Consider the following 72,089-nt stretch of genomic DNA (forward strand, 5'->3'; position numbering starts at 1 on the left):
GTAGTTTATCCAAGTATAATGTTTATATTTATATTTAACCTACGATATCTAAGTGATAAAACCATTTTATTACCTCATACTGCTCATGCATGCTCATAAAACCGATTAACAATGCTTAGTAATTCGGTTAAAATCACCAGGTAGGAGGTGTTACGTAAACCATCAACTTAAGTACCTCCAGTCTTAAATAGGATTATAGATCAATTGAGTTTGTAACCATGTTTTATAAGATAACGACATATTTAACTATTAAAACATGTTGTTATTAAACTTAAGTGAGTATGTATCTTATTTTTATTATAGAGTTTAAATGTTTAACCCATTTTATAACTCTTATAAAATTATAGACATGTTATAACATTCACATAAGTATTTCATACATTAATATAACAATTATATTAAACTTATGAAACCCTAATCATGCATACTATATATTATAACTAATTTATAACATATGTTAATGCATGAAACATGTTTTCTTACGGTGGAATTTAAAATCTATATGGCATACAATATGTACATACATGTTTAATTTAAATATAACATACATCACATGCATAAAATATGTAAACAACACGTACATGGACCAACTTTGGCATCCTAAGCAAACAAATAAAATAATTTAATATAAAAACAGCTTCAAAGTGCCTCTAAACCACTCAAACCGACCCAAACCGCCTGAACCAGCTTTCGAAGCTCCAAAAAGGTCTGAACCAGACCAATTTAGGTTGAATCAAACTCCAGGCAGCCAAAACCTGTCGAACCGGCTTACTCCCACAAACAGGTCCTAGTGCTCGCACTCTTCTAAGCTAGGATAAACAGTGTTGCAATGCTCCATTCCAACGTTGCAATGCCTTGGGCTTCAGGATGAACAACATCGTGACGCTCTAAGAACAACGTCACGACGCTGCGAAGATAGTGGTTGAATCTTCAGTTTTTGCTTCTGATCTTGCTTGTTTGAATCTTCAACTACAAGCTATCTTCAACTCTATTGACTCCCATAAAATTATAGACCCTTAATTAAGGCCCATCAACCAAGAGTCAATTACAAATTTAACATCTAAATCAAAGAGAATTCTAATGCCAAAGTTGATTTAAAAACCATACCAGTCACCAAACATGCATTGCTAGAAATTCACCCACCAAACTCAAATTAATGTTAATTGACTGCTTAAATCATACTCTAATACCAATTTATGGGATAAACATGCATAAAGCAGAAGCAAACAAAATCGTTAAGTACTCTAATTATACTTAATTTGAGTTTAAAAGCATGCTTAAAACAAATTTAATAGAAAGAAGGTTTCACAGTTTATACCTTTGTAAAATCATCCTTGATCCTAGCTGAATTCCATGAATTTGATCTCTAGATCCTTAGAAGACCACCAAGAAGAGCTTCTCTACTAATCTCAACCTTGAATTGAGTGGTGGAAACTCTTATTTGAGCTTAATTGAAATAGAGAGGAAGAGGATTTTTTGGAGTTCCAGAATTTTCTGTGAAAATTCAGTTGCATGATCATCAATTCGCAAAATTTTGAAGCTTTTATTCAGTCAATCCATGCAAGCACTATGTCTCAGCACATTGACAATTCAAACTCCATTGAGTTTAATTGCATAGGTGTGAAAATGTGGAAAAATCCACTAAATTATTCAAAAAAATGGATATTTTCACTAACCACTTTTAAATTTAATTTAATTTAACTTAATTCATAAAATGCATAAAATGATGTTTGGGTTGGGTAGTGTGAGTTGTTTGGGTCATTTGAATACACCTACCTCTCTCCCCGTTTGGGTTGGTGTTGCACTTTAAAATGATGCGTATATTGTGAGCTACACTAGATTGAAGATGCAATATTAATATTGTACATCTAGTTGCAGTAATCATGCGCTAATCACAAGCTTTCTCATCATCAAGCCAAGTATAACAAGATTACAATTTTCTCGGGATAACCCAAGGTCGAACACAGGGATTTGTACTAAGAGAATGACAGGTGAATGTGCATATTCAGCGAAGCAAATATTGTTAGAATAACGTTAAGTTCATGCGATTAACTAATTTACATTATCTAAATAGCTAAACTAACAAAGACATCCTTAAGATAGATTCTGAGAGTACTTAAGAGCAACAACAGTCTTAACGTGAAGGAAAAATATGGAGAAGATAGGGTTTGGGGGATCAATACTGCATCACTAAGCTTATAGTGAGAGTTTGTTCTGGCTCGCACTTCCAGTTATTGCACACCTCTCGGTGGTCAGCCACACTTATCATATTTCTATGATGCATGAATGAGATTGCTATGAGTGCAAGGTTGTTTCCATCTCTAGAAATACTTCTTGCTTTGCTTAATGAGATCCACAACTACTTTTCTTCTCAGGTAGTTAGCCATAGCTAATTGACTCAATGAGTTCTCATAGGCAAGCATTTTAATACTCATACATCAAGCAAACAGGATAACTTCCATAAATTCTACCTAGATCATGTTATTGATCTTCCCCCTTACCTCATTAGACTCAATTACTCATGACAACAGATAAAGTGAAAGTGAAGATAGAGAAGATGATGAAAGTGGACATGATGATATTAAAATAGAAATACAGTTGTTGAATACACAGATGAGCAATCTCTTAAAAAAAATGCAATCCCTAAAGAGTTAAAAAGATAAGGTGAAATGGTTGTTGTTAGCAATCTTTTGCTTCCCACATATGAATGTCAAGGTTGTTGGTGATATAATGGTTGGGTGAATGGAGAAGACCCTCTCAGACTCTTGCTCCAGTGAGGCTCCGATGAAGAATAGGGGTGAAATATGGAGGTGGAATTTTCTCTCGTGAAAATCTCAGTCTCTCGGTCGTAAAAATCTCTTCTTCATGGCGTCAAGGTTCTATTTATAGATGTGTGCTGACTATTGATGGGATTCCCGCTCAGATAAGTCGCTATCATCCGATACGGTAGGTGAGAATGTCAGCATTGTTGTCATGGTCAATATTCTGAATACTTGCCAAAAGATTCGCTGGTACCGGCTCAGAGATCCCGAGGCATGCGACCAATTCTTTGTTCGTCGGGTAGGTGTTCTACGCTTGCAACAAAGTCCTGCAATTAATCTGCAAAATAGACACTTTGGCTCAACATAACTCAGGATATGCGGTCAGTGGGTATTTTTTAGGTACTTCAGCACAAGTTTAATATGTAGCATGATTCTTAACAAAATTGATGCATATTCTTCTTATCTATCTCAATTATTCTAAATAAAAGACTATAATAACTTGTATTTAATTGAGTAGTTCAAGTTGTGCGGGTCATTTGAACATCCCTACTTCTCTCTCCTATTTTTATTTTTCTTTTAAATCTTAAATCACTAATTGACCCAAAAGTTTAAGCTCGTGGGTGAAAACAAATTTAATTGTAAACAATGTTGCAAATGTTTGAACACGAGACATCCTAAACCAACTTATTCTCATACCATCTTAAATCGTCGATTTACCAAAAATTTAAATAGATGGATAAATGTAAATTTAATATAATATTAACATTTTTATCCTCCTAAAAAAGAAGTTTAAATTAGTGGCAACTTAATATATTTTATAAAATGGTTAAATTCGCAATCGAAAGTAAACAAATTTAATTTCTTCGGTTGGTCATATACATGGAACTCCGAAGAAAGTTTGCGTGTGGAACTGATGAACTTTGGGTATTATGAGATGAACGTTTTTGTAATTTAGCGTATTAAAATACGGCAAAAAATGCTGCTACTTATCCATCGAAACTACCATGATTCAGCGGTGTGTCGCCATCTGGATATTTGCCACTGTGCCGTCCATGGACCATTTTTGCATTCTCTATGAAAAATTTAAAATGTTACTCGGTTCCAATTTTTGCAAACCACATCCTTTGATTTTCTTTTTCTATCAACTTCATTACACCACAAACTTCGAAGTCGGCAAAATCTTCCTTAAAAACAGTGGACACCCAGAAATAAACAAAATATCTCTCACAAAGAAATCGAGAAAACAAAACAACTAACTACAACATTACGCACTAATATCTGAGGATTCACGAGATGTAACAATAATCCAAGCAGGTCGAAAGTCATGGTCCTCCATCTACAATTATTATAGTACTGAAAAAAAATCTTATTAATAGTCTGAAAAAAATCTATGAGCAGTACAAATTCAATCACGCCTTTATTTTGTGGAGTGCGAGCAGTGTAGCTTGTTGTTTTCACCTTGACCGCCATTTTATGATTTTTCCCCCTTTTTTCACCACCATACAAGGACCTAGTAGGCCATAATACGAAATGTGAGGGACCCCCAATAAATTACGACATTCTTCTTTCAATTTTGTGAAAATAGACTTTTTTTTTTTTTTTTTTTTTAAGTATCTAACCTTTGTATGAATCTTATAAATTCTTGGTTGTATACACTCGTTTAATAGCTATTTGATTTTAAAGAAAACATTCTAGAAAATGTAAACAACATGACAAGAGTAGAATTTATCCACTTAGTTTTAGAAAACAATAACCATACACATGAAACCTACATAATGGGTAAGAATCTTCCGTTAGTTGCTATTAAATTTTGATATATAGAACTGAAAGAATGCAAAAGTGAAAGGAAATATGTAGTTGTGAAATTCAAAGCATTTTAAGAATATGGTGGAACTTAATTCAAAGAACAAAGAGAAGAGTCGCAAATCATGTGGGTCGTGATCTTTCTGAGTTGAGTTGAGCTACTTAAGTAATACAGATTGTTTCTTTGTCTAAAGTTGTTCGAGTGGTGTCTTTTGTCTGGTATTCGAGAGCAACGAATGAGGCTATACAACGTATTCAACAGAATCTTACAGTAACTTTAGGGCCTATTTCGTTAATATCTTTTTCCTTCTCTGAAAAAATTGGTTGAGATTCTTTTGGATTGCTTGTGTGGTTCCCTTATACTATTGGTGAGAGACTTGTTAATAAAGGGTTTAGAGAAAATAGATTCAATTTATGGTAATCAACTATGTAGAGTTTAAGGTGCAACGATTTTTCTAGACACTCAAATGTTATAAGATTAAATGGGATCATTTTTAAACACTCAAACGTTGTAAGGTTAGATGGACTATCAACTCTCTGTGTGCCTATTTAATTCAAAGAAGAAAGGCCATTTTCCAATTACTGAACTTTGTGGAAGTCTTGAAATGTCTCTTCTTCTCCTCATTCTCCTATTCTCTCTACTGGTATTGATCATCCTAAAATGGAAGAAAAATAGAAATAGAAAAAAGGGTCATTTTCCTCCAACTCCACCAAAGCTTCCAATCATAGGGAACTTACACCAACTTGGCAAACTCCCACACAAATCTCTATGGCGCCTCTCCCAGCTTTATGGTCCCATCATAAGCCTCAACCTCGGCAGCATTCGAACCACCGTCATCTCCTCCCCCACCGCCGCCCGTGGCCTCTTAAAGACACACGATCTTCAAACCTGCAGCCGACCACAAACTGAGAGCGCCAGAAAATTCACTCACAATTTCCTCGACATTGCGTTTTCGCCATACGGCGAGTACTGGCGAGAGATGAGAAAGATTTGTGTTCTTGAGCTTTTTAGTCTCAAGAGACTCAAATCTTACGAACCCATTATAGATCAAGAAGTAAGTTCGCTTATTGAATCGACTTCGGAACTGGCTTCTTGTGGGGATGTTGTTGATGTTAGTGACAAGTCCATGGCTTTAACTGCTGCTATTATTTTTAGGATTGCTTTTGGGAAGAAAGTATCTGAAGGAGATGGATTTCATGAGGTTGTGAGTGAAGCTGAGGCGTTGTTGGGAAGCTATAGTGGTTTTGAGTTGTTTCCTAATTTTGTGGGGAAGGTTATTGATTGGTTTAGTGGACGTCAAAGAAGGGTTTTGAAGGTTTTTAATGAGTTGGATGCTTTGTTTCAAGAAGTGATTGATGAACATCTTTCTGTTGGGAGGGATAAACCCGAGCAAGATGATATTGTTGATGTGCTTTTGGGAATTATCAGCAAAAATCAAGCTCAATCGGCTTCAAATGTTACCATTACCCATGAGAATATCAAAGGCGTTCTTTTGGTAAACCAAACTTTTTTCTTTCTTTATGCATCCTATAAGTTCAGTTTCTTAAAAACTAGATTTTTTTTTTTAATTTTTAGAGTTAATTAATTTAGTTGCTACTGCAGTTCGATTACAGTTTCTTAAAAACTAGATTTTTTTTTTAATTTTTAGAGTTAATTAATTTAGTTGCTACTGCAGTTCGATTATCACACAATCTTTCTGACAAAATTTATATCGATGAATATGCATGAACAGAACATATTTTTAGGAGGATTAGACACAAGTTCCATAATAATAGTGTGGACAATGGCAGAATTAGTAAAGCGACCAAAATTAACGAAGAAAGCTCAATACGAAATCAGAAGTCACATGAAAAGTAGAGGAAAAATAACAGAGAAAGATACAGAACACTTTCAATATCTAAAAATGATAGTGAAAGAGACGCTAAGAATGCATCCTCCAGCACCCCTTCTTCTTTCCAGAGAAGTCATGAGCCATTTCGAAATGGAAGGCTTCGATTTTTACCCAAAAACAATGGTTCAAATCAACGTTTGGGCAATTGGACGAGACCCCAAATGCTGGAAAGACCCAGAAGAGTTCGTACCGGAGAGATTTGCAGAGAGCTGTGTTGATTTCAGAGGACATCATTTTGAGTTGCTGCCGTTTGGGGCTGGCCGGAGGATTTGTCCGGCGATGAATATGGGGATCAAAATTGTGGAGTTTGCTTTGGCGAATCTTTTGTACCATTTTGATTGGAAGTTGCCGGAGGGAATGAAGGAGGAGGACTTGGATATGGAAGAGATCTCGGGGCTTAGTCTCACCATTTACAAGAAGTTACCTCTTAAACTTGTTCCTGTTTCATACCATCCATGACCATGACTTCGATTTCCAATCTCCAACCATTGTAGTTTAAATAAATAAAGGAACTTTTACACCAAGAGTTCTCTTGGCTCATAGATTTCATAAATTAAATTTTCTTTTATTGAACACTTTTAGAAATAATTTTGGATAATTTCATCCTTCTTTCCACTTTTAATATATCCGTTTTTTCTCTTGTTTTGGTCATTGATAAATCCTTTTTTGACTTTTTGTTGTTTATATATATAAATATCTATTTTCATTTTAATTTAATATGTGATTAATGAGATTTTTTTTATTTATTATTAATTATAGAGTTGTTTCATATCTTCATCTCTTGATTAATAAGATTTAGTTGGTTTTAATTGTAGGGATGTTTATTGTTTTTTCATCCCATTGCAAAATTATGGTTTCAAATATTAGTTGTTTCACTTTTTATTTTGTCGGGCTTATTTCAAATATACGTCGGGCTTATTTCAAATATACGTAATGTTATTTCAAATACATATGAGGTTATTTCAAATGCATTTAGAAGAAATATCGATTTAAAGACTCCATATTTTAATTTTAATCTCTTTTCTATTGAGTTATATAGTGTACCTATTTTGTCATATATACACATAAATGTTTAGTTATTTTGTAAATATATACCTCATATTATATGCAACAATTAGATTATCATAAACTAAAATAGATAACATCATTAAATTTTTTTAAAAAAATCAAATTTGTAGAGTTTAAATTCTTAAGCTAATGTTATGAGATGTATTAGTAATCTTTTTTTCCTCTACATTATACAAATATTTTATTGGATATTTGATACATATTGTAGAGAGAGATTGTTTCAATCTACAATGTAAGTCAAATATCGTAGACTAACTATTATATATTTAAACAATAATGATAGACGATACTGCACTTGTCGTCGTCGTGGTTTTTGTTGCTCTTCCGGTGACGATTTCAATTGAAGGAATAGATTGGGGTTTAGGAAGATTTTATGAGATCTTGAAGAAGAAGATACTATGAAGATTCAAGCAATGAGTTTCCACTTTTGGCCTCACATGTGTGGAACTCCTCATCGTATCTAACCCGAATTGGTATCAGTGACCGACCATTTTGTAACGAAGTTGTCGGTACGGTGGTGGTAGCATAGCAACGACGACCATCATAGCCGTCAAAAGTTGAAGAAGATTCATGAAGAAAAAATGAGGATGCGCAGATTGAAGAAGAATGGAGAATTTTTTGGAGTGATTTGGATTAGAAATAGGGAATTTGGATAAGATTATCTAGATAAATTGAGGAAAAAAGAGAAAAATGGGGGGATTCAAACAGTTTTTCTTTTTTGAAATTTTTTTAAAAAGGAACAGGGCATGGATACATGAAACCCTAGACTACACATGGACGGGGAGATACACAAAACCTAGGCTAATTTTTTTAAAATTATATTTTATTTTATAAAAATAGTTTATGGGGCCTTAATGATAAATACACCACAACATTAGTAAAAATTTGTAGTTCGTTAGGTTATTTTTGAAATAAATGGAGTATATTTTAATATGTCTTACAACTAAGGTCTTCTAGGTAGAAAACGCTTAAATAAGCCTAATTACTAAATTCTCCAATCTTTTTCATTTTTTACAAATAATCAATGAACAATTATTTTACCAAAAATTTGGCTCGATTTACAGAAGTGTCTTGTAGTTATGAACCTCCTAAAATAATGTTTTTTTTTTAAAACCTATACGAATAAGGACAATTTCTTCAAAATTCCATAATTTGTTTTCTTCTTAAATGAAAGTAGGAATAGGCAAGAAGGTTTGAATGTGAAAACGATGTATGCTTGATATATATACAACACAATAAATTCGATATATATTTTATCTAAATCAGGATATATTTGATAAGTGCATGTAAGACAATTTGTACAATATATCGTCTTATAAGCCAAAAATATGTGAAGTATATTTAGGTTTTCTAATATATTTGTAGACATACCAAAATATGAATCATGGTATTTACATTTTCCAATATGTTAGACATATACTTGAGATTGCAATGGAGAAGTGATCAATTTTCAACTAGGATTAAGAAAAAAAAAATATAAACAAAATCTCATAAAACAAAGAAAACATTAATTTAAAATATTCTACATTAAATGAATATAAATTAAAATTAAAAATAACAAAAACAAAATCAAAATTTGAGAATGGTGTTAATAAGGAAAGAAATAAAAATTTTTGAAATAATGGTGAAAATGTTAAATTTGTCCAAAATTAAACTTCAAACGGTTGTTTTTTAATATAGAAAAATGAATCAAAATATTTACAAAACATAGCAAAGTTTTAGAACTATCAATAATAGATGCTGATTGACATTGATAGACTTCTATCAGTGTCTATTAGTGACATTGTTAGACACTTATAGAAGTCTATAAGTGTCTATCAACGTCTATTATTTATAGTTCCAAAATTGATATATAGAAGAAAATGTTTGTACACCCATATAATAAACATTGGAAGATCATCCTATCAAGATCTTAATTCAAAAAAGAAAATGTTTAAATTATTAAATAAACATTGGAAGATTCCAAAACAAATTAACCAATTATATTATTTATTTTCTTTGTGAGTGATATTTTCTTGCTTATTTTATTATATTTTGTGGATTTTTTTATGATACAATTGAAAAGTCGTTAGATGTCGAACTCGATCATGAAAATATGAAAATATCGAAATGTCGACGAAATTTAATACCATAGTTATAACGAATTAATATATCAACACATAAAATAAAACCCGATTTTTATCTTTATATTTTTTTCCATCCACAAATTAAAGAGCGGTAATCAAACCATTAAATTTTCAAATGATAACGAATAAAAAGATAGTTACATATATAATTTTAATTTACTTATTATCTAAAGATTACAGAATTTTAAATTACAATATAAATTGACACCTTGGCCAATTTGAGTAGGCCTTTAATTTTTCCAATAGATATAAGGAACTAAAACTATTCTTTGGAGTTTAAGTAAGGAATTGGAAGAAGTTGAAGAGGTGATTTCTTGGCAACTGCAATACCAGATTCCTCTTCCATATCAACATCTTTTTCTTTCATTCCATTTGGTAATTTCCAATCAAAACACAACAAGATATTAGCCAATGCTAGCTCCACTGTAATGGTTGCCATACTCATTCCAGGACAAATTCTCCGACCAGTTCCAAATGGCAACAACTCAAAATTTTGCCCTTTGTAATCAATATTACTTCCTATAAATCTCTCTGGCAAGAATGCTTCTGGATTTGTCCATGATTCTGGGTCTCGTCCAATCGCCCACACGTTGACATGAATATGAGTTTTTGGATGAATATCATAACCATTTAACTTAAAATGGGACATGGTTTCTCTTGGAAGTAGAAGTGGGACGGGTGTATGTAACCTTAGAACTTCTTTCACGACTGCTTTTAGATATTCAAGCTTGTCGAGGTCACTCTCCTTTACTACATTTTCTCTTATACAACTTCTGATTTCATCTTGTAGCTTTTTCATCACTTTTGGATTTTTTATTAACTCTGTCATTGCCCAAACAAGTGTGTTTGCTCCTGTTTCTACTCCAGCTAGAAATATATCCTAAAACCACACAACCACAAAAGAATATTAAGACAAATAATTTTAAAAAATTGAGCAATATTTCAATGCAGCTCCTTTTGATCACAAAGACTAAAAAAAGATCAATTTGTCACATGACAACTTGTGATTAGACATTTGGATGAATTTTACAAAGACAGATACAGCTTGAGTTGCATTCAAATATTTTTGCAGCCTTCTTTAGTAACATAGTAAAAGAAATATTGGGTAACCTGAATGGACTGCATGAAGATAGGTCCAACCCAACTATTATCTAAATCATTTTCTTAATGATAAATAGAAAAATGCTTAGATGCATCATAGACAACATCTATCTTTGTGCACCCATTTTTTTCCAGATATTTTAACTTTTATTGGGGTGAGTGATGAGAGAGGATACATTAAAATGTGTGTAGCTTAGGATGCATCTAAGTATTATCCTAATAAATATATCTTCTTCATTGTATTATTACACATAGAAAAAACAGTGGTGCTTGTTCGGATGCATCTAACTTTGTACAATCCATCAATTACCCAATAAAAAATCGACAAATGATAAGAAAGTTTGACCTTTTAAAAATATTATTTTTTTTATTAGGTAATAAATGAGATATTGTATGGGAATAAATACAATCTAGACTGTACCTAAACATTGACAGAAAGTTTTTGAGTAAAACCAAACGAAACCATGTAGATTTATAATTAAAAAAAAAATGGATAATAAGATCATGAGATAAAAATTTAAGTTGAAAGCTTACCATGACAAGTGCTTTGATGCAATCTCTAGTGAGTTTCACTACATCAAATTCAGAGCCATCCTTCTCCATTTTCAACAAAACATCAACAATGTTTTCTTGATAATCATCATTATGAGAAGAACTCTCCCTAAATTTAGTCCGATCATCCACTACATGTTGAAGAAAAGCATCCAACTCAGCAAAACTCATCTCCAATCTCTTATGAACACCACTAATCCGATCAATAATCCAACCCACTCTAGGAAAGAAATCAGTTGCTGAAAAGCTTCCCAATGCTGCAACTGCTCTTCGAATAACCTTTTGAAAATTCTCATTATCTAACTCTCCACCTCTAAAGCTCTTCCCAAAAGCAATTCGGGTTATCATATTTGCAGTGAGAGAGTAAAATTTTTCACTCAAATCAATTGGAGTGGCAGAAGATGAAGATTGAGAGATGGAGTTTAACAACACACCAATCTCTTCTTCTCTTATCATTTGAAATGATTGCACTCGTCTAACATTGAAGAGTTTAAGCACACAAATCTTTCGAACTTCCCTCCAATACTCACCATATGGCGCTAACCCAATGTCTAAATAGTTGTATGAAAATCTTGCACCAGCGGCAGATTGAGGTCGACTGCAACAAGCGAGGTCGTGAACTTTTAACACCTCTTTTGCAGCATCGGCGGAGGAGATTACGACGGTCGGGACAGAGCCGAGTTTGAGGAACATGACGGGGCCGTATTTTTTTGAAAGGTTACAAAAGGAGCGATGAGGGAGAGAGGTAATAAGGTGTAGATGACCCAACAAAGGAAGCTTTGGTGGGTTTGGAGGATGAATAATAACCTTCTTGTTATTTTGTCTTCGAAATTTCATCTTTGTTTTAAGAAACAGTAGAGAAGATAATAGCACCATTGTTAGAGGAAGCCATATGATAACAATGTTATGCATAATCTGATCCAAGCTAACCATTTTTTTTTTTCCTAATGAAAGCTTCTTGTGATATTGAGAGGTATATATATTTATGTCTGAGGGAATAAAGTTGCAAATATTTATAGACTTCTTGGATATTTGTTATAGGGATGATTTTGAAACGGAACATGTTCAATTTTGCTATACTAATTTTGTTGAAATTTCCATGTTGAATATTATTTTTTCCCTTGTTCATAAGAGATATTGATAATGATGCAAAGACTTTAGCTTCTTCGAGAGTATTACGGATGAGGTAAGGATGTTTTGAGGGTAACTCCAAATCAAACAATATTTGTCATTTTAGGAATCCTTTCAACCCAAACATGCATTTGGCCATGCCCCATTTGGTGAAAAGATAGGCTCGATCTCGACCTCAACCTTGGCCTTAGCCAAGTACATGTTTTTGGGTCTAACCCCTCTTAATCTTTCTCATATCTATTTTGGTCCTTAGATGTAACTTTCGTTAGGTCTTATCCTTTGTATAGTATGAATTTTATTTATGATCATATCGAGTGGACAAGTTGGTTTTATGATTAGTTAAGTTGTTAATCAATTTGTACACTTATGATTTCTATGATACCCTATCAAGTCTAAGTTATTGAGGAGAAAGCTTAGGCCCTGTTTGGTAATCATTTGATTTTTTTGTTTTTGTTTTCAAAAATTAAGTCTATTTCATCCACATTTTTTTTACAATGATTGGCATCTTTAAATACAATGATTGAATTCTTAGCCAAATTTCAAAAAAAAAACTAACTTTTTTAAATCTACTTTTTTTTAGTTCTCAAAATTCGGCTTGGTTTTTAAACCATGGGTGAAAAGTAAATAACAAAAGAAGACATTTTGAAGTAGAAGTAGTGTCCATGAGCTTAATTTTCAAAAACGAAAATAAAAAAAAAAATAGTTACCAAACGAGACCTTAATAATTAAACTTCAATAAACGTGAAGAATTATTACACGGACTTTCTTATAATTCTTCAAGTTGAATAAAGTTTGGATATTAAACTTTCTCCTCAATAAGGGACTTGATAAACTCCTCTAAACTTATCTAATTCTAATTATGACATTTGGTCCAAATTTAAATTAATCAACTCATAACAAGAAATATACTATCTCAAAGGAAAATTTTGAATATTGAATGTACATAATTTTTAATGTAGGACTAGAGTGAAAAGAAGCACCAGAGGAAGAAAAAAAAATAATTTTTAACAGAGGACTAAATTGCTACGCACTTTTAACAAATTTTTAATTTTTAAAATTTAGGCTAAACCTGTTATCTCTATATTGATGTTAATATATATACTTAGCCTATATGGTTATAGAGTTTTTAGGTTGGTTAAGTGTTTCTAGGGTCTATTCTTAGTCCCTTATTACTGTATTTATACCTCATATTTCTCTCTAAAATTCAATTAAAAGTTTAAAGAGTATAAGGCTGAAGTTTAAAACCTATTAGGAAAAACAATTAAAACACTTTGATCTAATCAGGGTGGAGAGTACTATTTGATAGAACATGGAATTCAATCCCAACTCTTAGCATTTTGTACACCTCAATAAAATGGTGTATCAGAAAGGAGAAATAAAACCTTATTAGATATGATTCGTTCTATGATAAGCTATGCTCAATGGCCTTATTAGACATAAAGATATGCACAAGGATATCTTGAACATGTTCCCTCGAAGAGTGTTTCTAAAACACCTTTTGAGTTATAGAGGGGGGCGTAAACCGAGTTTATGTTATTTAAGAATCCAGGGTCGTCCTACACATGTATTAGTGACAAATCCTAAGAAGTTGGAACCTCATTCAAGATTGTGCCAATTTATTGGTTACCCTAAGGAGACGAGAGGTGGTCTATTCTATGACCCTCAAAAAAATAAAGTGTTTGTATCTACAAACACTACATTTTTAGAGGAAGGTCACATGAGAGATCATAAACCACATAGCAAAATAGTATTAAATGAAGCTACTAAAGAATCAACATAGGTTGTTAATGAAGTTGGTCCTTCATCAATAGTTCTTGAAGAAGCTAGCACTTCAGTCTTGTCTCGTCCTTTTAAATCATTGAGAGTGCCTCGATGCAATGGGAAGGCTGTGATATAACTTGACTATTACTTGGGTTTAATTGAAACTCAATTTGTCATGCCAGATGATAGTGTTGAGGATCCATTGTCTTATAAACGGGTGATGAATGACAAAGACAAGGACTAATGGATCAAAGCCATGGATCTTGAAATGGAGTCCATGTACTCTAATTCAGTATAGGAACTTGTAGAGTTACCTAAAAAGGGTCAAACCCATAGGATGTAAATGGATATACAAAAGAAAGAGGGATGTAGCTAGAAAGGTAAAGACCTTGAAAGCTAGAATTCTAGCAAAGGGTTATACCCAAAAGGAAGGAGATGACCATGAGAAAACTTTTTCCCCTGTTGCTATGCTTAGGTCTATAAGAATTCTCTTATCCATAATCACATATTATGACTATGAGATATGGTAAATGGATGTCAAGACTGCTTTTCTAAATGGCAATCTTGAGGAAAATATCTTTATGTCTCAGCCCAAGGGGTTCTGTCACACCCCCAAATTCAAGGATTAATCGCCACGTGTCAAACCAATAAGTGAGCTTCTTTATTTTATATTTTCCTTTTCCTTTCTCTACAACTTCTTTAAATAACATGGATTTTCACTTATATGATATTTGATATATATTCCTTTAGCCAAACATGCTTGTTTAGGACACTTTGAATTTGGGGTTTACACTTAGCTACACAAGAACTTATTTCTCCTTGCTTCCAGCCTCTAACCCTCCTAAAACATGGCTTCATTTAACTCATTAGGAGACATCTTATTACTTACTCTTACTTAAAGTAATTAGGGTTTGGGCTTTACAAATTCTTCCCTCCTAAAAGAAATTCCGTCCTCGAAATTTGCTCGAACCTACTTATAACTTAGACTTTGTCAACATCTTTTGGTCGTAAACTTTACAATCTTCTTCCTTTCTTTCTTCTTCTACTTTTACCATGCTTTCGCTGCGCTACTCTAATATTATCTTTGTTCATATTAAATAATACTTGTATGTATGAACAACTTGGTTATCATAGTTCACTATATTTGTCACGTCCCCTGGTGACTCTTTCATTTTCCACTCAGTCATAGTTTTTATTTATTAATAGGGTGGTTCTTTTCTATTTCCCAGCACTGGAACATTCTTTTCCAGTTGTCACACCTTTGAATTACTTGCTAATTGTGAAGTCAATATTTGTGCCAACTAGACATCAACCACTAGAGTTTGCATAAAACTGGACCGTAAAATAGAAACCACTAGATGTAACACCGTTGACTAGCTAGGTTTCTATTTCATTAGGATGACTGATGCGTAAAATTATGACGCGGTGATGTGAGTATGCGATGATGTGTGTTATGCAATGATCATTCAAGTTTTCCTAACAAAGCTCAAGTATAAGCCTTCTTAGGTTTCCTGGTAAGTCTAAGGTCGAACACAGGGACTACTAAGTAGATATGCGACAGACTCTTTAATTCTATTGCGGTGGTGAAAAAGAAGTGGATAGTGTTTTGATTTAAATTTCCTATGCGGCGGAGTTGAGCACGGAGTGATGAAAGCGTAGAGTTGCAATAAGTATGCGATGAAAGAGTTAATAAGGGGTTTAGTTAACATTTCCTAAGATTGTGCACAAGTTATGCGATCAAGCTATACATAAATAATAGCACTACATTTCTCAATGCAGAATGTCATAATTCCTATTTCTAGGACGCATGCGATATATATGCGAAAACTATCGGTAGAACTTATGTCTAAGTCTCTATTCTTGCTTATGATGAATGACGCACACATAAAACAAGGTGACCGCATACCATCATACATATTTCTAAGGCGCATGCAATGTGTAAATAGCAATAGAACTTATGTCTAAGTTTCTACTCTTGCTTATGCGGTTCTAATCCAACTCTCTCAAGCTTAGATTCTAATCTGACTCTCTCAAGCCTAGATTCTATCTTTAGACTACTCTCTCAAGTATGTCCAAAGGGTGAATGATGCATACATAAGACAAGATGATCGCATAAAATATAAATCTTAAGTCATGCTAGCTAAGTACTTCTCAACCCATTCAGAAATTTAGCTACTCATGCATGGTGCGGAGAGATTGAACATGAATTGAAATGAAGTTTCCATTTTCTACAATTTAAGTACTGAATACAAAATAACAAATGGATTTGAGAGATAAGAAACCGGTAGCAATGTCTTGCTTCCCGTGGTCTTTTATACTAATCTTTATCACTTCATCTCTGTTCTAAATGTGGATTCTTACTCTCGCAAGGGTTGGCCCTCTCTTCTTTGTATTGCTTTCTGCCAGTCTCTCGATCTGTCCGGGAGCGATTTCTCTTAGCTTCGCCTTGTCTCCTTGCTCTCTCCGTCCTCTATGTATATGTATATGTATGTGCGTGAATCGATCTCTTTTTCTCTCTGGTGGCATTCAGTATTTATAGATTTCAAGGTGAAGCAACTTTTCTTGCTAATGATTGATTGATGGGCAGCATTAATTTCCCTACTCTATTACGCCGTTTAAAAGTCATCGAAAGTTCAATGTACTTGCTACAATGTGGCTTTTAACGGCTTGTCAACTGAATGCGGAATCGACCGTTATCAGCTTTACGTCCTATCATGATTTATTATGTTGTCGCCTTGATGCGAGGTCTTTATGCGATCACCTTTTTAAGAAACTTCTCACGACCACATGACTTGTGGTCGCAACTTTAAGCGCGCTGTCGCATTGTACCCTTGGATCAAAATTCCATGTGCGCCATCGCATTGTGCCTTTGGATCGCAATTTCATATGTGCCATTACATTGTACCTGCACAAAATAGATAAATTAACTACTTTTATGCGATGAGCACTCCGATCGCAATTCCTTTTAGTTTGTCGCTTTCAGACATGATATTGTCTATTTTACCATCGCATTCTCTCATTGTTTTACTTATTTGAGTTGTAATAACTTGTATTTCTACCCGTTATCAATGACCTAAGTGACTTAGTCTTAATACTGAGTATATTATGAACTTATTCATGAGGGATTGTCTTTTGATTTGTATGAGTGCGAGTGGTCAGATCACCGACCTAATAAGCCTACCATTTTGGGGACAAGACCAAGTGAGGAGCTAGGAACATAATAATACGATATGGAATTCACTCCTTCCCGCCTTAAGGGTAAGTAGATGAGTGTTCCCTTAAGTGGTGTCTCTGGGACTTGAACAAAGATCCCTACCCTCTCATTGACCCGGGAGGGGTTTCTGTTTATTGGTTGGACTATAAATAGGCTATTCATTAGAGAAGAACTGGTACTTAAGAAGTTAGAGGTAACCCAACGGTAAAATGGTAATTTGACCCAATTGGAGTTACAAACACTCATGAAGGACTAACTTGCTGGTATTGATCTATATCCATAGACATAGAAATATATCTATAGTGAAAAGAGTGCAGTTGTGGGTCTTTAATGGAGTGTACCCACAGTTAACGAATATTGATTAACTTGGTTAATGAGTTTAACCAATTAATCTCATATTGTCGGAGCCTCTAATCTACAGGTTCACTAGGTCCCCTCGTAGCTCACTAGGGGATACTTAAAAAGAATAATTTGAATTGTTCAAATTAATTTGAGAAAACTATATATTAATGAGATTAATATATAATTAATTATGGATATGATCTATAATTAAATTGAATAGCAATATTTGAATAAGATTCAAATTAATTAATTCAAGTGAATTAGATTTGCAAAGAATTAATTAATAGAGAGGTTTTGCACATATACATGGGATGTGTATGATAATTAAATGTATACATTAAATTGGATTTAATGTATAAATAGTTATTTAACTATTGTACAAATTAAAATTAAATAAATATTGTTTAATTGGGTTAATTGATTAAATAAGTGTTATTTAATTAAATGAACTAATTAAATAAATAAATATTATTTAATTAATTATAGAAAATGAGAATATATTAGGAAAGGGGTTTGGCCCTTCCCTATATAAAGACCTCCCCATGGCCCTTTGGGAATGCACTGAATACATAATTTTGATTGTAGAGAAACTCTGACAATACACAATTGCCTAATGTTTTTGTGTGAATTTTCTCTAAGCCTCTCTACTCTCCAAAACCTTATTCTCTTCTCCCTCTACCAATAGTTGGATACCACCTATCCCTCTATTAGAATCCTAGAGAAAAACTAGGTAACTCTCGTGGTAGTATTTGAGATGGCTCAAGGAGTTGTTCATGATCAAGATCGTTTGGAGATTCGTTTGTTGGAACCTTAGAGAGGATTGTTCATGGTACTTGGGGAATCTACAAAGGTAAGAACCATTCTAATACTTTCCCCTAATAGCATGCTAGTTTACGTGTTTATTCATTTCGTTTAGATTAACGATTTAGTTTAACGTAGAATCGTGGGATGCAAGGTGTTCTAACACAACGCTTCCATTGCGGGATCTGATCCCTTCAAATGATATGATTATTACTAGGGATGATCCTCACGCTTTTTATGATCTGCAACACTACCTTGGCGAGCATTTGAGATGAAGGATTTGGGGTCACTTAGTTACTTTCTTGGTCTTGAAGTATCAATGAGCTCTACTAGCTACTCCTTGTCTCGAGCGAAATATGCTTCAGACTTATTGGTGTGCTCTGGGATCACTAACTCTGATACATCCCCGACACCGCTCAACCCTAATGTTCGTTTGACTCCATTTGATGGCATTCCCCCCGTAGATGTCATTCTCTACCATCAACTTGTTGGCAGTCTTATTTATCTAATAGTGACTCATCCCGACATTGCACATGTTGTTCACATTGTAAGTCAGTTCATGGTTGCCCCTCAAACCATTCATTTTACTGTTGTTCTTCGTATTCTTTGTTATGTCAAAGGAACTCTGGGACATGGCCTTCAGTTCTCATCCCAGTCATCCCTGGTCTTATCCGGCTACTCTGATGCTGATTGGGTTAGTGATCCTACTGACCGACATTCTACCTCAAGTTATTGTTTCTATCTTGGTGACTCTTATTTCTTGGTGGAGTATGATATAGAGTGTTGTCTTCATTCTAATACGGAGTCTGAATATCACACTCTGGCTGATGCTACGTCACAGTTATTGTGGCTCCGTTGGCTTCTTATTGATATAGGAGTTTCTCAGCCGTCTGTCACTATTTTTCACTATGATAGTCGTAGTGCCATCCAAATTGCTGACAATAATATTTTTCATGAGCGCACCAAGCATATTGAGAATGATTGTCATTTTGTTCGACATCATCTTCTGAGTAAAACTCTTCTTTTACAAGTTTTTTCTACTACTGAGCAACCTACCAATATTTTCACCAAAGCTTTGTCCCCAGGCACGTCCATCCACTACTTAACAAACTCAAGTTGATTCCTACCTTACCACCTTGAGTTTGAGGGAGGGTGTTAATGTATATACTTAATCTATGTGGTTAAAGAGTTTTTAAGTTGGTTGATGTTTCTAGGATCTATTCTTAGTCTCTTAATATTGTATTTACACCCCATACTTCTCTATAAAATATAACTTGTGAAAATACATTGTTTTCAATCAAAGTTTAGGGATTGGTTTTAAGTCTTGAATCTTTAGATATTATCGAGGACTAAAATTATCCTTATTTTTTGAACATTTCATTCATACTTTTAAAAATTGGTTGTTTTCAAATATAGAAAATTAAGTCAACTTATTTATAAATATAACAAAATATCATTGTCTATTAATGTATCATTGTTTGTCATCAATAGACAATGGCATTTCGTTATATTTGAAAAAAATTCTATCATTTTTGCCACTTAAGACAATTACCTCTTATATATCATATTTATATATAGTAATAAAATTTGTGCACACTTTCAATAAATACTTTATAAAAATCTCGATCAATTTTTTTTTATTATTTTAAAATTGATTCTAGAAATTATTAAGATAGGAACACTTTATTTATCAATCTTTCGACAATGTATTTCCTCCTTTTTGTAATGGCACACTAGAAGATAGATTTACGTTGAATAATTGATTTATATAATGGTCTACATTATTCTCGATCAAATTGTACACTTTCATGAGCAATTCAACAATGGGTTCTCAATTTAACTAATATTACTACTACTTAAAAAATAAAAACTTAGTTACATAAAAAGAATTCAAGTCCAAAATAATAGAATGTGTAGTATAAGGATAAAATAATTATATATGTAGAACAAAAAGATGGTAAAAGATTAAAAAACTCATGCCTAGCCACCATTTTGCTCGCTTCTTCCTGATTTTCTCAAATTGAAAGTTATCACCAATAGCTATTATTATCTACTATCAATTGCTATCTCTGATAGTTTCTATCGGTGACAATTTTCAATTTGAGAAATATTAATACAATCTTAAAATATTAGCTTTTAATTTGCTATAATTATTAGTGGCTATCATTGACTTACTTTCATCAATCGGAATCAACCTTGAAATATTAATAGTTAAGGTTATTAGTGGTTATCAATAATAGACTTTTATAACTAGTTATCAATATTGAAAGAAAACCAACAACTTTGAAAGATTGAGCTATATTAGTGATGGAAAACCATTAGTGGCTATTACTAATAGACTTTCATAAATGACTGTCAACTTTGAAAGAATAATACAATAGCTATCACTAATAATCTTCTATCGTGGCAGCTGCCAGTCGATATCACTGATAAACTTTCATCGATTAGAATTAACCTTGAAATAGTAACACTTAAGGCTAGCAATGATAGACTTCTATAACTAGTTATGAACTTTCAAAGAAACTTGATATATAGTTTTCACCTAACTTCTATCATCGATATCACTAATATCACTCATATCGTGGTTATTAGTGATAGTTTATTTCACTGATAACATCACTTATAAGATGTTATCAATGACCTCACTAATATCATGCTATCAATTATCTCATTGATATCGTGCTATCAGTGATAGCTTTCTAACACCGATAACATGCTATCAGCGATAGCTTCTATCATCGATAACGTACTATTGGTGATAGCTTCTATATATCATCGATAATGTGCTATCAATATTAGCTTCTATCACCGATAACATACCATCAGCGGTAGCTTCTATCAATGATAGTTACTAACTACCTTACTATCCCTTTCCTTATACATTAAATATATTTGTACGGTTCCTTTTCTTTTTGATACCTCTCAAAAGCACTTTCTTAAAAGTAGTGAACAACCAAACCAAACTCTTATTCTTCGTTTGATTTTGTAAAAAAATATTACAGTACACAAATACACAAATATTTCTATTTCTGCCCTTCATTTTGGGACATCTATGCCATTTTTTCAACTTTATTTCTAATAAACATCATACTCTTAAAGTTTTATTAAAAAAAAAAAGCTATTGGCATGTCTGATATCGTTTGCATTTCTCATTTTTTGAGAAATAAACTTGTTTAACTATTTTCGTTTCTTATTCCAAACCTTTAAAAAAATATTTCTAAAAATGGTGTAAATTTGTGGATTAAAAAAAATAGCTTCTTTCAAATTCGTTTTCATTTGCTATTTATATTTAATGTTTCGTTATAATAATCAAACTTGATGATTGTGTTATTGGTATTAAGTCACTTGTGAATTTGGTACTTTCAAATCTTTGGTACAAAACTTAATTTCTTACGAAAAACGAGAAGAAGCAAAAATCGGAGAAAAGAAAGAAAATTAAAAAATAATAATCATTGCTCTATTAAAAATGAATCTTTGTTACTCTTTAGTCGTTTGAATGTCTCACTCTTTCTCTTTCTTTCTTTTTTTCCCTTCACATATGGTACTTATTAATGTCACAAAGGAAAAGTTGTACATGGAAAGGATGGATTTATGTTTCTTATTGATGATAAATATAATAAGGAAAATTATCCATCTATACGTGTAAACTTTAATGTTATATCAATTAAAATCCTAAATTTTGATTGTATTAATTTAAACTTATGAACTTTCATAAGTGTATCAATACACCATTCATTACATTTTACCGTGTGTAAGACTTATAATTATATCAATTAAGCTCCTAAACTTCTATAACTAGATGATCTGTTAGAATTTTTTTGCAAATTGTCCATGAAATCAACTCTAATGATCTATTTTATAAAACCAATATTTAAAAAAGTTTGTACATGTGTGACAGCTAATGCATCGATAATTTTAAATTTTAGATGTTTAATGTACTCAAAATAAGTTTCACACGAAAGTCATAAAAAAAAAAAAATAGAAGAGTGTAAATTAAACCCCTACAAAATTTTAAGTTTTAAATGAACATAATTAATAGTTAAGAATTTTAATTGATATAGCCTTCAAAATTGAAAAGCATAAATTGAATTTTCTTATGATAATAATAAATAATGCCATAATAAAATGTAGTCTCAATACAACCAAACATACGTAATGGATAAAACTTACCTTCATTCTATTTCTAGCCCGGGCTCATGGTTTTTTAATAAAACTAAAAATAAATGTTTGGATTTTCCCATCTTTTATTAAAAATCTATCTTTATTTTTTATTTTTTTCTTAATAAATAGGAGTGAGGATTCAAATCACAAAGGATGTTATTTCTCTTTTTTCGATGTATGGAAAACCTATAATGTTTAAAAATTCAATGATGCTTACTTTACCAAGAAAAGGGTTACATTGAATAAAGAATTTGTGCCTATTATTAGTAAATCTAAATTCAACATTGTATATATTGGATTTTTCTTAATTTCTTTAAAAATGAGTTTTTAGCCATATTAATTATTGCTTCTCTATATAAATTCTTTTTCGTCAATATACTAAAGAGTAGTCATATGTCGACAACAGATAAAAATTACACAACCAAAGAAAAAATGAGAATGAAACAAGATAAGAAACTTTTTTTTAATTAATACTTCATTAAATCTCTTCTACATTTTTTTATATTACATAGGAATAGTTATATAAAAGAAATTATATTAAAAAGAACACAACTTCTTCTATTGAAGTTTGTTGAAAGATAGAATTTCATCGGAAGACATTACAAGAAATATTATTTTTAGTGACGAAACTAAAACATCATTAATAGCCACAAATTCGTGCAAAAACTCTTTAGTGACGTAAATATTAACGTTGCATGAAACGTTACCAAAGTCCCGTCCGTAAATATCTTTTACGACGTTTTTCGAGAAACATCACAATTTGTGATGAAAACCATTTTCGTCGCAAAATGAAAACCTATTTAGTCGCAAAAGCTTGCTTTTGTTAAAAAATTATTCATTTAATTTCTAGTAATGACGTTTCTTACATCTTTCCTATCTTTTGAATTTCAAATCTAATCAATATTTTGCTGGTACAAATAGTTGAATAAAATAAGATAAGACCAAATATATTTATGAAAAGGTTTAAAATTAATGTATACACATGCAGGTAACAACTTTTTTGTGTAAGGTTTTGAAATTACAAAATAAGTGAACAAACACAATGCTTAAGTTATAATGTCTTAAAAAAACAAAAGAAACATTATTAAATATTCTACCCACAAAGATGAAAGAAGGTCAATTAACAATCTTTTATTCTTGTGCCGTCAACAAGGATCAATTTTAATCTTGCGCATAATGTATACAATTTTTTTCTCATTTCAAACCGAAGTAAAATCACAACAACAGAAGTTATAAAACAGTCTCAAGCATAATAATCACAAATTCGACTAAGAGGACAAGATCAATATGCAAAATGTAACATCTTAACGTTCAATAGATTCAATAGGATTAAAATAAAAAAATAATAAAAAAAGAAGAATAGGCAATACTATAAGCATAAAAATCATAAATTAACATTTACTACTATCACAACTAAAAATTAAACAACCTCTCTCCCTTTTTAAACACGAGTAGAATCACATTTACCAATTATAAATTATGTACTATCACAATTACAAAATTTTCAAATTACTTAAACATAAGAAATTTTTTTCAAAAACTTAAACATATAACATAAGGAAGTCCCCCATAGTCACAAACATGCTATTACACATGATCTTAAACTAAATCAAAATGATCGTTAACAAAGTTCTAATTACACACAATAAGTTCTAAATCAAACTTCACCTACATAAATATATTTTAAATCACAGTTTAATCACACAAATATTCTCCTAATTATATTTTAAACACATAATACACTCAAAATCAAATATTAAACTTCAAAAGGTTCAGTAACAAAGTTCTAGTTCTACAATAATAAGCTACAAATCAAATTTTAATCACATAAATAACCTCCATAATCATACTTTGGACGCACAATAAAGTAAAAATCACACTTTCACCGAACAATAAACTCTAAATTAAAACTTAAATCACACAAATAGACTCTAGATAACACAAATATTTCTCAATAACAAAGTTTAAGCAAAAAAAACATAATGGAAAATTTTACATACCTCCAAATGCTTAATCAAAAAATAATTTAAGCTCCAATGATGTTATTGGAACAAAAAGGAAACAAAAAACTTAAAAATGAAAAAACCCCAAACAAAATGAAACAAACAATGGAAGAACTTGTAAAAATGGAAGAACTTGTACACCCCTAAACCACAAAATCAGCCTCTATATATCCTTTGTGAAAAAAGAAAACTTAAAATGGAGTTTAAAGATTGTGAGCGACCAAAGGGTGGAAATGAAAACCCTTTTTCCGCCCGCATGTTTTTTGAGTTTTTACGATTTCATATTTTCATCACAAATATAAAATCGTCGTAAGCATTATTGCGACGAAAAGATAACTGGTCCCAAATTGTGACAAAAAATTGTCACAAGATTTAATCGACGAAAATGTAATTCCTCGAACGAGTTACAACGAATTGATATTTCATTGCAAAAAAATTGCGACTAATATTTTTCATTATTGTAATTTCGTTGTTAAAAACAATTTTTGTTGTAGGGACAAGTGTTATTAGCTTTGACCATGCCTCTTATTATACTAAAGACAACAAAGACCTCATACTAACAACCATTCGAAGTAATGTGGTCATTCATGAACAAGGTCTTAGCTAATAGAAATTTTGGAAAGTGGTTACTTGCACTCAATACGCTTGTCTCACACAATGTCCTAGAAATTTCAGAATCAACAGTAAAATAAAATAGAGAGTAAATAAAAAATAATCATATCGAGCTTGGTAATCCAATTCGATGATAAACCACCTACGTTTGAGGAAAAGTGTGTAATGACCCAACTTTTCGAGATCCCTAACTGTGGTCATTACTACTATAAATAGAGTTTTTGAAACAAAAAGCTAGATGACAAATTAAACTCAAGACAAATATTTTCCAAATAATTAAAGCTTTCATTGAAATGATCTAGAGATTTTGAAACAAAGTTAGTTTATTTCGGGAAAGTTAGTTTATTTCGGGATCCCTATAATGTTGATAAAAAAGAAATTTAAAATTAAAATTACAAAACTCGATAGTCTTCTTTAATCTTTAAAATATATAAAAACATGACATTGAGCAAAAGCAATTCTCTAATCCCGTATGGCACCTTCAACAGACCTCCTCATCAACCGCCTGATACTTTCTTGCCTTTACTTGAAAAATATTTTAAGAAAAGATTGAGTATTTCAAATATTCAATAAGTATCCCCACTAATAGGGTCAAACACATGCAAACGGGATCTAAATGTTTTCAAACTGGTGGGACTTAAAACTCTAGTTTTTGGTCATACACTCCATTTTCTTTCCCCTGGATGTGCATCAAATTCATACACATTAGCTCAATGTACATCAATTTCATATACATTGAACCCTGAGTCTGTAGGCATGTATCAGTTTCATGCATGAGTGTGCATCAATTTTATACACATCAGCTCAATGTACATCAATTTCATATACATTGAACCCTAAGTCTGTAGGCATGTATCAGTTTCATGCATGAGTGTGCATCAATTTCATACACACTAAAAACTATCTAAGTACATTAATTTTATGTAACTTAGAACTGTTGAACTTGCATCAATTTCATGTTGTCAATAACTTTAGGATGGAAAGGATTAAAATTCTACTTTTTAAATATTTCATGTAACATAAACATATACATGAGGTCCCATGTAATTTATTTAACTGATAAATTGATCATAAATGTCAATAATAAATTTTAAAGTAAAACATGTCATGCTCATCATAACTTCAAATACATTTTAATTGACCAAGCAAAAAACATTAAATATGAATTTTGTCTGACACTTAAGGCAATAACAGTAGTAAAGTCACTTACCTTGAACTTGAGTTCAGATAGAACTCTATAAGCAATCAACCTTCCCTATCAACTTCTAGGAATACTTGTTAGAAAATTCTCAAATAACTAAATGTATTTAGAAGTTTCTAAGAGGAACTTCTTTACTGCAAAAAGGAGAGCGAGATAGCTGGAAAAAAATGTGGAAGTAACAAGAGACTTTTCTCTCTGGTTGACTTCCCTTTCAAATGAAGTGGATGGTTTAGAATGAAGTGAATGGTTGTATTTATAGAGGAAAAATAATTCTAATTCTAAATTATTTGGGAATCCATAATTAATTAGTAGATAAATTAGATTTCCTTTTTGAATATGACATTTATCTAATTAGAAAATCTATTTTTAATTAAATTAGAAAATCAATAATTAAAGTAGTAGATAGATTAGATTTTCTTTTTTGAATAAGAGATTCTTCTTTTTTTTTAATTAATTAGAAAATCAATAATTAAAGTAGTAGATAAATTCGATTTTCTTTTTTAATAAGACATTTTCTCTAATTAGAAAATCCAGATTTTAATTAATTAAAAAATCCATAATTAAAGTAGTAGATAGAGTAGATCTACATTTTGAATAAGACATTTTTTTCTAATTAGGAAATCCACATTTTAATTAATTAGAAAATCCATCATTGAAGTAATAGATAGATTAGATTTACTTTTTTAATATAATATAGTCTAATTAATTCAAGAATCCTTATTCTAATCAAAATTAGAAATTCCATAATCTAATTAATTTAGAAATTCATATTATGATAAAATCAGAAATTTGAAAATAAACCCCGTTTCTATCCATTTGAATTAAATCCAAATTTCTCTTAACAATGCAATTTAAATTCATTATCTTCTTTAATTTTGCTCTTAAAACTAAAATTAAAGAACCATAAGTCCAATCAATTTAAGATAATCACATTTAAAATTATTAGAACGTTGTTTTTATCTGTAAATAAGTCTTGAGAACTCCCTTCTCGATGAATAACAAGTTAGGCTCCCCCTAAGGCCAGTGGAGAATCCAAAAATTTTGTTGACAAGGGGTTTTATATAATTTAGTAAACATAAATGGAGTGGAGCTTGAATCTAGGTCCAAAGAGGGTTAGAAAGCAGATTTACCATTGGGTTAGCTAGTGGTTTTGATATTATACTAGTTATATATATATATAACATTGAGTTTAGGGGGGCTCGAGCGTCCCTAGATCTATACTAAATCCGCCCCTGCCTAAGGCTTGAGAAATCCTTCTCGATCAACAAAGTCTTAGGCTCCGCCTAAGATCGAGCAACCTTTGTTGTTGTGTTACTTCTTGGAATCAAAGCAATGCAATATGTATTCGATAGAATTCTCACGATGGTCTTCTCAAATAATATATGTGGCAACCTTAGCATGAGAACTTCTTGAACTTAAATAGCACAGCGATATGATGGAAAATATACTCACATAAAATTGTCAGATTCACTCAAAGGGAAAACATCCCATATAAAATATAAGTTAAATAAGGAAAGAAATATTCTATAGATTTGGCATCTAGAAGAACATCCTCAGAGACAAGATCCACGAGAGATAAAAATAGAGACAACTCCTAAAAATCCAAGAAGTCGACGCCATAAATCTTAAATAAATATATTTAGCCAAAATCACATTTGTAACATACAACTTCTTCATTGATGTTTATTGAAAGATGGAATTCCATCTCTAATAAAATTTGAAGACAAGTGTTGTTAGCTTCAACCATGTCTCTAATTATACTAACTACAACAAAGATCTCATACTAACAACCATTTGAAGTAATGTGTCCTTCATGAGCAAGGACTTAGCTAAATTGGTTCGTAGGGATCGTATACAATACATCATCAAGATTGGAACGATCTGCATCTAGATTATTCAATATTTCTTTAAATTTAGGCAAAATTGGTCAAATGCACCTTTAAAAAAATCAACCAATACTATGAATGTGATCTTTGCATTTTTGTTCTTATCAGCATCCAAATGGGATTATTCTCCATAGTTTCTTTACAATTTAATTAGCAATAATTATCATTTGCCTCATGATCCCAAAAATGTGTTAGCATTAGCAATGGTTGTGTTAAGAATAATTAAACTAAGAAAGCGAGAGGGTTGAATTTAAATTAAAAGTTGTGTTTTTTTTTTTCCTATATGATAATGGTGGCTCTTGTAAACTCAAAATTTAGAAAATCTATATATTTGGAATTTGTAGAAAAAGAATATATATAAATAATGGCTTTTATAAGGCTAAATTTATACAAAACGAGTTGATAAAGTTCATAAAATGATTAAACTTAAAATTTAAAATAAATAAATATAATAATTTGAACATAGTCCGACATTATCAGCTTCGTCATAAACCTATAGAACTGGAAAGGAAGTTTGCGTGGGGAAATGATGAATTTTCGGTATTCATAAGATTGATGTTTTGTAACTTAGCGTATTAAATTGCGGCAAAAAAATGTGGTCAAGTATCCATCCAAAATCCCAGATTCAGCGGTGCGTCGCCATCTGGAATTTTTCTTACGTAAAATAAATGTTTTCAAATTTTAGATCATCCTTTAGAGAAACAAAAAATTATAAATAAATAGGATCCGTCATTTTTTTAATTAAACTTATGAATACTACTTCTAACTCTAAATTTCTTCTTTTGTTATCTATTTTTCATCAATGGTTTAAATTTTGAGAACTAAAAAAATAGCTTTCAAAAAGTTATTTTTGTTTTTAGAATTTGGCTAAGGATTCAACCATTGTACTTAAGAAAAATATAAATCATGATAAAAAAAAATGTAGATGAAAGAAGTAATTTTCAAAAACAAAAATAAAAAATCAAATGATTATCAAACGGGATATTAACTTTTTAAATTTTGCTAAGAATGTTAAATCAACTCCTAAATTGAAAACTACACATGAAGTCCCCTTTTTTATAACTTTTAGCGGATCTTTTTTAAAATATTGTACACTAAAAAAATATTTAGAAAAATATAGTTGTTTACAAAATATTTATGAAAATTAATTAAGTTTCACTATTTTTCATTATTTTTAAAATTGAATTTAAAATTTTACGTCATAATTATTTTAGATTAATTGTAATTAAAAATGTAAATCATTTAGTCTAGAGATCAAATTGAAACAAAACTCAAATCTTAAATGTAAAATTGTAATATTATTAATTTGAGCTTTATGTGTATAAGTGTTATCAATTTAATTTAGTAGTTAGTAATTATTGAATTATAAATTGGCTTTTATTTCTAATTGCATCAAAACCATGAAGTTTGTTTTATTTACAACATTTGATTAATTTTAGATTTTGCTATAATTTTTAATTGTGTTCACATTATGTTTAAAGGTATATAAGTTATCTTTATCTAAGAAAAGATATATAAATGAAATGGTTCCATTTGAATTTTTTGAATTATCGTATTGGTTTAAGAAAGAGAAAGGGAAAGAAAAAAGAGAAAAAAAAATGTGAGTCATAGTGGAGATTATTGGAAATTTCGAAGGAAGAGAAGAAAGAATGTAATTATTGCAAAACTATAATATTTTTCTAAATATTTTTAAAAGTACCACATTTTCATAAATATTTTTAAAAACTACAATATAATTCCAATTTTACCACTTTTAGCCTCTGTTTTATAACTATTTGATTTTTAATTTTTTTAAAATTAAATCTATAAACATTCGTCATATTACACCTCAGATTTTTTTTTTTTTTACTTTGTTATCTACTTGCTATCATTATTTTTTTAAAAAAAAAATCAAATTTTGAAACTAAACAAAAGTAGTATTTATTTTTGAAATTTGGCCAAAAATTCAACTCTTTTACGCAAGAAAAATGCAAACCATAGTATGAAATTGCGTAAAAATAAGCTTAATTTGCAAAAACCATCCGTTTGGTAATCATTTCGTTTTTTTATTTTTTGAAAGTCTATTTTCTCCTCATTTCTTACTATAGCTTGCATCTTTCTCGGTACAATGGTTGAATTCTTAGCCAGATTCCGAAAATGAAAACAAGTTTTAAAGAGCTAGTTTTCTTAGTTTTCAAAATTTGACTTGATTTTTTAAGTTAATGGTAAAAATTAGATAACAAAAAGATGAAAATAGTGTCTATAAGTTTAATTTTGAAAAACAAATAACAAACGGATGGTTTTATTAGTTTTGAAAATAGTGTCTATAAGTTTAATATAAATTTTCTATCAAACGAAACCAAAATAGTTACTAAATGAGACTTTATTAGTTTTTTGTTTTAGCTTTTAAGAATTAAAACTTATAAACACTACTTCCACCAATAATTTTTAGGGGTTTGATCCACGTTTTCAAAACCAAGCCAAATTTTGAAAGAAAGAGAAATAATTTTCAAATTTTTTTTTTTTTTTTTTTTTTTAGAATTTGACTAAGAATTTAAGTATCTTTTTAATAAATGTGAAATCATAATTGAGAAATTAAAAGGAAATGTGCATAACTTTAAAAAATAGAAAATAGATAATAAAATGGATATCAAACGGTCTTGGGATCTTTTGATAACTATTGATTTTTTATTCATCCGCTAGTTTGTTTGTTTTGTTAATTACTTTTCTAAAGTGTTAATCCAAGTTGTAAAAACTATATTCTTTTTAATTTGGCTAAAAATTCACATTTTTTCAAAGGGAGATTAAGACCATAAAATAAAAGTTCGAGAAAAACAAACATAATTTTTAGAAATAGAAACCTAAAAATGATTTAATGTTCCATGTATTGAGTCTATCATCCCATAACTATATGAATCAAATCCAAGTAAATAAATACTTAGTTATTCTTTTAACAAATAATAAACTTAAGCTTCATCATTCAAACAAGCCCCTATAGCTCAGTGGTAGAGCGTCCGTCTTGTAAACTGAAGGTCTGTAGTTCGATCCTGCATGGGGGCAATTCTTTTTTCCGTTTCCTTTTACTGAGAATAACCGGAATCAATTAAAATAAAATTTTCTCCTTCATAAATCATAACTTCATTCTCATGTTATAAACAGAAGATTTTACCAAATAAAAAATGATTTTTAATATTTTATACCATTTTAGGTTTTACTTTAAACTGTTTGATTTTTAAATTTAAAACTTCAATTTATTATCAAGTAATAAAATAAAATGAGATATCAAGAAATTCACAATTTAAAATCAATCAAACGAGCATTAATTTCTACAACAAACCACAACTGCTACCAAAATCAAAATTGGTGACTCAATTTGGTAGAAAATTTATATTATCAAATTCGGAATTAAGAGTTGAATTCTTTCATTCTATATATTGTAAATAATAACAATAATAAAATCTCTAAACCAAAAATGCCTCAGGAAAAGATTATTGAACAACCTCGTATCTAAATATTTGTAGCTCATAGAGATCAAATTTATATGTTTAAATATATTCTCGTATCCGTAATTAAGGACTCTTTAATTCGTTTTAAGAAACTAGATTTCCTTAATTAAGTTTTCTACTTAAAGTCCTTAATTTTGAAAATTAACATAAAAAACTAATTTTGAAAATTGATTCAAGTCAGTTAAAAAAATTTTATTTTTATTATTATTTTATTTAATAATATGTAGAGTGAGAGACTCAAACATCTAACTTCAAAGTTGATAATTAAATCACTATGTCAATTACACATTACTATTTTTGCAAAGTTAAATTTTAAATTGTTATTAAAGTAAGTGAATATGTTGTCAAAATGTCTCATTGTTAGGTTGAACATTTGTATAAATATTACAAACCTCTAACTATAGTAAGATTGTTACAATTTTGTAACTAAAAGTATTCTTTCTAAACTTTCTTTTTTAAAAAAAAAAACAAAAAAAACAAAAAAAGATAATCGTTTCTAAAGAGAAAAAATAATAACAATAAATTAAAAAACTCTCTCCTCCCACTGATCTCTTCCCTGTCTCTGGTAATAAGCAAGGAGGAGGTAATTGAACACCAAAAGCAGATCCTGTCCTATTATAACAGGTTGAAATTGGTGAACCACCATTGTTGAATGTCAAGTTAATGTCTTGCAACACTATGCCTTGACATGGATTAATTGAGCTACAATCAAACTTTACTCTCTCTTTGCTACTTCAACTCCCTCTATTGTCTTCATATCTAACATCTTGAATTTGCACTCTTGATTTACTTTGTAATTAACCAAACACATTTTGCTTTAGAACAATAATAATATCATATGTATATAATCTCTCAAATTAATTTATATAAATTATACCGATCGACGATAATGATGATTGCTATTGCAATGGGGCAATAGTTGTAATCAATTATGATAGGGGTCTTTTTAAATATAAAAAAATATTTAAAAATATTTATATTTTATAACAAAAAATTTCAAATGCACAAACATTTTTAGAACTTTTTACTATAAAGTGTAAATATTTTTTAATTTTTTATATTTATAAGAATTTTCCTAGGATTTTCTACATTCTCCATTTGAATATGGATCAATGAGACTTTGCTAACCATACTTGAATGTGAATTCGACCATGATTTATTCCTTACACCGTTCTTGGTGTCTTTGAACATGGAGTCTCTTACTGTGATTTTGGTCACGTTGAATTCTTTTGGATATTGGCCAAGGCTTCCGATGTTGATTCCGTGGCCTAGACCACATTGAACATTGGTTATATTGATGTTTTTACTTCCAAGAGCCATGGAGATGTAGTCATCTCCGTTCATCACTGAGTTGAAGATGTCAATGTTAGTTGACTTCGAGATGTGAATTCCATCCATGTTGATACAGTTAAGACAGTGGTGAAAGGATAAGAAAGGCAGAGAAGGGACCTACGGCTAGCTGATGAAAAGAGGGAGATGATTCTTCTTCCCTTTCCTTTTCTATTTCAATATTGGTTTTCCTTTTCCTCTTAGTATATTTTGTACAGTGAATGTTTTCTATATATACACAAAATGGTAAAAAAACAAAAGAATGAAAACGAATTTATAAATCAAATCTGTCCTTTTGCAGGTGCAGGAAGCCATTGTACCGGAATTGATTAAGGAGAGAGAAGATCCACGGTGGCAATGACATCAGCTCTCATGTGGCTCTTTGTCACCTGTTGATGAGGCTGATTTGTCATCCTTGTCATCCCCTCTCAAGTGATAGGGTAATTCTGTTAGTCCGAGCTTTCTTCGAAGGTATGAAAAGGTATCAAGAGGGAGAGCCTTGGTTAGACAGTCGGCAAGTTGCTCTGTAGAAGGAACATAGCAGACATGAAGTTGGTCATGAAGAACAAGATCCTGAATGAAGTGCACATCGATCTCGATGTGCTTAGTCCCCGCGTGGAAGACTGGATTTGTGGCTAAGGCACCTGTACCCATGTTGTCACACCAAAGAACAGGAATGCCAATTGGAGGGAAGTAAATTTCAGTTAGTAGGTTTCGCACCCATATGATCTCTGTGGCATCGTGGGTGAGAGTTCTGTACTCTGACTCGGTGTTTGATCGTGCCACGATTATTTATTTCTTAGAGGACCAGGAGATGAGGGTGGAACCAAGATAAATGCAGTAGGTTGTAGTAGATTTTCGATCATCAAGGCTTGAAGCCCAATCGACATCAGAATAGGCTGTGATGTTGAGGTGTGAATCAGAGTTGATGGTCAGGCCAAAATGAATAGTTCCAGCTAGGTACCCTAAGGACACGTTTAACAGCTGACCAGTGAACATCAATGGGGGCTTTAAGAAACTGACTTAGTTTGTTAACAATGAAGGCTATGTCGGGTCGAGTGTTGGTGAGGTACTGAAAGGCACCAACTGTGCTATGATAGAGAAATGGATCACTTAGAGGTGTGCCTATGCTTAGTGACAATAAGGTACCATGGACAGTAGAAGTTGGGCAGGGTTTCATGTGTTGAAGGTTGAACTTGGTTAAAAGATCAGTGATGTATTGGGTCTAATGTAGATGAAGACCAGAGGATGTGTAGTTTATTTGAACACCGAGGAACTTACTGAGCTTGCCGAGGTCTTTAAGAGAGAATTATTTATTGAATTTTGAAATAAGGTGATCAATGTAGGCTGGATCACTTCCTGTAAGTATCAGATTGTCCACATACATAAGCAGCATGGTAATGGTGGATGAGGTACGCATGTAGTAAAGAGAAGTGTCAAGCCTGTCTCAACAATGTGACGGTGTTTACACTCAGCACAGCCATTCTGAGCTGATGTATACGGGCAAGAAACTCTTATCTGAATTCCCAACTGATTGCACATGTGAGCAATGGCTCTGTACTCACCCCCTCCATCCATTTGTAAGGTGCGAAGTGTTTTGTTAAACTGAGTACGAACAAGAGCCTGAAATCTTTGAAAGGCAGCAACAGTGTCGCTTTTCTGTTTTAAGGGATATAACCAAGTGAATCTGCTAAAGTCATCTACAAATAATACATAATATCTGTAACCATCAGCTGATGGCATTGGGGCCGGCCCCCAGAGGTCAGTGTGAACAAAATCAAAAAATGTTGTTGCATGAGATAAAGAGTCAGAGAAGGGTAAGTTATGAGATTTTCCAAATTGATAGGCTTTACAAAAATACTTCTCATTATCAGTGATTTTCATATTACATCCACTAATTAGTTTTGACAAAATTCTAGGGGATGGATGGCAAAGCCGCCTGTGGAGAAATAACTTGGAGATAGTCGTGCTTGTTGTGAATACAAAGTGATGAAGAGACAAATTTGACCGAGTAGTCAAGCTAGCACCTGATGACCCTGAGGCAGATAGTGCATTATTTATCGACTAGTTAACAGTGTCCAATTGGTAGAGTCTATCTTTAAGTCGGCCTTTCAGAAGTGCTATCCCCGATTCTTTGTCCTTAACCACACAAAAATCAACATGAAATTCAACCACAATGTTATTATCCTTGGCTAGTTTGGACACAGTGACTAAATTTTTAGCGATATCAGGCATATAGAGTATATTGAGTAGGGACAGAACACCATTGTTAGTAAAAAGATTTGAATGTCCATAGCGAGATATAATAAGGGGAGTACCGTTACCAACAATGACTTCATTAGTACTTGTGTAGTTGGAGGAGGAGCGGAGGAAGGTAGGATTGCTAGTTACATGAGTTGAAGCACCATTGTCGACATACCAGTTGAGGTCAGCAACTGTTTCAGGGGAGGCAATAGCCGAGTGCACAAGTAAGGCAGAGGTGTTTTGTTCTTGGTTTCTGCTTGGTGGGAGCTGGGTAGATTCAGCACGAGTTTGTGTCTGTCGAGGGTTGTTAAACTCCTTGTTGTACCTGAAATAGCAAATGTCAACAGTATGACCAAGTTTTCCGCGCAAGTAGGCTTGGTTGTCGAATCACTGTTCCATTGGCCACGTCCCCTGTTCCGACCTCCTCCGCCCCTGAAGTTTGAGGGCTAAGTGTTTCCATATGAATTTCGATAGGCATTTTCTGAAGTGTTATAATTGTTTTGCACAACATTAACTGAAGGTGAGTTAGGCGAGAGAGAAACATTTTCCATTCCAATGATTTCGGTTTTGATTGTAAGCTGATACTCAAGCCTTTTCTCATATGACAGTAAATCAGACTGAAGATCGGACCATCGAGTTGTTCCTTTGCTTTGTACTGCTACTACCATCGGTTTATATTCCTCATCAAGTCCAGACAGTACTTGTGATATAAGGTCAAGTGAGGAGACTGGTGAACCTGCAAGAGCAAGACCATCAGCATACCGTTTCATTAAAGTAAGGTACTCACTCATTTTCAATGCTCCTTTGCAGGTCTGTTGGAACATCCTTTTAAGATAATCCGTCTCAGCCCTTAATTGATCTTCAACCAGTTCTTTGACAGCTTCCCATAGTTCTTTAGCAGTTTGGTATCCCATTACTTGTGTAGCAATTTCCTGATTCATTGAGTTGTAGAGCCATCCTAAGAGGAGCTGATCGACGACTATCCAAGCATCATAGGCTGGATTCGGTTGCAGCTCAGCATCTGACACCGTAGCAGTAGTTGGATCGGCACTCGAGCTTTCACTGGAGTGCTCACTGATCTGTTTGATGATGAATCAACTAGGACAGGGGTTTTCTCCGGTTAGAAAGCCTTCCAATCAGTAGCTTCTGAGTATCGACTAAGCAAGGTTTTGCCAGAGTAGGAAGTTTGGCCTATCCATTTTAATGGATATCACCTGATTAAGTAGCTGGTTTAATGGTGGTCCTGTGATGTTGCCATTGTTGACAGCTCCAGGGAAGATAGGCGATGAAGTAGCTGATGTATTCACCATTATAGGCTATTCTAGCCGTTGGTAGCAGAAGGCTCTGATACCAAGTTAAGACAGTGGTAAAAGGATAAGAAAGGCAGAGAAGAGATCGACAGCTAGATGACGAAAAGAGGGAGATGATTTTCTTCCCTTTCCTTTTCTATTTCAATATTGGTTTTCCTTTTCTTCTTAGTATATTTTGTACAGTGAATGTTATATACATATAAATGTGTATATAGTAAAAGACAAAAGAATGAAAACGAATTTATAAATCAAATTTGTCCTTTTGCAGGTGTAGGAGGTCGTTGTACCGGAATTGGTTAGGGAGAGAAAAGATCCATGGTGGCAATGACATCAGCTCCCATGTGGCTCTTTGTCACCTACTGATGAGGCTGATTTTTCGTCCTTGTCAGAGACTGTCTGGGGGAGTTATGAGTGTGACACTATCAAACATCATGTTTTCGCTTTCGTGCACTCTAAAATAGAAGAACTTACTGTTCTTAGACTTAATGTTTCTTATGGTCACATTGTTGATTGGACTAAATTTTAAAGACCGCATGAAATCAAAAATGTAATTAGATTTAATATCTGATCTAAAATAGTTGAGCTATCTTCAGCTTGACAAAATGACTTTTTATTGGAATGAAAGAGATGAAAAAATAAACTTACGACTGGACAATTGTGACATTTTCCCTAAGTAGTGCAATTTCAAGCGGAAGAGTTTTGGCCATCAACGATCAAATTGTTGACTTCATGGAGGAGAACGAGTGGTTACCGTCAATAGAATCGGTAGGAGCCAAGACATTACCATCCATCTGTAGTTTAATTGAGCCATGGCAAGGACCTTGAAGCATCACAAGCAAAACCAAGAAGGTGCCTTGTGGTATTAAAACAACCACAGAACCATCAGATCCACAACCTTCATTCCATGCCATTCTCATAGCCTACAAATCAAACCATGTCTAATACTCATTTCCATCTTTTACTTCTAAATAAACTCAACAAATTATCAACAATTAAATTCCAAAATTGCCCCTCAACTTTGAAAAACCATAAGTATTATTATTATTATTATTATTATTATTATTATTATTATTATTATTATTATTATTATTATTTGAGAAAGTCAAACATCAAACCATTACAAAGATGATGAGACCAATTCAAAAGACAACCAAATACGGAAATCATCCCACAATAATGAGACTTAATTCCATCCACAATTCAATAAGTCATCCATGCGACAAAACTAGATCGTCGTGAAATAAACTTAACTTCTATTAATAATACATACCTATTATTAATAAAATAATAATAATAATAATAAGTTAAGCTGCTTAGAAAATATATACATATCAACAAATATGAAATGATAAGTATATAATATTTTTTTAATTCAGTTTTTTTAAACCTGTTTTTGTCTTTATTGATATCAATTAAAAAAAATCATTTTTGTAAACTTTTTTTTGAAAAAATAATCACATACAAAATTTAAAAATATAATAATTCTTATAAAATATATATATATATATATATATGTACTTACTATTTTAAGTTTCATTATTTTTAATGTATATTACCTAGAAAAAATTTACCATATTTTTTCATCAAACTAATATCAGCAGTATGCAAGATATATAAATATTAGGGGAAATAACTTTTAAATCAATTTATTAAGGTTTCCTTTGGTAACCATTTAGTTTTTTTTTAAAATTAAACCTATTTCATCTACATTTTTTACAATAATTTGCATTTTTCTTAAGTAAACAATGGTTGAATTCTTAACCAAATTTCAAAAATAAAAACAACTTTTTAAAAGCTACTTTCTTTAGTCCTCAAAATTTGGCTTAGTTTTTTAAATCATTGGTGAAAAGTAGATAACAAATGAAGAAATTTGGAGGTGTAGGTAGTGTCCGAAAACTTAATTTTCAAAAACAAAAATAAAAACAAAAAATAAAATGGTCACTAAACAGGGCGTAAGTATTTGTAGAATAGAAAAAAAATTAAAAATAATGAAAAGGATAAAAATGTTTCACCTTATTGTTATCAGTTTTTCCATCTGATTCACCATCAAAATCCATAATATTAAACACGCATCATTATAGGCATAAGCTTTAGAAATGCAAAGGTTGGGATTGATGTCTCGTAGGTTCTATAATTTGTAATTGTAATGTACAAATAATTTATTTATTTAATAAAATCTTAGGTATTTTATTAGACATTTATTAGCATTAACCCACAAAACCAATAAACTAACATCCAATGTTATATTCTATAGCTTAAACATGTATGAAGAGACATATAGGTGGATCATATTTAACTGATAACCTAAATAGTCTATAGTAGTTGGATAAGGTTAGATACTTTATCTTGATAATACTACGAATGCATTGTTAATTGGATATATCTAATGGATACAGAAATATATCTATAGTGCAAAGAGTGCAGCTGTCGATCTTTAGTGGAGTAATTAGTAATTAATGGATGTTGAGTAATTTAATTAAAGAAGTTTAATTAATTGTTCAAGTACCATTAGAGCTTCAATCTACAGGTCTATAAGGTCTCATCTGTAGCATAGGGATTATTGAGAATTAATTTTAGATTAATTTTAATGGTTCAAATTAATTCAGAAAAATAATTATATATGATATAATTAATTATTAATTATATGTAATATAACTAATATAATGTATTTGATACATTATAATATAAAATTTATTTTGAGAGAAATTAGATATTTAAATATGATTCAAAATACTAATTATATGGATTTGATTCATATATAAATTTAATATAAATTTAATTTATATTAAATACCATGATTGAGTGAGAGAATTTAAACTATATATTATATTGTATTTGATACAATATAAAAAACCATATGTTATGTGTTTTATATATATATATATATATATATATATATATATATATATAACTTTTATTAAATTCAATTTTGAATTTAATATAGGAAGGAGTTAACTCCCTCTCCCTATTTTTTCTCCTCACTCAATCATGGAAGTGGGAGTTGTGTGATTTGGTTATTCTTCATCTTCTTCACATAAAAAAAAACATATAAGGTCCGTGTAAAATAAATAAAAATATTTCTCCAATGTAATTCTCTTGCAAAAAATTCTCCTCTCAAAAATTCTTCCTCCCTCTTCCAAAAATTAACAGAGTCCACAGCTTTGGTTAATTCTTAACACCTAAGGAGAATACAGAAGGCTCATTTGTGGTGGTGTTCACACTGAATTTTAATTCTATACGAGTTTCAAATTGGAGAGTTCGTGACCGAATTGATGAAGATTACCGTGAAGAATTGGTTCTTCAAAGGTTAGTGTAAATCTAAAGCTGGATTTTCCTTCTCTATTTATTTCAAATGAGGGAGAGACAAATCTCTTCACATAAATTTTTAACAAAATAGATTGAAATGGGAAGATTTTTTTAAAAAAATTAAAATAATAGAGTTTTTAAAAACAAATTATTTGACAATTACTTACCATTTAAAGTGATTTTGATTTTTTTTTAAATCATTTACCTAGCATTTCCAAACATTGTCATTTTGAAATAAAAGTAATTTAGCTGATGACAAAGTAATTTTTGTCATTTTAAAATTATTTCCCAAATATGCTCATATTAATAATATATATATATATATATATATATAGTCTCGTTGGAATTGTTTTGAAAAGTCAAAAGCAACTCTAGAAAAATTTTAACTGATTTAGACATTTGGTAAACTCGATTATTTCTTAATTTTTTATAACCATTTTTCAAATTTTTATATTTTTTTACTTTCAAAATCACCTATATTAGCTTTTAAAGCAGCTTTCCTAAAAATCTGTCATATTCTCTAACTAGTTCTTTTAGATAGAATTTTGGCTTATTCAACATTTTTATAACAACGATTTTTCCTAAATTTGTATCAAATAATTTAGATTAAATAAAATATCTTGCAATTTAAATCGTGTAACTTTTTGAAAAAATATTAACTTATAATAAAATACTTAAATTGAGATAGTGTAACATTTCTTCATTTCAATTTTTTTATATATCTTTTTTTTTCTTTCATATCTATTTCATCCTACATCAATAAAATTCTGACTAATTCAATATTTTTTTAACAATTGTTTTTCTGAATTTGTATTAAATAATTTAGATTAACTAATACGCGCATGCGCACAACACATTTATGTTAAACATGAATTAATATTCAATCAAACACACATTTATGTGTATATAGTATAGTTGGAAGTGGTTTTAAAATGGTTAAAAACGTTTTTTTTTTTCATTCTCCAAATCATTCGAAAAATAATTTCAATCCTTCAAAATTAATTTTAATAATATAAAAAAATGTGATTAAAAGTGTAAAATTAAATTTTAATTGATTCTAGGTTATTAAGGATATATTTGGGATTGATTTTGAGATGGTTAAAATCACTTTTTCTTTAAAATGATTGTGTTTGGAATGAACTAAAATTGATTTTAGAAAAATCTAATGTATCTTAAATTGATTTTGGAGGATTAGTTGGTAGGTGATTTTTGTTAAATAAATTCAATTTTTGCTAAAGTATTGTTGTTTAGCTATTTGTGAAATCATTTTTTTTAAAAAAATACTTAACAAAAGATGTAAGGCATTGCTTGTCATTAAATTGTTAATAAAACAAACAATTATATATATTTTAAATTTTCTTTCAATATCTATTATAAACATTCACCTTACTCAAAATATCAACCATGCATATAAGAATTTAATAATGTAATAAATAAAAAAAGATATTTACCATAATTATTTAGTTAAATAATAATTCTTCAAATAGAAAATACAATCTAACTCTAAATTTACTTTTAGAACAAAACATAATAATTCAAAATCACTTTTAAATATTTGAAAATCAAATTAACAATTTTGGAACCAAACATAAATTTGATTATTTAAAAATCAATGTATAAAATTAATTATACCTAAATCTCTTTTTCTAAAATCATTACTTCAATTGTCATTTCCAAACACTCCCTAGATTAGTTAGATTAGATGAGAGTTAGTAAGTAGGTTTATGAAATTAAGTATATGTTTCATGCATTCAGGTTATGGATTTATTTTTTTTTTGGGCAAATTACGACTGTCATCAACAAAACCACTCCCGAAGCATGGTGACAATTGCATGCAATTACATCCTCAAACTTTCAAATGTAAAAAGTAGACCCTCAAATTTCCATTTAAAATTTGACCCTCAAACTTACATTAGCCGTAAAAATTGGACTTGGTCCCTAAATGATAAATATTAAACTCTCATACTTGTACAATTGTTATGATCATTATAATTCTATAAGTTTGAGAGTCCAATTTTGACACTTTTATAAGTTTGATGACTCGATTTTTACAATTAAAAGTTTAAGATTATAATTGCAACTACCATCATATTTTAGGAGTGGTTTTTACAATTTGTCCCATTTTTTTAATACTAGACAATACAAGTAGATAGATTCTAACTATAGATTTCGTGGTCATTAATACATACTTCGTGGTACAAGTTGCAGTATAACTTATATTGGCAAGATATGGGAGTTATGGATCTAAATATGTCCGTGAAAATGCTATAAATAGGATGTCTTTGTTATATTTTACAACTTTTTTAAAAGATGGAATTTTGAATGTCTTTTTTTATTTTTTTTTATATTTTTTTTCAGTTCAACAATATGTAGGAGTAAGGGATTCAAACTCCAAACTCTACATTTGTGGAGAAAATTATCCTCTATGAACCTCTCCCTAACCTAAGAAAAGTTTTAGTAACGAGGGAGTATCATACTCTCTTTATTGAAAAAAAAACTTACCTTTATAAACTCACACTAATGTTAGTGGATTTCATCCTATTTTTTAAAAGCAGGTTAACGTGACAAATTTATTAAGATAGTACTAGAAAATTTCCGACGGTTATATCTGTTTGAGGTGTAAAATAGCATAGAGAAAAAGAGGAAGTTCATAAATTGGTCGGCAAGAATATTTAATTTCAGTCAACACCAACCATATAACAAAGCTTCATCTTGGTTTAAAATGATTTAAGAACTTCATCTAGTTTTCTTACGCATGATATTGCGTCAGAAAACCATAAATCGCATATGCAATAGTGGTGTCATAGTTTGGTTTGAAAGTATTGACTCCACCCATTTTTCTCTATTCCTTGGCCCATAATTCTTTCCATACAACATTTCCTTCAATAATTTATACATTTGGAAGCTTACCCAAGTTATTAAACTACTCGATATATAATAATCGGTGTGCAAAATCTCTTTTTTACCCAAATTCAAGCCCAGAAAGAGACCAGGAAACTTCTCTACTTTCAACGATAGTGATAATTGAACAGGTCAACCATGTTAGTTTCTTGGTCTTTGTTTATTAGATTTTTCCCCAAAAGATTTGCTTCGTATAAAATACCCAAATATTTTCCTTACATTCTCTGGATGGCTCTGTTTTTCGAGATCATTTGCAGGTAAATTGAAGACCCAAGAGTTATTTTGGGACCCTATTTATTTAGAGGATCGTTTATTCATTCTTTGTGGTTCTTACAGGTGAATTGTTGAATTTGTGTGTACTTTGTTTTGCTTAATACTGAAGGAATTGTTCAGAGTTTTTGAGTTATGGGAGGTAAGAATTCTAGGGAAGGAGGTCAAAGAGAGCTCTATTCATATGGGTCTGGTAATTCTTCAACATGGGATCAATACAATTTTCCTCCACCATCTCCACATGTTCATCAATATCCATATGCAGAACCTTCTGATTATGGCTCACAAACGCCTCAACCACAGAGAAGGCTGGACAGAAAATATTCAAGAATAGCAGATAATTACCAATCCTTGGATGAGGTTTTAAAATCTTTGTCCTGTTTATGTTAATATTGTTTGATTTTATGTTTCACTTTACACAGGAGAACTATATTGTTCAACTTTCAGGTTATGTGGGAAAGATATGCATTTTGATGATTCTCATTGGGTTGTAAATGGAAAGTAGTAGCTTTATCTGCTTCGATTTTGACCTGCCCATATGAACTTTGTCTGCATAAACTTGTAAATAGGTACAAGGATTGGTGTTAAGTTATAAATTCATGGTATGAAATAGTTTTATGATTGAGTTGAGAATAGAAATTGCAGGCTCGTTGAGTACAAAATAACAAATGGAATCAGCCATTTCACCCTGACAAATTTATCTACTGTTGATAATAACAAATACGGATTCATGATAGGAATGGTATTAGAGGGATATTAAAGGTACATTAGTAATTAGTTAAAGAATTTGTTGGGGAAGTTCGGTTATAAATTCAGTGAGTAGGGAAGAAGGGAGGGAGGGATATTTTGTTGAGTGCATTGTGAATTTCAAGATTGAGAAGGTTCAAGTACCTCGAAAACTTGGTTTATCTTGTAATTCAGTTATCATTTACATTTCAAGATATTTGGTTTCTATCAATTCATTTTTGGAGTTGTTAATAATGGGGTTTTAAAACAGGTGACTGCTGCTCTTGCTAAAGCCGGACTGGAGTCATCTAATCTCATTGTGGGAATTGATTTCACGAAGAGCAATGAGTGGACAGGTCAGTTTTCATCTCATAGTTTCTAGTTCAACACATTTAATCCCTGGTCTTTTAGCATGTTGAAACCCTTTTCGACGTAGGTTCAAGGTCGTTTAATCGACGTAGTTTACACCACATTGGGAACGGGCAGAATCCATATGAACAAGCTATATCTATAATAGGACAGACATTATCAGCTTTCGACGAGGATAACTTGATTCCCTGCTTTGGATTTGGAGATGGTAATTGCATTCATTCAAACCGCTATCTCGATTTTTGCTATAATCTTTTGATAACAGGGGAATTATTGACAGTTGAAGTGTGTTTTTTGCAGCATCAACCCATGATCAAGATGTTTTTAGCTTCTATGAGGATGACAGGATATGTAATGGATTTGAGGAAGTTTTGCATCGTTACAGGGAAATTGTTCCCAACTTAAAACTTGCAGGTAATTGTTTTCTTGTTTCAATCCATTTGAACTGTTGACCATTTGGCTTCCTTTAACCCTTGTTTTCTCCCTTCTTGTAGGGCCTACATCTTTTGCACCAATAATTGAGATGGCCATGACAATAGTTGAGCAATCTGGTGGTCAGTACCATGTTTTGCTGATAATTGCCGATGGGCAGGTCAGTCCAATTTCGAACTACCAAGTTGTACGACATCCATCTTTAATGATCTTACAATACAGATATATGAAAAAACTTGGATGTTGCATATTGTTACATCATTTGGTCGCCTTAATAGTATAGATGTCTAAAAGAAATCGCCTTAAAATCAGGTCACAAGAAGCGTTGACACGCATAACGGTCAACTGAGTTTACAAGAACAAAAGTCAATCGATGCAATTGTAAGGGCGAGGTAAATATCAAGCAACTTCATCTTTGATTATCCAAAGTCTTTTTTTCTTAAAGCACAAGTATACTTGCAGCGAGTACCCGTTGTCAATAATCTTAGTTGGTGTCGGAGATGGGCCTTGGGATATGATGAAGGAATTTGATGATAACATCCCAGCCCGAGCTTTCGATAATTTTCAGGTTTTCAACTGCTATTCCATACATGAAAGATTTTTCTTGGTTTTTCTCCCCTTCACAACTTGAAATATATGTTGACTATCGAAAATTGCTTGGCATATCCATATCTAGTTTGTCAATTTCACCGAGATGATGTCGAAAAATGTAAACAATGTCAGAAGGCAAACAGAATTTTCCCTCGCTGCATTGATGGAAATACCTTCTCAATACCTGGCAACTCTAGAGCTTGGCTTATTGGGGTATGCATTCACTCATTGTATTGAGATTCAACGGTTTTTTTGACGATTTACGAATGCTATTTCTTTACTCTCAATGAAGCAGAAGACAAAGAGGGATTTCACCAGAAAGAGTACCTCTTCCCCCTCCTGTGTACAATGGCTACTCAAGAACCCCGCGCTCAAACAATTTTCCGACCAGAACACCTTCACTTGGTAGATACAACCAAGGAGTTGGCACAACTTCATCCTCAAGTTCTCATTATGACAACCAGGTTTCTAATCTCTTTGTTGCTAGCAATTAAACATTTACTTTTCCTAGGGGCCTAACAAGCTATTCTTTTATTTTGAACTCTATTGAACTTTATGCTTCATATCATTTGAACCTATTATTATTTGGATCTCTTTCTAGTAAAGACTAATATTGTGAAAATGGCTTGGCCTTGCAGCTTTGCCCCATTTGTCTCACAAATCCAAAGGATCTGGCTTTTGGTTGTGGCCATCTGGTAAGAACCAAATCCTATGATTATCCTGGTAAATGAAACTCATTCTCCTTTGTAAATTATTCACAAATTATTCCCTTTCCTAATGCAGACATGTTGCGACTGCGGAGAAAATCTCGAGTTGTGCCCCATATGCCGAAGCTTTATTCAGACTAGAATAAGGCTTTACTAAGTCTTGCCATACTGTATAAATGGGTCATTTATCCTATTTTTTGGCTCCTTGAAACTTACATTGAAGGTCGAGGCTTCAACACAACTTGAGGGTATAGAGTATTATATCGTCTTGATTGTGTTTTGAACCTACCCCATTTGATGACAGTTTCAAAGAACATCAATATTGTTCTACTGAGAGTTTGTACATATGGGATGTTTTTCTGTCTGCTTCATCACAAGATCAAACACAACTATAGCCATTGATTCGAAATTATAAACACAATGACACGTAGAGGATTCAATGACACGTAGAGGATTTGCAGAAGCTTCAAAGATGGAGATCGTGTTAATCTTATCATTAAGCTTATTTCTTTCTTAGAATCCTTTTTGTGTGTGTGTGTACATATTGGTCTTTAGGTTGTTGCATAAATCTTTCAAACTTGTTTATCTTTATCTTCAACAAAGCAGACGTTTTTTCCTTCAATAAAATTCATCATTGTCATTAAATAGAGTTACAAACCGGCGCCAAAAGAAAAAAGAAATAATAATAATAGAGTTACAAGTTTATACACAATATCTGGAGTACACCTATTCAATATTGCTGAAATTTTCTTTTGTATTGAAGAATGCCAAAGTTATAAATGATACGACAAGGCTAAATAGGCAGCGTTACATTTCCTCTGCTAAACTAATAATAAAAGTGTATACAGGAGGGAGAGTATCAATAAAAATATGAATTACTTGAATGGCCGTATGAATCTTGCGTGTACTCTGGCTCTGGAACCGCATCCCAGGACGCCAAGGAACCCCCCACCAAGGTTCTTCCTTCTGGTTCTTGAAGGAATCTTCGGTCTTCCAAATAGGATTCAATGTCCAATATTATATGATTCAAATGTGAGTTCCCTTTTCCTCTTAGCGCACTCAGGAAGTTGTCAGAGATGATGTTCAAAAGCTTCCTGAACTGGGATTTATATTTTCTAAACAGTGCAAACCCTGCTACCTATATGATGATACAAACTAGGGTCACACCATGATTTTTTCAGCTTACTTCTCAGTAATTAAACTTCTATTCAACTTACTTTTAAGAACGCATTGAGCGAGGCTGCAGTATATGTATTGGGGGGAACCGCATTTAGAAATCTTGCTAGCCATGCCCAACCTTCCTCAAGACCATGTAAGTTGCGGACACCAGGAACTTCTGTCTGCCAAATGATCCATTTTTATAAGTTGCTTTTATAGAAAGATTACTAATGTCATAATTGTTGAATATGGGGTATAATAACTAGATAAGGAAAGTAGCTCAACTATATACATCTCTGAAGTAATAAGCAGCAAGACGAAATATTTCAAGGTACTTCTCGAGCTATTAGAAGGGACAAACCTGAATCAATGCCCCATATAGTTTCATGTATGCTTCTAGCCGCATCAAATAATTCTCAACACTCTCCATTTTTCCATTGTCCTCTCGAAATCCAATAGTTTTGTAATATGACTCTTTGGATTCAAATGCAGCCTATGGCAATTTATGTGTAAAAATTACACAATATGCAAGTGAGGAATCACACAAATAAAAAAATAAACATAGTAGATTTACAGCACAAGCGCACTAAACCATTTGTATTGATCCAAATGTGGTTTAAATTTTGAAATGAGCAAATTTCTATGAATAGGTGGAATTTGTCCGTCTCAAAACCTAAACAACGTATGGAGGATTAATCTGCTTGGACATTGGAATAAAGTTCACAGTACAAATATTTCCTCGTTAATTTGCAATAACATTATATATTTTTCTTCGTACCATGCTTTAGACACATGAATCACAACTTGTTCCAAACCAATCACTAAAGCTTGGAAACTAAACTAGTAGAGCACGAAAGTTTGCTAAAAGAATCATTTTCTATATTAAATTAAAAGAAATGCATTCACAAGCAAGATGCTGATTCTTCTATGAAATTTTCGGTAGTTAAGAGATTAAAATGCAATCACGCAAGGCCCAAAATATTTGGCAAGAGAAAATATCATAATCAATCAAGACTTTCATTAAGAACACAGTAAACTGCCATCAAAGAGGAGAAGGCAGAACGATGAAGCTCTAGGGTACTACCAAATCAAGAATGGTAAGAGATAAAGACAATCTAAGTTGTCGGAAAGAACTAACCGCTGAATATTGTATGTGCTTCGGAACTGTGTAGATGCAAGCTCTATGGAACTCTGCAAGAACAAGAACCATAGCACTTGGGACCTGGTTAAAATAATTTGCTAGCATTAGCATACAATAGTCACTGTATTAAGAAAAAGAATTAGGAAATACAAAATTATTTTTTGGGTGGTGGTGGTTGTTGTGGCGGTCCAACCAAGAAAACAAACCTCTAGAAATAAGCATAACTATGAAGGACTATTTTACCACTAATATGATACTATTTCAAGTTATACTATAATATCAATTGATATGGAACCTTTGGGTAAGCTTAAATACCAAAAACCCTTTATGTCTCCAGGGTTCAAGTTTTAGACGGGTGTAGGTGCCCCTACAAATGCTTAACCATCAATATTGGTCCTTTGCCTCTTCCCCTTTGAGTGATTTCTTGTGTGTACTAAGTGGTGATGTGTTGTTCAGGAGATTGATGTTCTTACAAAGGTTGCCTAAGCCACTAGTGGCAGGGTTGGGGGGCGTCATTTGAATTCAGAACATATTTGGTGCCCTTGATTTCACATTACATGCAATACATTATATGCAGGGGTTTAAATATTAAAATATGAAATGAGATATTCAGGAAAAAGGGGGAAAAACAATAGGTAGGTACAAGAACAAAAACATGATCAGTGCAGTACCTGTGAGGTAACAAGAACAATAACATGACTCAGTGCAAATGCATCATGTGGACTTTCACATTGAGAAACGATCTGAAATATCAAAAGGAAGTTAGAAGCTTCGAGGCACTGGGCCAAACTACATGAAGAAAAGTTTCGAGAACAAGATCCAACTCTTGTTCAAAAAATAATAATAATAATAATAATAAGATCCAATTGCATGATAGCTAAAGGTAATACAAGAACAGATATCTGAAAATAAAGTTAGCTATTGAGTAATGAAAGAGACGATCAAAGATGGTTAGTTATTCCATGCATGTCTTACAGTTGGCATCAATTGAAAAGAAAAGCAACATTGGTCTAGCTAGTTACCACACATAGCATGCCTATTTGAGTAGTAAATTTGACATGCCTAACCACATTAAATTAAAATATAACTAAAGAAACCACTTGTTTTTCACTTTTTTAAAATTAACTCTAGTACACAAATGTCAAACACAAGACCCTTCCATAAGTCATAATACTATGACCTACACAAATATGATATTTTAAACATATTCTACAAGGAGGTTAAATGAAAAACCTTCTTACTACCAGATCCGAGTAGGTTTCTAATCCCCGTGTAAATTTATAATAGGGGCTTGCCTCTGGACCATCAACAATTATACTTCCAGAACCTCTTTTTTTTTATTTATTAGAATTTGTACTTCAAGAACTCTTAACATATTATAACTTAGGAATGAAATTCTAAGGCTTTGAGCCTATAACTTCAAGGTTGAATGCAAGAAGCCACTGCATCTGGGCACGACACTTCTAAATGTAGTCAACTACTAAACTACCATAATGAGTAACATAAAAGCAAGATGTATGATCAACTAGTTAATGAGATGCTATTACCTTCTTTGCAAATGCTGCAATGCTAATAGTTTGCGGACAAAGAGGAGCCATGAAAATCTTGAGAATTTCACTAGTTTTTGTTCTGAATCAGATTGAGCAGAACAATCAATCAATATGCTTCCGAGAATACAAATACAAAAATGTTGTCTATTTGTAAAGCTAAAGTAAAAACACAAGTAACAAATAAATGTAACCTTAAATCTATTTCAAATATATTGCTTAATGCTACAATTACAAAGTTGTTCTACCAAGAGAAACTAAAGATTCATCTAATATTTCAAGTTTTCCATGGTTGGTGGCCCTAGGATCAAAGTGTAGTTCAAACTTCAAAGACAAGAGTCAATACAATTATACAAATAAGCTCTAATCTAATAAATTCAACTTTAAATTTTAGAAACATATTTTGTTAAAATACTAGCATAGACAGAAACCTTTCACAAAATAGTCGTGGTCAAACTAAACATTGTAGACAGCAATAACATCAATGCAGCCTGCGATAGGAACCAGGTTGTAACCAAATAAATACTAAGAAAGAAGCTCGCCAGTTGCAAAAAGAAATGCACATGAAAAACAAAAGCGCTCTATCAAAAGAGTTTCAATTGCAAAATAGCCATACAAAAACCAAAGAATGCTCATACCTGACGTTCTCTTTTGTCCCCCCTATTTGTTTGATTAGCCTAGCAATATGCTTTTCATGGGTGCTAAAATCCTGATAGGATGAAAAGATAGACATTTAGTATTATGATAACATCAATATACAAATACTCAAAGATATCATATCACAAGTCTTAGAGAGAAGATAGTCGATCCTAATTTAAGTCATAGGACGAAACTTTTACAAATCTGATTAATAGAAGTGACATAATTATAAGATGGGGTTTATGAAAAGAAAGGCTGAGAGATACATTCAATCACACGGTGACCAATGTTTACTATCATATGCTAACCAGGCAGTATGTTGCATTCCACGTAAAAATGAAATATCCATGCTTAGCAATATCTATTGCATATAGAACCGATAAAATAATAAGCTTTCAAACTACTTGTTAATGCCAAACCTTATTTGAACTCAATCTCAATGCTTGGTTTCCCTCCTCTATCTCCTTAAGTTTTTGTAGTCTCTCCGGCTCTAAAGTCAAAGCACTTTTTGAGGCTCTAACCATGCTATCTGCCATGAGATTGGCCCAAAAAATTCAATATTAGATAAAACACTGATATCAAGTAAGTTGACAGACCACACACAAAAAGTCATATGGAAATCTATCTTCTGGATAAAGAGAAATGAACATGAAAACATCCAGATAGAACGGAAAAAGAAATACATTGTCAGAAATTTTAAGTATATCATTTTTTACGAAAACAGAAAGCCATCATCACATTCATACTAAAAATCACCTGGTGATCTTGACACATATGATCCTTTCGGAGCAGCTTCTTTAGGTTGGCCGACTGAGTTTACTGGTTTGGTAGTTAGCGCCCCAACCATAGTTTCTTGCACTTGTACAATATCAACTTTTTTAAAGTTTTCAGCGGCTTCACTTTCAGCTGCTTCTTTCATTGCTCTCCTCTCAGCTTCTATGGCATCTTTCATTGCCGCCTCAGCTTTGGCTTTTGCCTGCACAAGTGTTTTTAGATGTGTGAGATGCAGTAAATTGCACCAACTATGGGGCTTAAGAGCAAGGTGAAAAAAACGTCGAAAATTTGTTTTTTGTCAAGTACCTAGAAAAATGTAAATATAAATGTTATATATGAATATAAATAATTCTTTTTGGGGATAAGAAACAATTTTATTGATTGAATGAAATAATCCAAATAGGTAGAAAAGGTAAAATTTAAACTAAGAGATGTGAATCTTTACACCAAGAGAGAGAGAGATTAAAGCATGAAAGATTGATAGATCTAAGATTTCATCTACAGGTGTCTTCGCCTTTGAACAGCCAAGCATTCCTTTCATCACATAACTTCTACAAAATGGCAATGACCATATTTGTCCATAGGAGACCGTTGGTATTGTTGAAAGGGCGTTTATTCAGTGTCATTTTTAACCAATCCATTGATCCCTATGGAGGTACTATAGACCAACCAAAGGTGAAATGTAATTCTCCCCAAATATTAGCAGCAAACGGGCAATGGATGAAAATGTGACTTTGATATTCATGATCATTCTGACAAAGGCGGCAGCAAGAGGGAGAGAAGCTTATCCATGGACATATCTTTTGTAGTAGATCCATAGTGTTGAGACAGGGGGGCTAATTTCCCAAATTAGAACTTTTACTCTCTTTGGGCGATGTACTCTCCTCAATATAAATTATGTTATGAGAATAAGATTATGAAAAGTTCAAGAAATTAGAGGTTTGATTAGAGATAAGTGGTCTTTGGCACCTCAATTTAAAGGTGGGTTGTTCCAAAAAGCTCAACTGGCCGTGCTATTCAAAACACTTACGTAGTTAGGTCCTGTAATTTCTTGTATTTTTTTACCATTGGAAGTTGGAATTAACTCCCTGATAATATCATCTAATCTAAAAAGTAAATATAGGGTGGATTATTGATCAATGATCCTCATATTGAATCAAAGCAAGGTTGATAGAGTTAGAATTCAATAGAATTTGATTACAAGTTAACTACCCAAGAAACAATTGTTTTAATTCTACATCAAATCCAGTACCAGTAAAATGATTGACGCTCTTATAAAAAAATGGAAACAAATAAAAATAAACAAACAAACAAGAAAAAACATTCGTCATTTTCAAATAGCTAGTAACAAACCTCAGCTTCTGCTTTAACCTTTTCTTGACGCTTTTTATCTTCTAGAATGGCCTTCTCCTTTCTTTTGGCTTCCTCAAAAGCTGCATCAATTCTTATTTTTCTTTCTTCTCTTTGTGATATTTGTTCGTGATGATGTTGAACAGTTGTCAAGTACTTATCAAGGCCTTCGGCACTAAAAGTAGAGGTAAAGGATAAGCACAAGTAAAATTACAATGTTAGTTGGGGCTTCCATACAGTCATTCATAAGTGGCTAGGTATAGAAAAGAAGCACAAAGAACTAATTAGAACATTCTTAAAAAAATTATAAATTATAAAAAAATATTTTTTTATATCCATGAGTGTACGGGCCAGCTTATGCGCACCTCGAGTAATCTCATAGGACAACCCGCCTGACCCTACAACATTTGGGTGTCAAGAAAACTCATAAGATATTAAATCTTAGGTAGGTAGTCACCATGCATTGAACCCATGACCTCTTAACCCTTTATCAAGTTCATACCCCCTATTGACCACTAGGCTAACCCATGATGGTTAAAATGATTTTAAAAATCTAGTTGGTTAGGTTCAAGCATGGAGAAGAAAAAACTGCAAATTCAAGGTCGGAATGGTTGAATACAAAGAAATACATTAGTGGAATTCAATGCATAAACTTTTAGTTTACAATTATAGAAATGCCTTCAGCTTCGGCACTTGGTGAACATAAGTGAACATAACCATGACATAGAGAATATATGAGATACAAATATTTTCTTGACGAAAGAAATCTGTGAAAGATTAAATAAAGGTATGTGACAGAAAATGATTTCCTAAATTTGAATTAAGAAAGATAACCAAATTTGAATTAAGAAAGATGACCAATTTCATTAAAAACAAAAATAAAGAAAGATGACCAAACAAACTAATAGAAAAGCATACATCTCACGTTGATATTGAGTATCAAGTCTCCGGTCAGCTTCTCGTCTTGCCTCATAGTATTTCTCAATTTGAGAGATTGCAGCACTTGACTTTTCATTTAAAGTAGTAAGGTCGGTCTCCAACCTTCCGAGTTGGTTCCTGATTTCCTCCTGTTTATAAACCAATTTAGAAAAACATTAGCAGAATAGGAATGTACATCTACTTTATCACACTATGGTTGAAATTGAAAGTTCTTCATAATTTCCAACATCTTATAAGTTTTAAGTCGTAGACGTCAGACTAAACGAGAATACAGCAACGACAACATCCAAATTAAAACCATATAACTCATGAGTTTTTGTACCAAAAAAACCACCAGTTAAATTAATTTCACATACATCTCATCCACAGTACCTTGGTGCGATACAGCATCTAGAACTCCAAGAATTATCAAAGAAAGATCATTATTCAACATCACAGTAATTCTTTTACAAAAGCGTCTCCCCAAAAGTATTATCTAGTATCTACTAAACCAAGCAAAAACCAAAGAAAAATAACAAACTAATTGAAAATTTATGATAAGTGATACGAGGGACGGACATAAAATGTCATGAGAAATGAAATGTATGTTACATCCATATTTAGATGCTAAAATATGTGTAGACATCAACAAAAGAAACAAATATAAATTAGATACTCCCCAAAGTACCTTTATATTAAGCATATGATCATGTGTTAGCTGAGCTAAAGAACTTTCCACTAAATCCACGTCCTCCTTCAGGTAGGCTTGTGCTTCAAGAGTTGATTCATCGTCAGAATCTTCACTATCACTAGAGAAGGCAAGAAAAATCTTAAAACTTCATGGCAGAAAGCCAAATATGTAATAGTTCAAATCAAAATATACTAGCATGATAATTTTGCACATCACATGACGAAGAAAAGTTTAGAACATGAACAAATCGTCATTTTAAACTTCACGTAGAAAATATATTTTGGGAAGATTAAGCACAAATATTCATTAAATTAAAAACAAAAAACGAAACTTTTAAAAGAAGAAATAAAGAAAGTCGGATGCGGCAGTACAATAAAATACCTGAGAAAAATTCCATCACAATTGAAGCGCTTAGCATTTGAACTTGGGTCACAAAACACTTCATCACTAAATATTTCATTTAGTTCATCCTCATACACTCCCATTACAAAAGGCTTGGAGCTTCTCTTCGTAGTTTTTGTGATAGGGAAGTCTCTGTTAAGTTATAAACCAAAAATTCTTTAACAAAGAAATAAGAAGCATGCACAAATTCATTGTGTCTATTTCAGAGATAAAATATATATATATATATATATATATATATCATACCGTGAACATGTTTTCTTGAAAGGCATCGTGGATATCTTTAACCTCTCCTCCAAGTAATGAAGTTCCGCTCGCAAATCATCAAAGCTAAAATCAGGATCTGGGTCAACTGTAACTTGACCAACCTTAGAAGGACACCGAAGGGTCAACTTCACAGGACTCCTGAAGAATGAAACACAGACAAAAGAATAATTCAATTGACAATTAGGCTCCTGGTATGCCGTTCAACATGAAAAAATGACTATGCTAAACGATGTTTGTCAGGCATGTGTTAGTTTGAAGTCATCCATAACAGGCATGTACACAAAGATGCTAAATCTACAATGCAACAAAATGCCCAAAAAGTAACTTCAAAATTTTTGCCCAATCATAAAATCGACTTGAAAAAAATACGATTACAATATCAAAAGTTGAATGCGAAAGAATAAAGAACTTACATAGCTTCAATAAGCAAACTTTGAACTGCTTCAAATACCGGAGGAGAAACTGTTAATGTAACGGCCCGTCTTTTTCAATATAGTTATTAAAACAATAATGTGGAAACATTAATATTATAAACTTTTACAACTTACACAAATCAGCGAAAGCAAGTTACTACAAACAATTTCTATGTCAAATTATCAAATCCTAAGATAACCATCCCTTGATGTCTTGCGCCAGAATGCCAAACTTCACTGCACTCAGAATTATCACCTGATATGTCATCATAAAACATTTTGAAGACAGATAAGTACAAAATACTCAATAAGCAACTTCCATATCCAGCTTTGAACTTCATTATCTTTCAAAACGTTCGTGAATAAAAATACAAACCATTGCAAAATTTTTAGTCAAAACCTTGCCACAAAGGGTACTTTCGAAATCAAAATCTTTCGAGCAATTAAGGGTCTGTTTAGTTGGAAATCTGGATTTTGATTTATATTTTCAGATTCACTGAATTCAGCAAATACGTATTTGGCAAACAATCTATATTCTGTTGAAAATTGTTGTCGGATTCTCTAATCCAAACAATGCAAATTTTGGAAACAATATTTTTATGTTTTCAGTGTATCCAGATTTTGAATTTTAAATTTTAAAATGCATAATAATATTAATAAGATAAAAACATTAGAAATACAAAATTCCATGTTATAAACTCAAATCACTTTTTTTAAAAAATTAAAATATATTATAAATTATATAATATTATAAAATAATAATTGTACAAAAAACTTAACATAAACATGTCCATAAATTAATTCTTTTACTTTTCATGTCCATAAATTAATTAATAATGGTTTATAGTCAACCTAATATTTAGTGGGTAAGCTACAACGAGTTTTATGATTTATAAATATAGTATCAGACACATTTAAAACAATTGTTTAAATTACAATCTAATTTCTGAATCTGCTATCAAAAACATATATGAAAACATGAAATACAACTTTGTTTTTATTGAATTCATTGTTTTCAAATTTCTTACCAAGCTGGCTCTAAGCTTTCAAAACTAAATATTTCAAGCTGAAACTTACAAATAGTTTTACAACAAAACCAAAATGTTTAAATAAACTTTCAATAGCTTTAATAAACAAAAATTTCATATTATCTATAACACTAATTTTTCAATATTTTCAAATACAAAGCTTCCAATCAGTCAATACTTTCAATTTAATAGAACTTACAAGCAGTCAATACTTTCATACAAGAGAGCTATTAGTCATTTAGTACTTCCAAATACAGAGTAGAAAGGATGCATAGTTGAATTAGCCCAACATATGTGGTTAAACGTCGATAACACCCGTCATTCATCCATTCAATCATAGAAGTCGAATGACAATTGACCAAAACATCAGTCAATTAAGTGTCAAGCCATATGAGTGTACCACACATATGAATCTTCATTTCAAAATTGTTTTCTCACAAATAAGTTTTAGTCATTTCATTTCCCGTCGATTCCATATTTGGATACAACCACATGAGCATACAATCCCAAAAACAAAACTTGGCATATCTGAATAGCCCCCATTGAATCATTCAGAAACATTTGTAACAAAATATGTAGTTTCAAATAGCAATTTCAACAGAAAAAATCATTAAATCAAACCATTCAAACCTTTTAATAATTTAACCCAGGTAATAAAACCAAAGGAGAAATAGTTTCAATTCAAAATCTGATGAAACACTTCCAACTATCATTCAAAACAGTTACATACTTTCATTTGACGAAAACAACTAAAAATATACAATATACTTACCATCATCCTCAAATCACATAAAACATTTTTCTGATAGGAAAACATTTAAAGCATCCAAAACAATTGTCATTTATATTTTGAGAGGGATGTTGAAACCACTTACCTCGATTGACAACCTACACTTCTCAATCTGAAAATCCACTTCCTTGAAGAAGCATCACCTTCTTAGAAAGCCTAAACAGTAAACACAATGTTTAGGTGCTAAAACTCAGTTTGAAAACCATAATCGACACTACCCCAAACTCCACCATAAACCAACCATAGACCTTAATCATCCGGTCTAAATTAGTCCAAAACTACAAACAACAAGCTTTCACATTACAAACTGATCTAACACACTGTAATCGAGTTTGAAACAGTTCAAGACATGCTAATACTGATATAACCTTAATTGAATACTTCAAACTTTACCCAAATACAACCATCATAGAGGCATTCCAGGGTTTAGAATATAATTTGAACACTTAATCCAATTCGGAAAGGAAATTAAAGCAATATTTCATACTGAATCTTACCAAAAATGCCCTTAACCATGTTGGTTGGTGTTCCAAAGCATCCGAACCTCTAACATTATGGGTAGATTGACTTGAGGCCAACCCGAATGCGGGTCAATGTCAAAGCTCGTCGAAAAGGAGAGAAACAATGTTGCAACGGCCTCAGCGAAGCCAATCGAAGTCGTGCTCACGATGCAAGTCAGATATGTAGGTTAAAGCACCGCTGGCGAGTAACTGGATCACCAGAGAAGAACGCTCGGCGTCTATCTATGTGGGTGTCTACTCGAGTCAGATTCCGGAGGAACTTGATCGTCGATGTGGGTTTGCAGAGCCGCCAGAGAAGGAGAAACGCTTCTCAACTGCGTGGGTTTGTTTGTTGTGTGGGTAACGTTGTCAACGCGTGGATGGCGCAGCCTGGTGGTCCAGCGAAAGACAGTGAGTGAGTGCCAACATTTACATGTCGACTGATGCTCGCCGGAGAAGAAGACCGAGGCACCGAACAGGGGGGGCTGTGGTGGTCGGCGTCTGCAAGTGGAATAGGAAGAAGATGGAACGGGTTTCTTTTTTTCCGCCTTTTTCATTTTCATTTGAGAAACCTACTTTTCCTTCTTAAGTTTTTAGTTTAATTCCTTGGTTAATGATCAAAAATCAAGTTAAATTTTAAAAATAACTTTTAGAAATATATTTTTGTTTTTAAAATTTTACTAAGAATTCAACTATTGCCTATCGTCTTTTATTTTTAAGTTTTGAGTTTAGTTTTAATTTAATCTCTAAATTTTAAAATGCTACAATCTTATCTTTAATATTTGAATTTTATTTCAATTTGGTCTCTATGTTTCAAGATTTTATATTGTTAACTTCAATAATTGACGTAATGTCTCTTGATTAACTTAAAATAATCATGATGTGAAATTTTAAATTTATTTAAACATTATAAAGATAATGAAACTTAATTAATTATAATTGTATTAACTATTTTAAATTTATTAGTATACAATAATACTAAATACGCAAAAATAGATATTTAGTGAAAAATCGAGATTAAAAATGTAAATCTTAAAATTTAGAGACCAAATTGAAACAAAATTCAAATGTCAATGATAATTGTAACATTTTGAAACCTATGGACTAAATTTGTAATGACCCTAATTTCTAGTATGTTTCTAGACGCTACTCTATGAATGCATGTGCTTGGCAATACATTTCTCGAATGATATTTAAGTAAAAGAGATAAAAAAAAATGTATTTTGTTAAATAAAGCTCAAATAAATAAGGAAGATAACTTCAAAAATAAAAACAAAAAAAAAAATAATTTACTGTTCGGGGTACCCTGACCCAACTTTAAAATAAATAACAATTAAATGAACCAATAAATGAAATCAAGGAATATTCATAGAGTTTAAAAAAATAAAACAAATAAAAAATAAAACTCCTAACTCCTAACCCAGACATTAGTGCATAAAACCTAAGTGCGGAAGCAATGACTCGTCCAGATGGTTAGATCACGGATCTCTCTTGTCATTCGTCGATCTATCTCTACCTTTACCTGAAAAACATGGAAGGAAAAGGATAAGTATATAAGTATACTAGTAAGCGACCCACTATTGAGCCCACTCAGTGATCTGTTAGCCTTCCCATCAGGACACAAGTGCACTATGGCATTGTAGGCGTAGGCTTAAGCATAAGAGGAGAACCCGAAGGCACGCTTTCATAAGGTGTGACCCCGGAGGGACCAATCATAAACATAAGTGGTGGTCCCAAGGGGACACCGTATATAAGCATGAGGTGTGGGCCCGAAGGCTCATAACATTCGATGTGCATAGTCCAATGGAAGTGTTAACAGTCACAATCTTATACAAACATAAGCATACCAGCAAGGTCATAAATCATGATAAGATCACATAATAGTTCACAGTTTACCCATCAATCAAATTGTTGGGGTTAATGCCCTAAACTCTAGTTGGGTCCTGTAGTTTGTAAACACTGTATTGAACAAACGCTTGTGATGTAATAATATATGATATTTTCTTCACTGTTGTCTATGAAACATGGGATGTTTTAATTGCTTTACCATAAATCAATAAACTAAGATCCATGGTTGTCGTTGTAACTTAAGCATGTATGTGGAGACATACAGGTAGATCATGCCTTAAGTGATAACCAAAATGGTATGTAGTATATGGATATAGGAGGGAAACTTTATCCTGGTGATACTATGGATGCGGCCCACTTTGTAGAAGCGTTACAAGTGTTCTGACTTGCTACAGATGGTCTGATCCTGATCATTCATGTGGAGACATGTGAGTAGAGGCATTCTATACAAAGAAGTTTGTATAAGGTCGGACCACGAAGTGTTATAGTCTCATTATATAACGTCATTCATGATAGAGACTTCACTTCACTAGAATGACCATAGGTAACATGACCTTAATTCTAAGTGAGTTAGGAACTCCTACCTTTTAGGGCGGTCCTTTGATTTGTATGGATACAAGTGGCCAGATTGCCGACTCAAACCTACCACTTTGGGGATTCGTCTGATTTGGGAGCTGAGAACTCAGCTACACAAGATGGAATTCACTCCTTCCCGAAAGCAGGGGTAAGTAGATAGATTGCTCCCTTAAAGGCTGATTCCAGGGCTTGAACAATATAGCGTCGCACACCTTCTCATGGCCCGAGAGGTGTCCACACATAGTAAGACTATGTTGTATTGTTCATTAGAGGGATCAATGGTACTTAAGGAGTTAGATGTAACTACAGGGGAAAATGGTAAAATAGTAGTTGTACTTACGAGCGTCTATGAAGGGTTATCGTACTATTAATTGGTTATATCCAATGGACACATAAATATATCTGTGGTGAAAAGAGTGCAACTGTCGGTCTTTATGGAGTGTCTGGCAGTTAACGGATGGTGGATCTCGTGGCTAAAGAGTTTAATCAGCTATTCACATACCATTGGAGCTTCAAGCTACAAATCCATAAGGTTCCCTTGGTAGCTCAATGGATTCAAGTTGAGAATCAGCTTTTGGGTCAGTTTTGAAGTGTTCAAATTAACAATAGGGAGTTTGATTATATATGATATGATTATTGGTCAATTGTATATGAGATATATTAATTGGAGGAAAAGGATATAAATATGATTTATATCTTGTGGAGGAGAAAAGGACTATGGTTTATATGTTGCATATGAGGTGATATTAAAACTATAGGTTATAAATAGAATATGATAAGTTAATTGTTATATTTATTTATAATTAAACAATTATAAAATAATTGTTGGTGGTTTTTCTCCATAACCGTACGTGAAAGTGGGAGGTTGCATTCAATTTTTCATAACTGAAGGATAAAATAAAAATATTTTTCATTTTGCAAACATATCGGATAATCGCTTCAGATTTTTACACTGCTCGTCGTGTAGCTAACGAGAGCCTACACGATAGCTCAAGTTTTTCTAAACGATCGTGTACACACACAGTCGACCTAAACGATCATATAACTTTTGCTAAACGATCGCATGCGAGAGCGAGATTACCCAAACGATCGTCTAAACGATCAACCTGATTACCTAAACGATCGTCTAAATGATCAACCTGATTACCTAAACGATCGTATACCTTTTACTAAACGATCAAGCACCAGTCTATATGTAAGCTTGAATTTTAGTCCCCGACAACGGCGCCAAAAACTTGTAAGCTTGAATTTTTTATTGCGGTGGATGGATCGAATGTAATGTCGCCACAAAGGATGGTGGAAAATGGGAAATGGTGATGGAGTGGAGTGGATGATGTGTTTGCGCTTCTCGATAATAAATGTGATACTACGTTCTAAAATAATGTATGTGATGATGCTGATTTGCGTTTGTAGTATGTGTTTGTGTAGTACGCATGTGTCACAAGTTTTCTTGCGCTGGAACCAAGTATAATTCCAACGTAAGTTTCTTAGAGTGATCTGAGGTCGAACACGGGGATCGCGGTGATCAATGCGATACTAATGTGATATATGCGACCGAAAACAAAATAATAATGAATTGGGTTGAAAAAGTAAAATGCGGTGATAAATAAAATGCGATGATGAAATAAAATGCGATGATAAAATAAAATGCGGTGAAAAGTAAAATGCGATAATAAAATAGAATGCGATGATAAAGTAAAATGCAGTGACAAAATAAAGTGGGTGATAAAATAAAATGCTATGACAAATAAATAAATAAACAAATAAATGGGTTGTTTATGAAGATGTGCAAAAGAATCTGATGGAATGCGGTGACAAGTCTTGTGAAATGCGTTAGAAAAAGAATGAGTTGGGGGAAAGGACATTGCAAGTTCGTTAATCCTGTTGAGGACGCAACTAAGATTCCGCTTTCCCTTGGCTTACATCTCTCAGTGATCGGCTGCGTTCCCATATGTCTATGATGAATCAGGGATGAACGTTGTGAACGCAAGGTTGTTTCCATCTCTGGAAATACTTCTCGCTTTAGTTAATGCATTCTTCCAACCTTCTTTCGAGAGGTGGAATAACATCTTCACTTCTGCTCTCACAGGTGAAGATGTCGTTGAGCATGTGTTAGCTAAACTCAGCTAATTTCTTCAACAAGGATTAACTTACTCACTTAATCCTTCCCCCTTACCCTGGAGAATTAGTTACACATGGTGAAGGAAATGGATGATGAATGTATGGTGGAGAACAGAGAGATAACGATGAATATGATAATGATATTAAAAGATAACGATAAAGCGTTTGTTACAGATGGATGAATGAAATATTAGAAATGAACACAGTTGATGAATAGAAAGTGAGAACAAATAAGGAAAGCGTGTCAATGTCTTGACACAGATCCCGATCGGAGACGAGTTGCTTGCCAGCGTGTGAGAGGAGTGTGGTGGAGAACTTCCTTCTCAGGCTTGTTTTCCAGGTAGAAGTGATGTAACACCCCTGTAATTTTTTTTTTTTTTTTTCAAAAATGAACTTTCGAGGACGAAAGTTCTTTGAGGAGGGAAGGATGTAACACCCCACACATTTTTTTTTAGTAATAATGTAATTTCAATAACTTTATTATTTGGAATTTCAGTAATTGTTATTAGTTGGAGGGCATTTTTGGAATTTTGGACTTCAAGTGTAAGTGCGGGAATTTAATTGTTGGCGTGAAATTATTCAATTTGAAATTCAAATTGAAAATTAATGGCATGAATTAATTTCCTTTTGAAATGGAAAGGAATTTAATAGTGTAAAACGGAAAGACATTAAATATAATTATATTTACTTCCTTTTTTGTTTTATTATTATTATTCTTGTTGTTGTTTTTTTAATAAAAAGTCAAACCCCACCCCCCATTTCTTCCTCACGTTTGTGAGCCCGTCCGACGCTGCCCAAAGCCGTCACGTCAGTTTCTTCTTTATAACCTCTGTCCACCACTGCTCAAGTGTCGTTCGCTTTTGCCGTCACTGGATCTATCAATTTGGGTAAGATTTCTGCCGTTTGGGTTGTTTTTGGTTAATTCTTGAATACTCATTTACTTTTGGCATCAATTGGTTGATACCCATTGTGTTTCAACTTTGGATTCAAGTTTGTGAAGGTATTGAGGTGTTGTTCAGTGAAGTTGGAGTTTGTTTTAGCGAGTTTTGAGGGTTGATTCAAGAATTTCATTCAAGATGAAGAAGAGTTTGGTTTGCTAATTATTTGGACTTAAAATTGGAGGTTTGGAAGGTGAATTCGTGATCGAGCCACTGGGACTAGTTTTTACGCTTCCGCTCATGAGATTTAAAATTCTTTTCATGTTCCTCTTAACTTTTAGTTTTGATGCTTAAAACTTACTTTTAAGAATTGTTTTTCGACTTATTGATTGTCCTTTATGATTTATGGGTACCCTACTATTGTTTTAGTATTTGAATTTAATGAAAGACTTTTGAACTTACCTTATTTAATTAGCATTTATTTCATCATAACCGAGTGTCGTTTTGAGTTCCATGCATACATGTATTTAGTACGGTCTAACTTAAGTCCTAGGGGGTCGGGTCGTTACAAGTGGTCTCTACATAGAGCTTCTCTTCGGGAATGTGAATGAATTTTTTGCTCCCGAGACTTCCCTTTCGGTTTTATCTCGTCTTTCTACCGGATTTTCTCTAAGTGTCTCTTCAGACCAGCCTCGTTTCTTTGAAATTAATGTTGCTATTTATAGACCTTGGCACTTCCTGCGTCAGTGGTCCCGCTCTGAAAAGCTGCTTTTTCTGCCACGGCTTGGTGGAAACATCCACTCTGCTCCACATTCAATTTGTCAAATCGTACAACAGAAAAGTTGTACAATTATAGAAATCCCTGCGAATACGTCGCTCTTTTCATCTACGATTGATCACCGCATGCGGTACATTTGCATTGATCTTTTATCCAGGATCGATTGCTACATGGGCTGCAATTGCGTTGCTCTTTTTCATTCTCGATTGACTGTCGCATGCAGTGCGAATCCGTTACTCTTTTTGTCCTTCAAGCGATCGTCGCATGCGGTGACCTGTTTCCTGCAAAACAAAGACTTGGACATTCCATTTCGCCATCACAATGGGGTTAGCGTTTGTGCTTCCGATACTTTACAACTTTTGCGTTTCTAAGCCAATTTCTATATGTTTGATGCAACTTTTTCCTTCTTTTTACCGCATAATCTAAAGAAGATGGTACAAATAACTTATATTTCTATAAGTTATCACATCCCCAAATTTAAATATATGTTTGTCCTCAAGCATATCCTCTACTAAGACAATTCAGCTCAATTCTTATCCTAACTTTGCGTCGATTGGCTACTCCGAATGCTCCACCTCTACATAATTTCTCAAAATTACAAATTCCTTCTATCCTTTGAACATTTCTTCAGCATGTTCTACTTTATTCTTACCTAAGACAAACCTCTGCTCAAAGTTCTCTTCTTGTTTTGAAAAGAATGTTTTTCCTATTCTTGTGGAAACAACGAAGTGCGCCTTTTATGTGGTGGCCTGGTTCGCGTCTTCCTATAGAGAGCGTTGATCATGGTTACACCTTTCATTTTGGCTTGCTTCTACGGGTGTCATGCAAGCATCTAACTTCGGTTGTGTACCAAGCTCAACTTCAACTCTTGATCCTTAGCCAAGTTTTAACTTTAGCTGGTCAATGGAGTTGTCTCTTTTATTCTTATTTTCTTTTTGTATTGCGTCGATCCTGGTAATGTACCTTCGTTTTGGCTCCCACGGGTGTCATGCGAACATCTAACTATGAGCAGGTTTCTTTCACGACTTAACTCTTATCAGGTTGGGATTTTTCCTTGCACTGACAGCGGAGTTTTTTTTTTATGTCTTTTTTTTTTCATTTTTGAAGATGAACGCATTTGCCTGATATGAACGCATTCGCTTGATCGCATCTGCTCAGACCTTCCCCACTCCCAAATTTAGAGAGTCACAAAATCCTCATTGCGTGGTTTTAGACAAAAAAGACAAAACACTTGGTCAAAATTTTGAAAAGAATGTTTGAGTAGAGTCTTGTAATAGAGAAGGTAAAGTAGAGCTATTGTGATGAAATGTCTAAGTGTTAGGCAGAAAATGCAATGTATAAAGAAATTGCACTAAGGTTACGCATAATACTCGTCATGGCAACGCAAACGAAAAGAAAGGATCCGTAATAAATTGACAAAGGATGATTAAAAGAGGCCAAGACATAAGGAAAGAATAATCACTCAATTATATAAAAATTGGCTAAGTACACAAAGAATTATAATGATCACAAACACAAAATTTTAAGCATGTACAGAAGAATACAAGGTATAGCTATATATATAAATAATTGAATGACCACAAAAAGAATTCAAAAATGTGAAGGAGAAGGTGGTACACCCCCAAATTTAACTTTGTGGCGGGGGCTCTTGGTGAGGAGGGCGTTGCAGAGGAGCTCCTTACGACGCTTCTTGAAAGAACAGAGGCTGCTACAGATGTTGAGCCACCATGGGACCATGCAAATATGCGATCAATAAATTGAAGTATTCGTGGTTGCATTCAACCATCTGTTTTTGATTCAGGCGAAGGGTAAAAATGTTACGTTGAATGTTGACCATCGCCTGACGCAGCTCTGCATTGCTCTCTCGCAACTCCATCAATGAATGGCGAAAGAAGGATAGCTCTTGAGATAAAAAGCCCCGCATGTCTTCGAGGGCAGCAGCTAGGGATGCGGTGGGAGGTGGCGTCGTTGATGTCTCACCAGCATCAGTTTGGGGCTGAGCGGAAAGGCCTGCTCCTAAACCGTGTGGGTCATCAACATGCGGCAATGTTTCTGGGGAAAAATAGGGTGGAGATGGATGGCGGATGGAAGCTGCTGGTGATAGGGGTTGGAATCGGGCGCAAGGAGAAGATTAATAATTGTTCGGGAAGAGGGGAAAGGGGTTCATTTGTCGGGCTTAGTGGACGGATGACTAAAGGTAAGGGGTCGAAGGTTAAATTGGTTTGCTGTTGTGATGAACTTCCTTGGATGATTTCCTTTCCTTTGTCATTGTGACGCTGCTTCTTGGGTCTTGGTGGTTGCGGCGCATTCAAATCGATGAGGGGCCGCTTCGGTTGAGGCTTGGGGCAATGCAGCAAATCCTTGAGAAGAATTCTCAGGATTTTTGTGTTGATGATGCCATGAACTTCTGACATGGGTTCTACTTCAATGCCCGCGCCCACAATTAGGCATAGGCTAGAAACTGCCATGGAAAGAAGTACTGACCTCTCACGTGGCCAACATAACCTCAGATTTGCTTCGCAAGAAGCTGGCCCACATCAATTGGAATGTCGTGCGCAATGCAATATGTGGCCATGACTCTATCCCTTGAAATGGTTTTATCATACGATGTCGGGATGAGTCGTCTCTTCACAAAGTAGCCCCAAAGGTGCGCTTCAGAAAACAGACGGTTGAAGGCGAGGGTTTTTTATGCCAGTTAAGAACACCATCCACTTGGTGCCCGGTTGCGTTAGTACTCTCAGCGCATCCTCTATATGCTCTTCTGCAGGATCATCAATCAGTTTGTTACTTGGTGCTTCCGGGAAATTTTTCAACTGGTAGAGTTGATTGATGTCTCTGCGTTGAATGGCACTACCCTCCCATCGATGATCACTGCATCTTCGGTGTCGTGAAGCTGGCCATGGTAGAAGGCTCTCACTATCGATGGAATTATAATGGATGGGCATTAGCAGAAAGACTCCCGTCCATGCTCCACCATAACGTTGATGATAAGATCTGGTAGTGGCGCCGGTGCAGGAAAGAAACCAATTTCCATCCATAAATCATCATTTTCCTTCTTGGTTTTTGGGCGCCTCCTAACCGGCGTAAGCTTGGTGCTTTCCACCTTTGCTTTGCCTTTTTCTTGAGTGAACATAAGGCGATTTTTGTCTTTGGATGCATTCTTGCACCTTGCGTGGCTCTTATTTTTCCTTTTCCCACTCTTTCACTTCTATTCTTTTTCGCTCTCTGATGTGCTGAATATTTGCTTTGTGGCGCAACTCTTTTTCCTCCTTTGCTTTCTTCTCCGCCTCCTCTTCTTTTCTCATTTCCTTTTCAAATTAATCAGACGCGAGCACAATGCGTTGCTCATCCTCGAGCCTTCTTTTCTCCTCTTTTTTTGCCCTTGCATTGTCACGGCGAACCTCTTCATCATGAAGCCATCTAGAAAAATCGGCCGAGGCGATGATTTGGTGCGCCCGTGCCATTTTTTCTTCCTTCTCCTTCTCTATGCGTTCAAAAATTATTAGGTCTCTTGTGGACCCTTGCAGCGCATTCTCCTTGCGACGCCGCATTAATGGGGAGATATCAAGGTCTTCCTTGTCGTCCGAACCTCAGAGTTGAGCCTCCGACGCAACTAGTCTGTATTGCGGCCATGAAGTTTGTAGTTGTGTTGATGGTTTAAATTGCACTGACAACCCCACTTCACCCTTGCGATGGTTGATCCTCCGCCGAACTCCGTACTTTCCGCCATTTTTCTCCTTTCTTCCTCTTTTCTCGCCTGTGTTGCTTTCTCTCACTTCTCTGTTTTTCCTTTTGCTCTTTCTCTAGTCGGGCAACTTCATCTTCCTCTGCCCGTTTTTCTTCAACTCTTCTCTCCTTCTTCTCTTCTTTGGACTTCTCCATCCACCTTCTAGCCTCCATTACCTCCAGAACGGCCCTTATGGGTCCCTCATTAGAGTCGATTGGGGCAGTCTTCTTAGGATTCGAGATGGTGAGGGCCATCCTCCGCGAAGCTAAAGCTAACTCTTCGTCCGTTGGCAGGGGTTGGTTTACTACTCCGGCCTCCGACAACCCCCTGTCTTTCTCCAAATGGCTCAGGATAATCCCAAACACCTTCTTGTCGTCTTTTCTTTTCAGCTCACTTTCGGTTGAAGGTATTGGAAGCGCCACCTCAGGTCTGGTGGCAGGGGCACTCTTCGTGCTCGATCCCTCGAGGTGGGTGGATGGTGTTGCAGTTACAGAGGGTTTTCGCCTGGGTTTTTCGACGATTCTAGGGGTTGGCTTGGGTGGGCGGCGAGGCGGCAGTTGGCGGCAAGGAAATCCACCTCCCACGCAGTGACAGGGGTGTGGGAAGGGGATGATGGTTGGGAAGAGGAATGTGATGATTGTCCGGCCATGAGTTCGATTAAGGGAAGAAAGTTGGAAATTTTTCTTTCTTCGAAAGAAAGTGTGGACGGCGGTCAGGGTATGTAGAGAGTTTTTGGTAGGGTTTTCGCGAAGAGAATGAAAGTGAACTCCAACGGGCTGAGAAGGGGCGATTTATAGGTTGGGCCTTGATGGGCCCAACGCAATCGGTGCGCTGGTAAGCTTTGGTAATCCAAAAATCTTGTCGCACCCCTCCCATTATGACATAGCAGAAAAGGACGTCATTTCGTCTGTTATGTAATAATTTCCTCAGGAGCTGAAGCGATCATTCGATTACCCTCTCCGTGAATATTTTATCAAATTTTTTCATTTTTATAGGATGGGCGCAATGTTTAGTTGTTAACGCAACACGTTCGTCATTGCAAATGCATATTTGCGGAGGATGGCGCAAGGTATTTCTACCAGCACCGCAAATCTATCAATATAGTGCATATTTGTGGAGGACGGACGCAATGTATATACTAGTGCAACACATCCGTCAACTCAATGCATCTTTGGAGGACGGGCGCAAAGTGTATCTATCAATGCAAGATACACTCGTCGACGCAATGCATACCTGACATTTCAATGTATCACCAACATCGCAATGTTTATCCCAAAACCATATGGATGAGACATTGCGATGTTCACTTACATCATTCATTCAACAGTAAATTAAGTCAACGCAATCAAAGACTCATTCAACAGAAAATTAAAATCAATGCAAGCTGAGATTAAAATGGAAATAAATTCAAGTAGGCAAGAAAACTAATTTACTAAAGCAATAACACAGCAGTAAATAAAGCAGTAAAGATAGTTGATAGGGATGCTGGTCGTAGAGGTTCGGTGACGCATAGTTCCAGATGGGTCTATTTCGGTCATTCGCTAGAAGGATGGGGTTGGCCATTATGTTATTCACATTAGCGGCCCTTGCGTCTGGTTACTCCGCCATTCTTGGTGTTTCTTCTTGTTGTTGTTGGCGGTCTTTTAATCTTCTTCTAAAAGTCCTCTCAATCTCCGGGTTGTAATTCGCCAGAGATTGAGAGTCCTGTAAAGAAATAAAAAAAATTACCGTTAACAAATTATTTTGTCGAAGTCCTCAGCAACGACGCCAAAAACTTGATGCGTTATTTTATGAAGTGGAAATATGGATGATATGCGTTGATGGAATTGCATTGTGCACTCAAGTTTCCCCAGCAGAATTCAAGTGTAAATTCCTCTGAGTTTCCTGGTAAGTCCAGGGTCGAACACAAGGACTTGTGAAAATAGATTACGTTGGTAATTTTGATGAAAACTTTGCGGTAACCGGGAATATAAATAAAGTCTTTGGTTTTTCGATTGCGTTGATTAAAATTAAATAACAAATGCGGCAGAGTTTGAAAAGGGTTGGTAAGCGGGAAATGTGATGAATATGCGGTGAACGAGTTGAGAAAGTTTTCGGCTAACACTCCCTAGAATGCATTCATGCTTGCAATCATGCAACATGCATACAACAGTAAACCACCTCTCGTTGCGAATACCACGACTTCTAAGGCTAGAACGCATGCGATAAGTCTACAGGGTTTACACATAAACCTCTATCTCTATTTATGCGATGACAACATGACATTCACATAAATATGCGACCACATAATATCATTCCCATTCCTAGGATGCATGCGATGCAAGTTGACAAACAGAGCTTATCTCTAAGTCCCTATCTCTTATTTATGCAAGCCTAATCTTGCTCTTTCGAGTCCAAATTCTAACCTAGCTCTCTTGAAACATTAGGTTCTTTCTTTAGACTTTCTCTCGAGTAACTCGAAAGGGTATTTTGCACAGCATAAAATAAGACAATCGCAAGCAATGAACTTCCTAGGTCATGTTAGCTTAGTTCTTCTCAACCCATTCAACTAGTTTAGCTACTCAAGCGTATTAAGAGAGTGAGCAGATGTAGAAATAGAACTTCCATTGAATAGATATGAAGATGAAGTACAAAAAAAAAAAAAAACAATGCAAGTATGGTAAAGAGCCTGGTAGCAATTTCTTTCTGCCAGGCGTTTACACTGTTCTACTCATACTCTAAAGATATTCTCGCTCTCGCGAGAGTTGGCCCGCTCTCTGCCCTTATGCCCCAAGGTTCTCACTCAAGTTGCCCTGGGCGATCTTTGGCGCCACCACTCTTCTCTTGCTTCGCCTTAAAATGGAAGAAAACTAAGAACAAAAGCAGTTGGTTGTATATATTGTGTACCCCTTTTCTGAAGAATACATTTGGTATTTATAGAGCATCCATGGTGAAAGGCGGCTTCTCTTTTCTTTGGGTTGTACAAATGGGACAACTTTAATTCCTGATTGACGCGCCGAATGATTGTTACCGATAAAGCTGAATATACTTTGTGACCGTTATCGGCTGTCAACTTAATTTGAATTCGACTGTCATCAGCTTTTTGTCCCATCGCTCTTCATTGGTCTTTTACTTAGATGCGCCCACCATGTTGCGCTGACCAAGTTACAACGATCCTTCTCGAGCGAATGTTTGCGAGCACGATTAACGCAAAGCCTTGCGGTGAAGTTGTTCGCAATCTTTGCATTGCGTTAACGCCTATTCTGCACAAAAATACAAAAATCAATAGTTCTAATGCGTTGAACGCATGCAACCGCAATACTACGAAATCGATGCTTAATGCACGCAAAGTAATATATTTCATCAACGTAATCCAACATTATTTAAGAACTTAGCACTATGATAACGTGCATTTCTGCCCGTTATTAGTGCATCTGGGTGAAAGGCCAATTAAGTGCGATGGGACAGAAAGCTGATAACAGTCGAATCTAAATTAAGTTGACAGCCAACAACGGCCACAAAGTACATTCAACTTTTCGGTGACAATTATTCGGCGCATCAGTCATGAATTAAAGTTGTCCCACCTGTATAAGCATGAGAGAGAAGCCACCTTTCACCGTGGATGCTCTATAAATATCAAGGGCATTTTTCAAAGAAGGGGTTCACTGTTTTTACAATCTTTTGTTCCACAAGTTCACGCCACTGTCCATAGTTTTCCTTTTCATTTTAAGGCAGAACAAGAGAAGAGTGGTGGCACCAAAGATCACTCAGGGTAACTCGAGAGAGAACCTTGAGGCATAGGAGCAGAGAGCGGGCCGACTCTCGCGAGAGCGAGATTATCATTTTGAGTACGAGTAGAAAAACCGTGTAAATACCTAGCAGCAAGAGATTGCTACCAGGCTCTTTATTCTAATACTTGCATTGTTATTTTGTACTTCATCTTCATATTTATACAATGGAAGTTCTATTTCTACATCTGTTCATTCTCTTAATATGCATGAGTAGCTAAACTAGTTGAATGGGTTGAGAATAACTAAGCTAACATGACCTAGAAAGTTCATTGCTTGCGGTTGTCTTGTTTTATGCTATGCAAAATACCCTTTAGAGTTACTCGAGAGAGAGTCTAAAGAAAGAACCTATTGACTCAAGAGAGCTAGGTTATAATCTGGACTCGAAAGAGCAAGATTAGACTTGCATAAACAAGAGATAAGGACTTAGAGATAAGCTTTGTTTGTCAACTTTCATCGCATGCATCCTAGAGATAGAAATGATATTATGTGGTAGCCTTATTTGTGTGTGTGTTATCCTGTCATTGCATAAATAAGAATAGTGGCTTATGTGTAGGTCCTATAGACTTATCGCATATATCGCATGCATTCTAATATTAGAAGTCGTAGCATTCGCGTCGAGAGATGGTTTACTATTGTATGCATGTTGCATGATCGCAAAGCATGAATGCATTCTAGAAAGTGTTAACC

General features: G+C 33.4%; 4 protein-coding genes and 1 non-coding gene across 12 annotated transcripts; 3 read left to right on the top strand and 2 right to left on the bottom strand.

Moving 5' to 3' along the window:
• The first annotated feature begins 4,950 nt into the window (after positions 1-4,950).
• On the top strand, positions 4,951-7,042 carry LOC120080872 (cytochrome P450 71B19-like). The gene is made up of 2 exons (XM_039035534.2): positions 4,951-6,061; positions 6,299-7,042. The coding sequence occupies exons 1-2, from the start codon at positions 5,087-5,089 to the stop codon at positions 6,914-6,916; spliced, it is 1,593 nt and encodes a 530-aa protein (XP_038891462.2). The 5' UTR covers positions 4,951-5,086; the 3' UTR covers positions 6,917-7,042.
• Positions 7,043-9,788: 2,746 nt separating this feature from the next.
• On the bottom strand, positions 9,789-12,338 carry LOC120081863 (cytochrome P450 71B37-like). The gene is made up of 2 exons (XM_039037038.2): positions 11,287-12,338; positions 9,789-10,531 (listed from the first exon to the last, which is right to left on the bottom strand). Exons 1-2 carry the CDS (start codon positions 12,235-12,237, stop codon positions 9,914-9,916), a joined length of 1,569 nt encoding a protein of 522 aa, XP_038892966.2. The 5' UTR covers positions 12,238-12,338; the 3' UTR covers positions 9,789-9,913.
• Positions 12,339-31,383: 19,045 nt separating this feature from the next.
• On the top strand, positions 31,384-31,455 carry TRNAT-UGU (transfer RNA threonine (anticodon UGU)). Its single transcript has one exon. It is a non-coding gene; the product is annotated as a tRNA-Thr (tRNA).
• An 11,359-nt stretch (positions 31,456-42,814) lies between these two features.
• On the top strand, positions 42,815-46,731 carry LOC120081394 (E3 ubiquitin-protein ligase RGLG2-like). Of its 6 annotated transcripts, XM_090315423.1 has the most exons (13): positions 43,036-43,248; positions 43,328-43,403; positions 43,527-43,621; positions 44,259-44,343; positions 44,424-44,564; positions 44,657-44,770; positions 44,851-44,948; positions 45,101-45,180; positions 45,251-45,356; positions 45,465-45,592; positions 45,675-45,843; positions 46,018-46,074; positions 46,163-46,731. In XM_090315423.1, exons 2-13 carry the CDS (start codon positions 43,397-43,399, stop codon positions 46,241-46,243), a joined length of 1,161 nt encoding a protein of 386 aa, XP_090171549.1. In that variant the 5' UTR covers positions 43,036-43,248; positions 43,328-43,396; the 3' UTR covers positions 46,244-46,731. The 6 variants fall into 6 exon arrangements, with proteins under 6 accessions (XP_038892155.1, XP_090171548.1, XP_038892156.1 ...); XM_039036227.2 differs by having other exon boundaries at positions 42,815-43,248; positions 43,328-43,621; XM_090315422.1 differs by having other exon boundaries at positions 42,959-43,131; positions 43,249-43,621.
• A 20-nt stretch (positions 46,732-46,751) lies between these two features.
• GLE1 (nucleoporin GLE1-like protein) lies at positions 46,752-58,310 on the bottom strand. Of its 3 annotated transcripts, none has more exons than XR_016530599.1 (18): positions 57,702-58,278; positions 57,290-57,360; positions 55,522-55,642; positions 55,387-55,435; positions 54,953-55,111; positions 54,686-54,838; positions 54,302-54,422; positions 53,614-53,762; positions 52,699-52,870; positions 51,328-51,547; positions 50,991-51,100; positions 50,571-50,641; positions 49,933-50,014; positions 49,057-49,128; positions 48,383-48,466; positions 47,606-47,737; positions 47,304-47,422; positions 46,752-47,224 (listed from the first exon to the last, which is right to left on the bottom strand). XR_016530599.1 is itself a non-coding variant. In XM_039036226.2 (18 exons), coding segments are annotated over exons 4-18 (1,929 nt in total). In that variant the 5' UTR covers positions 55,389-55,411; positions 55,522-55,642; positions 57,290-57,360; positions 57,702-58,310; the 3' UTR covers positions 46,752-46,945. The 3 variants fall into 3 exon arrangements, 2 of the variants coding, with proteins under 2 accessions (XP_038892154.1, XP_038892153.1); XM_039036226.2 differs by having other exon boundaries at positions 47,304-47,426; positions 55,387-55,411; positions 57,702-58,310; XM_039036225.2 differs by having other exon boundaries at positions 47,304-47,426; positions 57,702-58,286.
• Positions 58,311-72,089: the final 13,779 nt, after the last annotated feature.

This window comes from Benincasa hispida, chromosome 7 (assembly GCF_027475165.1).
Source record: "Benincasa hispida cultivar pf3 chromosome 7, pf3_genome.v1.1, whole genome shotgun sequence".
Lineage (NCBI taxonomy): Eukaryota > Viridiplantae > Streptophyta > Magnoliopsida > Cucurbitales > Cucurbitaceae > Benincasa > Benincasa hispida.

Coding starts and splice junctions, on each gene's coding strand:
- LOC120081863 (XM_039037038.2), bottom strand. CDS start 12,237: ATGGTTAGCTTGGATCAGATTATGCATAACATTGTTATCATATGGCTT. Junction 10,532..11,286: donor GCATCAAAGCACTTGTCATG/GTAAGCTTTCAA, acceptor GTGTGGTTTTAG/GATATATTTCTAGCTGGAGT.
- GLE1 (XM_039036226.2), bottom strand. Junction 51,101..51,327: donor ATATGTGTCAAGATCACCAG/GTGATTTTTAGT, acceptor ATCTCATGGCAG/ATAGCATGGTTAGAGCCTCA. Junction 50,642..50,990: donor TGAGATTGAGTTCAAATAAG/GTTTGGCATTAA, acceptor TCATCCTATCAG/GATTTTAGCACCCATGAAAA.
- LOC120080872 (XM_039035534.2), top strand. CDS start 5,087: ATGGACTATCAACTCTCTGTGTGCCTATTTAATTCAAAGAAGAAAGGC. Junction 6,062..6,298: donor ATATCAAAGGCGTTCTTTTG/GTAAACCAAACT, acceptor ATGCATGAACAG/AACATATTTTTAGGAGGATT.
- LOC120081394 (XM_039036227.2), top strand. CDS start 43,397: ATGGGAGGTAAGAATTCTAGGGAAGGAGGTCAAAGAGAGCTCTATTCA. Junction 43,622..44,258: donor ATTACCAATCCTTGGATGAG/GTTTTAAAATCT, acceptor GTTTTAAAACAG/GTGACTGCTGCTCTTGCTAA. Junction 44,771..44,850: donor TCCCAACTTAAAACTTGCAG/GTAATTGTTTTC, acceptor CCCTTCTTGTAG/GGCCTACATCTTTTGCACCA.